At 33.3% G+C, this 72,089-nt stretch overlaps 7 protein-coding genes across 7 annotated transcripts; 2 read left to right on the forward strand and 5 right to left on the reverse strand.

Annotated features, from left to right (window-relative positions):
• Nucleotides 1-5,859: 5,859 nt before the first annotated feature.
• LOC7467436 (protein PSK SIMULATOR 1) lies at nt 5,860-15,472 on the reverse strand. The gene is made up of 13 exons (XM_024591509.2): nt 15,185-15,472; nt 14,237-14,844; nt 10,703-11,031; nt 10,480-10,572; nt 10,308-10,398; nt 9,384-9,477; nt 8,461-8,558; nt 8,119-8,188; nt 7,844-7,944; nt 7,536-7,652; nt 7,295-7,371; nt 6,753-6,797; nt 5,860-6,680 (listed from the first exon to the last, which is right to left on the reverse strand). The coding sequence occupies exons 2-13, from the start codon at nt 14,558-14,560 to the stop codon at nt 6,164-6,166; spliced, it is 1,956 nt and encodes a 651-aa protein (XP_024447277.1). The 5' UTR covers nt 14,561-14,844; nt 15,185-15,472; the 3' UTR covers nt 5,860-6,163.
• A 5,219-nt stretch (nt 15,473-20,691) lies between these two features.
• LOC7467437 (protein-tyrosine-phosphatase PTP1) lies at nt 20,692-27,079 on the reverse strand. The gene is made up of 7 exons (XM_052449400.1): nt 27,004-27,079; nt 26,650-26,783; nt 22,902-22,998; nt 22,743-22,806; nt 22,464-22,623; nt 22,025-22,159; nt 20,692-20,853 (listed from the first exon to the last, which is right to left on the reverse strand). The coding sequence occupies exons 1-7, from the start codon at nt 27,077-27,079 to the stop codon at nt 20,692-20,694; spliced, it is 828 nt and encodes a 275-aa protein (XP_052305360.1).
• Nucleotides 27,080-30,095: 3,016 nt separating this feature from the next.
• Nucleotides 30,096-33,499, reverse strand: LOC7467439 (protein DETOXIFICATION 54). The gene is made up of 3 exons (XM_052449331.1): nt 32,760-33,499; nt 31,746-32,625; nt 30,096-30,926 (listed from the first exon to the last, which is right to left on the reverse strand). Exons 1-3 carry the CDS (start codon nt 32,811-32,813, stop codon nt 30,355-30,357), a joined length of 1,506 nt encoding a protein of 501 aa, XP_052305291.1. The 5' UTR covers nt 32,814-33,499; the 3' UTR covers nt 30,096-30,354.
• Nucleotides 33,500-39,595: 6,096 nt separating this feature from the next.
• On the reverse strand, nt 39,596-63,449 carry LOC7467440 (G-type lectin S-receptor-like serine/threonine-protein kinase At1g34300). The gene is made up of 2 exons (XM_002325971.4): nt 62,053-63,449; nt 39,596-41,186 (listed from the first exon to the last, which is right to left on the reverse strand). Exons 1-2 carry the CDS (start codon nt 63,389-63,391, stop codon nt 40,012-40,014), a joined length of 2,514 nt encoding a protein of 837 aa, XP_002326007.2. The 5' UTR covers nt 63,392-63,449; the 3' UTR covers nt 39,596-40,011.
• On the forward strand, nt 50,255-53,270 carry LOC7467441 (G-type lectin S-receptor-like serine/threonine-protein kinase At1g34300). Its single transcript, XM_002325528.4, has one exon. It carries the CDS (start codon nt 50,594-50,596, stop codon nt 53,111-53,113), a length of 2,520 nt encoding a protein of 839 aa, XP_002325564.2. The 5' UTR covers nt 50,255-50,593; the 3' UTR covers nt 53,114-53,270.
• Nucleotides 63,450-65,717: 2,268 nt separating the features above from the next.
• Nucleotides 65,718-67,848, reverse strand: LOC7467442 (uncharacterized). The gene has a single exon (XM_002325973.3). The coding sequence runs from the start codon at nt 66,572-66,574 to the stop codon at nt 65,903-65,905; it is 672 nt and encodes a 223-aa protein (XP_002326009.1). The 5' UTR covers nt 66,575-67,848; the 3' UTR covers nt 65,718-65,902.
• Nucleotides 66,973-67,933, forward strand: LOC7467443 (uncharacterized). The gene has a single exon (XM_002325529.4). The coding sequence runs from the start codon at nt 67,181-67,183 to the stop codon at nt 67,931-67,933; it is 753 nt and encodes a 250-aa protein (XP_002325565.3). The 5' UTR covers nt 66,973-67,180.
• Nucleotides 67,934-72,089: the final 4,156 nt, after the last annotated feature.

Consider the following 72,089-nt stretch of genomic DNA (forward strand, 5'->3'; position numbering starts at 1 on the left):
TGAATATCTCTCTTGTCCATGGAGTTGGGCAGGTAGAGGATTAAGAAGAATCATCGAGTGTGTGTGTGCGTGCATGGATGGTAGCACGCATGGATGACGATGCTGATGAGATCTAGCATGGTGAAATTGTTTGAGATTATCCAGTTTGTTTGAGAGTTTCGCACCCCGAAGACTGTAATTGCAGCAATTCAAAGTGGAGAGAGAAAGTGGTCAGAAATCTCATTGACTTGGGAGCAAGAAATTCAACGTCCGTTACGGATAAGAGAGAGAGAGAGAGAGAGTCACTTGCTTCTCATTGGTTCTTGACTCGTGCCCACTTTTTGGAAAATGTGTTACTAGTTCTACACACATGCTACATTGTTACCCATTATTATTAATTAATTAATTAACATTAACAACACATTAAAACATTAACAATACATTAAAATTTTAAAGTACTGTAGCAATGAATAACACTTTTGTTTTTATTTTCTTTTTTATTTTTTTTATTTTTTCCTTAAATATTAGATTTTTTTTATTCGTTTATCTTGATACATATCGCGGGTTTGACGGGTTAACCCGGTCAGCTAGGGTTTTTTTCTTTATTTAACTTTTTTTTCTAATGTTATCCTTTAATATTGGGTTAGTTAGAAATTATGCTTCATAATTGTTCTATTTGTTTTCTATCAGGTTAATTTAGTTTTTCCAAAATAGTACTTAACGAGTTAACCCGAGTTAACTCGAGTTACTTTTTGTGTTTTTTTTTAATTAATTTTTTTTTCTAATTTTATCATTCACTATTGGGTCGGTTGGTAATTGAGTTTCATAATCTGTTTTGATTTTTTTTATGGGGATATCTTGGTCTCATGATCTAAATCGCGGGTTTTGGTATTTTAACCATGGTTAAATCAGATTATTTAAAAAAAAAAATTTAAAAAGTTATATCGGTCTCATATCCTTGAATATTGGATTTGTTTTTTATTGGATTGTTCTCATCTCATAACCCGGGTTGCGGGTTTGGTAAGTTAATCCAATTGACTCAGTTTTTTTAATTGATTGTTTTTCAAATTTTATCATTTAAAATTATGTTTAATTGAGAATTAGACTTCAAGATTTATTTCGATTTGATTTTTATGAGATTATTTCGACCCTAGGAATAGTGCTTAACGAGTTAACTCATATTGACTTGGCTCATTTTTTGTCATTTTTAAATTAATTTTTTTATAAATTTCATCGTTCAACATTGGATCTGACATGATCGATTGAGAATTGACCTTCATAATTTTTTTATTTTCTCTTTATAGGGTTATCTTAGTCTCATTGCTAGAGTCATGGATTTGGCAAGTTAATCCGTGTTAAATTAGGGTTTTTTTGTTTTTTTTTCTATAAGGTTTTATTAGTCTCATAACCCGGGTCATGGATTTGGTGGATTGACTCGGGTCATTTTTTAATTTTTTTTATTGATTTTTTTAGTCTCGTCCTTTAATATTGTACTGATTGATAATTGAATTTCATAATTTGTTTCGATTTTTTTTCTATAGGTTTATCTTGATCTTATGACCCGAGTCGCAAGTTTGACAGGTTAACCCGGGTTGCTTTTTTATGTTCTTTTTTAATTGATTTTTTAATTTTTATTTCATCCTTCAACATTGAATTGATTGAAAATTAAACTTTATAATTTGTTTTGATTTGTTTTCTATGGGTTATCATAATCTCATAACTCAGATTACGGGTTTGATATATTAACTCGGGTTGATCCAAGTCAATCTAATATGTTGTTATCTTAATGTTAAAAAAAAAATCATCTTGAAAAGAAAGTTGAGTCAAACTGTATTTAATTTTATGGGTCGTTCAGGTTGCTTTAAATCAATCAAATAACATCAAGTCAATCCTCACACAATTTAATTTTTTTCCACTAAAAAAACTTACTAATATCTTAATATTTTTTTATATTAAAAAAAATTAACCCAACTTGCAAATAGCACGGATTAATGCTAGTTACATTCTAGAACAGATAGATTTACACGTGATAGCTATAGTTTAATAATGGCAAAAAAAAAAAAATGAAATGTAACCATCTTAATTAGACCCTACATGACCAAATCTCTCCATGCGCCCATGCAATTTATATATAGTTCCATGCCATGAGGTGATCGAGTGGGAGAGATTTTCCTTCAATAATGCTCATCTGCAAGAACATTGTATAAAAAAAAAAATATTCCATGTAGCCCACATTCTCCTTTTCTTTTGATGATTCTGACCAACATTCTTCAAAGGTGAAGACAAATTGTTGTTTATGCAAGCTATATACCATAGTTGACTAACTATGTGTATATATTTTGATTTCTTTGTTATTTACTTGTGGACCTTCGATGGATGTGTTGTTATGTTGTGTTGAATATGGTGACGACTTACAAGAACATTATTTTTTTAATTCTTAGGGCTTTTTTTTTTAATTTGGGTACGTGATGATAATCACCCTCAGAATAAATGAATCAATTAATGACAAATTTAATTATCAGGATAATAATTAATTAATATTTTTAATTAACTTTGATCGAAGTGATACATCAGGGTTTAATATTCCTCCTCCACTTCATTAAAAATGAAGTTTTTATGTGGAAGAATATTTCACTATGCCTCTTTTTTTTTTTTTTTTTCCTTTTCTTCGTGTACATATAGGAGGGGAACATATTTGTGCTGCTTTTGACAGCAATTAATTATTATAATATATGATTAGAGATCCCAATTAGACTAACAATTTCTTGAACTATGTCATGTATTGATTAGAGCCTCAGAAACTTGAATTTCAACACTATTGTATTGCTGATTGTGCAATGAGATAGACTTTGATTTGATGCAGCATAGTGTGGAATCTGAATCTAAGTTTATATGCCAATGCACTCATCAACTGACGGGGATAGGGACCCTGCTGTCTCCTATCCTTTGCTTCTTGCAATGAATAAAAAAATTTCCAGAAAATGAAGTGTAATTAACTATGCATGTAGCGTATGTTTTGTAGATGTTTTTAGATTAAATTAAGTTGAAAAATAAATTTTTGGATAAAAAACTTAGACTCTAATTTTCCATCCCAGTTATAAAAATAAATAAAAACAAGGATTTAATCGTGTTAATCTTGACAACATGGGTTAAATGAGTTGACCTAGATTATCAGGCCTAGCAATACCTAACTTTTTTTTTTTCTTAAAAAGTAATGAAGAAAATGGGTATTGCAAGTATTTAATGTGTATTTTTATTATTTGTTTATTTTTTAAATAATAATAATCATTTGATATATCTAATCCATGCATGCGAATATTTAAATGTCCTATATCTAATCCGCTCAATGCACACCCCTACTTTTAAATAGGATAAGAATAGCATTGAAAGGTCTTAAGTTACTATTTAGAGGTGCCGAATATATAGATGTGAAAGTGCAATTCACCAAAACCCTAGTTCACCAAATTTAATATCATTAAACCTAATCCAAAATTAATCTAGTCAAGAATTCAGATTTTAGGTCACCTGGATTGATTAAGGTCAATCCAAAAAAATAAAAAATAAATTCTACTACAAATTACTATAATATCCCCTATGTATAAGTCCAAAAAAATAAAGATGATGCAAATCCCTTTTACTCATCCACTTTGATAAAAAGTTTATAAAAAAAAAAAAAAAAAGATAGAAGAATATCATACTAACAAAAGCAATTAATTGACAAATACTTTAGCACAATTTGATAAAAAAACAAAAAAACAAAAAAACTAAACAAGCTACAGTTTCAAATTCTATATTTTAATAGATATTCCATCGATCACAAATAACATTTTTATTACTGAAAAGTTTAAGATTTCATAATATTATAATTCAAATTTGATGTAAAAACATATTAAAAACCAATGCAACATAAATAGATGTATTATTGTCAACATAAATGAACCGTATTGAGCTATTTTGTGTCCAAAGTATGGAAAACTACAATATGAAGATTTTATGATGCCCTCCCATCCTCTTTTCGAAATTAGAAAATGATGCAGGAGGAACTTTGAGCTCACAAGGTAAGTGAATTTGTCAAAATAAAATCTACGTGGTGATTCATCATAGAAATTCAGATTCTAGTAGAAGTTTGAGGTTCTCTCTCTCTCTCTCTCTCTCTCTCTGGTGCTAGTGTGGTTGTGGGGAAGCTGGGGTGGGGGCAAAGTGCAAACCGTAGGTACTCTCTCTCTGGGGTGCGTGGGTGGGTGGGTGGGGGGGTGGGGGGGTGGGGTGGGGGCAAAGTGCAAACAGGGGTGGCGACTGTATAAAACTAGGAAAATGATGTAAACGAAATTAACATGGTCATGATTTGTCACCGCATAATCTTAAGTTTTTTTTTTTTATTATTAATATGAGTGTCCGAATTAGTTTGCGTGTACTTCAATTAATATCATGGGCCTTAAAATTAACGATCATGCAAACTTCTAATGGTCATCATATTAATAACTATAACTATAGGGCTCAAATTTGAGACCACAAAAAAAAATAAACTCTTAAACATCCTTGAAATAGAAAGTTATTAATTGATAAAACTAAAATGAAAAAAAAAGAAGAACATGTAATGAAAACAGAGGGAGCAAAATTGGACTAGTTTTTCAATTTTTTTTCTCAGAAATATTAATGGCTTAAGAACTAAGGAAAGAACAAAGGAAGAACAGGAGAAGAAAAGGAAAGGTCGGGATTTCTATTCCTAAAAGAAAACAGCAGCACTTTATTAATTACGTCATGTCATTGAGTTCCAGATTGATTTGACGAATATAACTTCGATTTTTACTTATATAAAATTCGGTCAAGATCTTAAATCAACCTGCTGGATTTTATTTCTATATTTTAAATCACTCTTAACAATATTTTATTCCCTTCTTGATCTCTCGAGATCTATTAAGATGTCACGAGTTCATTCCTAGCTATATATGAAGATTGGTAAGAAAAAGTTTGGTCGATGGAAAATTTACAGCAGCAGCGTATAGCAGAAAGGTATCATAGAGAGCAAGAGTGGGCGGACGGGGCCTGTCAAGGTCAGTGGTTATGGATATATTTGCGGGTTTTGGACCGCCCTAGTTGACTTGGCGAGAAATGATTGGGCCATGACGGTAGTTATCACAACCGAATATGTTTGACTTTGACCTGCGCCTCCCACGTTGGATCATGTAGTAGTGATGATGATGATGAAATAGAAGGCCGACCTTTCTGATCATATGAATACATCATCTCTTCAAGAACTGCCAGCTTCGTAGGAAATCAACAGATACTGTACTTTCAAAGTTTAAAAGAATGACCTCCTCTCTAGCTTCCTGCTTTTGTTGCATGGTGATCATACACTATGTCGGGGGAATAAAACCTGAACTCGATGCCAAAACCATGACAATAACAGCAGTTCATCCAGCTCACGCCTTATGCCCTAATGCTTGTATTCCTCGTTCACAATCAAGACAAATTGTGGCACTCCATAAAAGGATGCCAAACGTGAATTTGATGTTCTTCTAATATCTTTTTGTTTTTATGTTTTAAATGTATTTTTCAAAGAATTTAAATTTTTCTTTTTGTTTTTAATTAATATTTTTTTAGTATTTTAATGTGCTGATTGAAAAACAACAACAAACAAATGTATAGTTTTTAAGCATCTTTCACAGGTGCTTTAGCAAAGTTTCATTTTATAGTAGTCAGATGAATACCACAGAAGTGTTAATGCCAGCCTATTCAGGTAGAGACCAAATAATCATACGTCTTGAAGATTGTGTTGCCGTGTTAGTATGTTAAAAGAAACCTTCTTTCCATGTCCTCTGACGGCTATGGCCAAAAGAAAGAATGGCTGGCTAATAGAAAAACAAGGCAAGAGAATCATGGAAAGGAACATGAACTTCAATTATTATGAACTCAATTTGTACATGTACAACTAACAAAACTATAGCCTGATTATCCTCTAAAACAATTAAATCCTCCCCCTGAACAATTAACTTACCAACTTAAATTCTCACATGCAAAAAAGAAATGACTTTTCACTCTTCATCTGCCTTCTGACATGAAATCTTCCCCGCCACAAACCAAGACACAATCCCCAACATGGTGAATTTGCATCTGATTGGACCTTTTCAATTTTCACAAGCACTGACCTTTGTCTCTGCATCCTGATCTTCATGATGATATACTACAAGCTTCGAATTGTGTCCACTCGATCAATAACATCCAAGGCCTTCATGCGGTCTATATCAAAGTCAATGACAGGAACAGACGATGGCCTTCTGATGGGAAACGGATCTTTTCTAGTTTCACCCATCGGCGAGTGGCTACTACTTTTACTCAGTCGATGATGCTTGCTTAACCTGTTTTTTGCAGTATCAAATTCCTGGCTCTTACTTATCCCAGGCGTCTTTTTCCTCTTACTCACATCCCGAAGCATCTCTTGGTCTTCAATTGTCAACATTGGGGATGGAGAGCTTGGCCTTTGTGTACACAACTGAATTGTCTTCTGATTTGGCGACCGAATCGGAGATTTAACTGGAGATCTGAGACCGCCATTGGCAGCTCTTACTTGGCTGACAAGATGGTGAAGCCAAACCACCAATTCAAGAATATAAATTTCAGTCTTCTCCTTGTCTGCATGGTGTAGTGTCTCTATTCTGAGCAAGTCAGTCTGTCCAGCAGGTTTACGATTCACCTCAGACCTGAAGAATTTGTCGTCAGAACTCAACACATATGAGATAAAAAGAAAGGGCACAAACAGATTTGGAACTCACCCTGTATTCGCCCATTCTCCAACCCAGCCAAATCCATGATGAGCTCTGGTTAAGTGCATGCAAAAAATGTCAGCATAAGGATAAATAATTGCAAACAAGCCACCAAGAGAAGAAACATTGTGAATATTAAAATCTCTAAATAACTTTTAGCTCCTGCTTTAAAACTGTTCACAAGGACCATACAGTTAGGGTGCTTTGATGAGCAGATGGGATGAGAATGGATAAGAAAAGGTACAACACAGGAGGAGGTGGGACAGAAGTTTGGGTATGGTACACGACAAAAGCTGCTTTTCATCCTGTCCCATGTGCACATCAAACTCCAATACAAGTGAAGTTATCCTGCAATGTCTTGTCCAGTCCCATGTACAAAAAACTATCTAACTTCACCTAAAGTAATAATTTGTTAGATTGTTATTACTATTAGTGCTTGTGGATAACATGATTTGTGAACTTGAATGAAATTGAGCAGATGATAAGATGAGGTATCATGGGGTACAGACTAGCCGAGGTAAAGAAATCTAGACTGGGGGCTGGAATCTTACTTGTTTGTGTTAGTAGCAATAGGAACAAGCCAATGCAAAGTTTTCTCCATTTCAGCTTTGATTTGTGAAACTGTAAGCTGCAAGAACAGCATTTGAAAAACTAATTATAAACAATGCATTGACAAGAAAATGACTAGAAGTTTAATTTTAAGAGAGGATTGTTCAACTAGCAGCCCATTGAAAACAAACAAAGATAACATATCAATGAACAAGTCAGTCCCATGACAAGATCAAATGATACCTCTTCCTTAACTTGAAATGACAGTAATTTTGAGCGCAAAGCAGATTTTATATTTGGTGGCAATCCCTGGTACAAAGCATCCCTTGTATTTGGAGGCACAGAACTTGATCGGGACACCTGGTCACATTCAGGTATTAGATCAGAAAGGGGAAGCAAAAAAAAAAAGCAACGATTTGACAAGAGCTTCAGGACTGACCCTGATTAATGCAACATTGAAAACCTCAGAAGCTGAGGTTTGAGATACAGAAACAAAATCCTTAATAGGAAAGATAAAAGGATATCAAGTCTGGGTGAAATCATAAACTCACAAGAGTATCAATTTGGGTGATAATATTTGCATAATGTAATGCAAGACCAGCAGGCCCCAACTTTTTATGGTTCAAAGAACTTTTTACTGGTCTATCGCCATCTGCAAGTGAAAACATCAGTTAATGAACCCAGCAAATAGCGAGATAAATTTCATACTATTTCATTGTTCCAAGCAAGGAAACATAGAGAAGTGGGGGTGTGGGGGTGTGTGCGTGTGCCATGCATTAAACATTTTCATTAACAAGAAATTTAAAACTCTGTTTGGATTGCTCACCAGCACTACCAAAGGCTTCATGAATCTCCAAATGCAAGAAATGGACAATATCTACCAATTTCTCCATCACCTACACAAACATGTTAGATTTATGTTGCAATATCACTATGAAGAGTTTTAAAAAAAAATAACAAAAGGATTTATTGTGTGGCTATCACTTGACAGATGTGGAATATGCATAGTCCATCCAACATTAGGAGTGCATCACTGCATCATTGTGGTAGGATCAGAAAACACAATGATCAATGACGGTTCATAAATATAAGAACCACCAGAATAAGAGCATATTTCTCTCCAATGACCCCGTAGAACAAGGCACCTAAATGCCTTACTACCTCGTACCTCTTCCAAAATCTTCGACCAGAGTGATTTCTTCTTCAAACTTTTCACATGCTTCCTTTGACTCTTTAACTCGGCCCTTAAAATTGAAAGACTATCCCCTACAAGTGAATTAGACACAATGAAAAAAAATTACTTGCAGATGTTAATATTGATCAAGATGAGGAAAACATGGAATAGAAGCAAACATCTCTCAGATAGTCTAGCATATTTAGGACAGGATCTCAGATTCTCAGTAGCAAGTATTCAGTGGTATTGAAAATTATAAGTTCAAGTTTTTGAAGGCTAGGCTCGGGGCAGCCCAAGGAAAGGAATTAGAGATTACATGCAAACTAAACCCCAGCCATTAAAAATGAAAATTTGAGTTTGGAGGCTCCAGATCAAGTCAAGTGCAAAGATCACATAAAAGTTAGGTGGGCACTGTTAACTGCTCATGAATCACATCACTTGATTGCAACATGATGCATATAAAACAGATGCAGTCTACCATATATTAATGTCATTCTGTGCACAAACAAGGCCAAAAAGGACCATGAATAATTTTTCAAAAAAAGAGTCCAGACATTCAAACCAGTCCCATGCTATGAATTTAAGGATAATCTTTCAAGATAATGGAATTTGTCACACCAATACTATGTAGTTTAAATATATTTCAGCATCAACCAAGGAAGTACTGCACAGCATAAAGATTAGCGGATTTCAACTAGAACACCAAACTATGTTACTATGGTTTTGGGTTTTATTAGTTTCTGAGTGAAATACTTCTCCTGTTCCCATGTTTTTTGGCTTAACCGGCCCAGGAGGAAAGAGGAGCAAGATCAAGCATAGAATACTTGAACTCCTTTCCCTAAAATATTTTCCAGATCAATAGTATGGACCAATCAAACAAGAAACACAAGCAAAATGAAACTTAAACTGCAATTCACCTCTTTGAGCAACATTTGTTTTGTCATCTTCCTGAAGCTTACGGCGGTAATCTTGTTCAAATCTGTCCAAGGCATGCATTTCATGATACAGTTCCTACAGCCCAAAGGAAATATTTCTTCTTTGAGGAAATCCAAAGGATAACATTGAGAGAATACTAAGCATGAAATTGTCAGGATGGATGTGACAACAGGCTGAAATTAAACTATGTGGCATAACATTTTCAACAATGCTGGATAAAGATGGATGGACCACAGCTCATGCAAAATTAGAAAAAGGAAACATATTAATGAGAAAAAAAAAAATAGAATAAAACCAAATAAAGCATTAGCAGCACATAAAGCAGATTCTAGATGCCCATATATGACTTCAGTACAACATATCTGGATCATTGATACAATCAACTTAGTCATGTTCTAGTCATAGCATTTGAAAAGAGATTGTATTTTGGTCTGAAATGTATGTCATTAGGTGAACAAGGGGAAGAACTCTAAGATTAGGTTTATGACATTCTTCATTTTTCATGAGCATTTTGCTCAATGGCCATGTTAAGAGTGAAGAATTTGTTTGTCTATGAATCATAGCAGAAGAAAATAAAACAAGCACATAAATTTTATTTGAAGTCCAACATCCTGGAATGTAGGAGTTTCCTTCTTGGTGTTTCTCTTCCTCCCACATATTAAAGTCAATGCCAAAAGGAAAGGGAAAAACGCAATTGAGCTGAAAAAACTGAAAAGTCACACTCCCTTTCAAATTAGAATTTATCAAGACCTTTTTTTTTTTTTTTTTTTTTTGCAGATAAAAATTTCCACAGAACAAAGAAAAAAAGAACATTGTTAAATGCTTTTCAAATCACCACGCCTAGATATGCAATGTATGATGCAACTTGGGGGTAGTTATATACTACAGTATTGTTAAATACTCACTGCTGTATACTGAACCAAATTCATCAATTGATGCATAACTGTCTCAGCTTCGTCCTTCAATTGCATTTCAGGTGTCAATTCAGTACCCAACCTAAAAATCATATGGAATGATGTAAGAAAATTTGAGAAGCTTACTTCAGATATTCTGAAGGACAATCAACAAGAAAATTACTTTTCAAGATATCGGTCCAAGTTGTGCCACTGAGGATCTTTACAACGATTTCCAAAACGCACCACTTCTCCGGAAAAAACTTTCAGTTCTTCTCTGTCACAATTGTATAGTGAATTGATTAATATTTTCTGTACATGTTTCCTAGACATTGCTATAAGATCACTGTAATAAAATGGATGAAAATTTGTTTTCGAATTAAAATCACAATTTATGCAATATTAACCTCTTATCAGTTGCTGCTAGCCTCAAGAGTTCATCCATGTCTCTTGATATTAAATTTTGCACCCCCTCTGAGGGAAGCACAACCTCTTTTAAATGTCTAATGTTCTCTTTTGAAAGAGATTGCATTAGATTGGCACCCTTAACAATTGTGTTTGCAACTTCAAAAGCCAAAATTGAAATCTTATTCCCTTTTGTTGTCACTCCAGAGGTAAAACCACCACTGCTAAGATTTAAATTGGTCATGCTACTACCGAGTGTGTCCAATACATCATATGCCTTTCCGAGCCCAACAGTACCAGCTCTTCCCAACAGTGAGCTCACTTCTGAGACCTGCAACACCAAAATAACCAGCTTTCTCATTGAGGAAAATCCTTATTCACACTTCCTCAGAGCAACTTCAACATCTATATCTATTATCAATGTGTGTGCATGAAAGAAGATCCTATATCAATCATTGCATTGTGGACACAAGAATTCACTCCATGTGCATTGCCAAGTATATAATCATTCCATGCATGGATCTGATAATTATATTATAAGATGCAATGTATTTGGAGATGGAAGATTATTAAGCATTTGATTATAAATGACAAAAAAAGTAATCTACTAGAACAAGAAAATTCAACCAACTCTACTTACAAATAGCACAAATAGACTCTTGCAATAAAATATATTGGTTTTACATTAGATGCACATCAAAAGTTTTGTTTTTTAAGGAATGATTTTTCAATGTTAAGAATGTATAATATCATTCGTGAAAATTAAATATTTTAGTTGGCATACTCCATTTGGTTAATAGGACCATGATTTCTTTTCTTTTCTTTTGGTTTTTTTTTTTATTATTATTATTATTGCTTTGTACTCCAAAATGGCTTCAATGCATCCTGACTTTAACCTTTTTTTTTCACCTTTCAGAATTATCAAACCACACATGCTTTATTTTTATTTATTTTTTTAACATTCATTTTTTTATCTCCTCTATGTTTATATAAGAGTGAAATGTTGAAACCATAACGTTATGGAAACTTTTACTAAATTATTATTTTATTTACTAGCGTGAAAATATGTGGAAGGTTGTTATGTTATTCAATTAATCAAATAAGCAAAGATTTAATAATTGTTACTTACTATGTATAGATAGATGTTACCTGTCAAGGTAACAAATATTTTCAATTAAAATTTAAAGTATTCACAGTTGTGCTTTACAGAATATTACACATCATAATATGGTAGAGATAATGTCTTCATTATTAACAGAAATGATCGACATCGAAGTTAAGAGGCATTTCGTGAAGTAGCATTTGTCTTGATTATTCAATCAAAACCAAGAAATATATGTGAAGAATCACTTTTGATAATTTTCACCACAATCCAAAAATGTACCGAGCAAATGCATGGGTAACCAAATAGAGCAAAATAAATTGCAAACAACTACATGAAATGTGCACTTGCCTAACTAAAAAATCTAGTCTAGAGCACTAATAAGTCTTTTAGATGACATCAGCAAATCACTTTTTCTTTCTTCTCTTCCATTCTGTATCCTCCACCTCCTACTTGAGTTATTTAAACATGTCCAAGTTTAGTTGTGTGTACACGAAGTTCTCCAATCCAAGAAAACCTAAAGTCCAAATAATCACAATAATGTGATACAGAGGCAGTCAACAATCAATTAAAAAACATGTCCTCTCCAACTTAAGAATGAATTGATGAAAACTTGAAATATTTAATAAAACTACAGATGATGAAGATGTCACTCTTTTTTTTCTTTAATTCTTGATCGAATAGGCTTTAAGAACACAGCAAAGAAAACAGACTTTATGTGAGAATTGCATTTAAAAAAAAAAGCATGTAAAGGGAAAGAAAAGAACATTAGTGTTTAAGCAGACAGAATTGGATAACTAGAACTAGAGAAGTGAGATAAGAGACTCGATAATAAACTAGACATGATCCCAATAAGTATGTGTGCCACTAACAATTCATCTCCTCCTTCAAGCTCCAGATAGAAGCGATATTATAATCCTCTGAATACTACTACTTCAGTGCTTAAAATTCCTCTCCAACTGCTCCACGAATCTGGCAGCATATTAGGAAGTTTTGCCACTATAAGAGAACAAAAATACATGCAAGTCAATACATGGAAATCTTGTCTTCGAATCAATGAGGCAAAGGATAGTCCATTATTCCATCTCTCTTGCACAAATGAAACCAGCTAAGAATCAATTTCTTCCACTTCCACTTCCACTTTGTCACAATTCTCTCGAGAAATATTGACTATTCTATAAGAATGCTCTATTCAGTCACCTCATACCTTGGAAACTTCTCATTATGATGCTTCTTCCTAGTAGATCTCTAACACACTATATCCACTCTCAACACATGCAGACAATTAAAAGCACCTTTGCCGACTCCAATTTCACATGTCAAGAAAAATTGAACTCTCATCGCAGTAAAGAAAAGGGATTATAGGTTACAACAACTCGTTAAAATTTTGGCCCTAAACAGAACACATCAATATAGACAAAGGATCCAAATAGCCAAAACTACTAATTTGAGGCAAAGCATTGGTATTCACCCATCCCTGACAAAATATAATAATTTCTACCACGTGCTCCATTGTAATACACCAAAAAACGATCCTGCCTTTAAAGGCTCCACCAGCATGATGCACCTAGGTCAAATAGAAGCTACTGTCCTTTTCATTAAAAATGGCATGTTTAGCAAACTTATTTTACCCACTCCTGATGCTTCTACAGAAGTGAAACCCAACATTATTTCCAAAGCAGGGGACCCAACCCTGCCTGTCTCCTGGCTCAACAATGCATAGCTATCAACGACTTTCAATTGCTTTCCCTGCGCAACAATTTTGATAAGGTTCTGTCAAAAATGTGCAACCTTCTCAAACCCTACCAATCAGCTTGAGTCAAGAGATGTACCCTTTTCCCCAAGTTACGATTGTCATCCATGACATTCCATTCTGCGCAAATCCACTCCACAATTTCTCAAGTCCTTTTCATAGACAAAGTTGGTAAACAGAGAGTTCTCTTAATCAAATAGCAATGCCCTTTTCATAGACAAAGTTGGTAAACAGAGAGTACTCTAAACTAATCATGATAAAGGAGATTAATGGCCACGGAAAAAAAGTGAAATGCTTGTTCAATTTGCTGCCAGACCATTGCGTTCAAAATTTTAGACCAGAAGTAGTTATGAGAATTGACAGACAATTTTCAGCATTTCATGAATACTAGTTTTACATATTATGTGATGTGGTTGTAGCTTTCATTTATCTTTATTCTAATGAATCCAATCTTCAGAGACATGGCAATGGCCTCATTTCAGCAGTATAATCTGCTCTCCAAATGTCATAGGTAACAAGTTTAACTTCCAGGAACGCATGTCAAGTATACACTTTATATTGCGACTTTAATTACATGCTACAATCAAAGTTTCATCTGAAAATATAACATAGGAAACAGCAAGCTGAAGAGAAGGAATTGGCAATAATTAGACAAGTAAACAACACACAAATTAGGCTAACCTTTGCAACAGCTACTGGCGTGGGCTTGGTTGATCTGGATTTATTGGACAGAGCCCTTGACAAGCGAGGAATCCCATCATCGATGTCATCTGGATTCATCCCATATTGAACCACATCCACCTCCGGAAATGAAAAGGGTTCTCTTAGCTGCTTATTATCCACGTTGTTCTCCCCAACTAGAGATGGATTTGTATTGCTATCTATTTTCAATTCACGAGTCTGAAAAACCAAACCAGACCCATGACTAAAATGACCATTCAACTGCAGAAAGCCTCCACTGGGAGCATTATCTACAGTCGAGCTCCTCGAGCAAAGCCCCCCCATTGTGATGATCGCCAAATTTATTCAATTATCGTTCCAAAGTTCCATACAAAGGGTAAAAGCTTGTTGTTAACAAGAATTAGTAAAACCCTTTTATCAAATTACACTAAGGAGGTCAAAAATGAGGTGATTGGTAGCAAATCGAGAGCCCCCTTTATAGTTCACCACAGAATTGATCTAAATGACTTTGAAGCTGAAAATGTAGTCCCTTGTTACATCAAAATCACCACAATACCAGTTACTATCACCGCTGAAGTTCCAATCCATCAACACCAACCCCACCAAAACTGTAAATCAAGAAAACAACACGCTCATGAAGTCCAACTTACAAATCCGGAAGAAAAAAAAAGCAACCTGATCAACATCAAATCAAAAGGGCTAATACTATCAAAATAAAAAAGAACAAAACAACCCAGTTCAAAAAAACTTAACAAAAGATTAGTAAAAACTCAAGAACACCAAAAAAAATGATAACACAGTCAAATTAACTTATGCACTGATGAAAACAAAAGCAACCCAAAACCACAATCAAGAAAAAGCATCAATCTTTACTCGAGAAACACACAGACCTAAAAAGATGCATTAAATTTGCATCTAATTCAAAGCAAAACAAGAAGACAAACTTACCAGTTAGATAGGTAGAGATCTGTTAGAGACAATATAGAAAAAAAGTTATGACTTGTGCTTTGTTTCTTCAAGTAAATACAGATACAACAAGAAAGAGCCAAGGAGAAAGAAATGATGGTGAAATAAAGAGATCAGTAAGTCAAAGTGCATAAACAAAGGGTCCAAAGCCTGCTGTCTGCGGCTATGGAACTGTTGATAACCAAATCATAACAAAACTAGGACAACAACTAGCAAATAGCTGGGTAGAGAGAGGGAGGGCATAGTCAAAACCCAAACTAGACTCCACTGGCTGCTAGCAAGCACACACACATAAATAGTTTAACCATGGTTTTATTATTACCTTTTTTGGTTTTTTCCAACACTCATTGCCCACTCTCCTTTTAGGCATGTTCTACTCACACACTTCGGGTTTTTTTTTTTATGTTTTGATGTGGGTTTAATAACAGGACTGAGGCAAAAATATTAAATAGCCTTAAGAAATATTTCTAGATTATTATAAAATCTCAAGAGCAATAAGAAAAAAAAAATTTAAGGTGTTTTCACAAGTATAATATTTAGAGGAATTATCACAGTTAAATTGTGTAATAAAGTCTTTTTTTATTGGATTAATTATAGATATTTAGTCATTTGGGGTGGATGCTGAGTTTATAATATATTTCATTAAATTTCTTATTTCTTTTGACATATAATTTGGAAAAAAAATTTTTGTTAAAATACATTGTGGATTAAGTAGAATCTTAACTTATTTTTAGATTTCATGCTGTGATATTTAGTATATTACTATTGGTAAATTATTTTTTTTGTTTTTTTTATTTATTAACGTGGGTGTCTGGGTCAGCTTGCGCATACCTCAACTAATCCCACATGTTCTGAAATTAACGAACATGTAAGCCGCCAGTGGCCATCATATTAGCAACCATTAGGCTCGAACCTACTATTGGTAAATTATCAATAGCTAATGAAATAGATATAAAGGCTAATTCTAGCTTAATTTGTTATAATTCTATACTAAATCAGGATTATGTTTGAATTGTATCTTGAAATAGAGTTTTTACTTGGTATTTATAAAAATCATATATGAAAAAAAATGTTTCCCAATATGATTTTTCTATTAACTTTCATTTCACGTATAATGATAATAGATTGTGAGAAAATTATGCATTTTTACATACCACTCTAGTATTATATGTGTATGATAGCCATTAGTGATATTTGCTATAATAGTCAAGTAAAAAATTAGAAATTAAAAGAAAAATAACTAAATTAAAAATATTAAATATGACAAATTAGAATGAGGGTTAAATTGAAAATAAATAAAAACTTAATGAAAGGGTCAAGGATAAAAACTAAAAATTAAAAGAATAAAAACTGAAGTTGAAATATCAAGAACAAAAAGAATCAGCCCGTACTTTTTAGGTAGAAGAGAGAAAAGAAGAAGAAAAAAAATACTGACCAGCGAAACTAATATTCGTTGACATGCATCATATCGGGAGAAAAAGGACGCAACAAAGCATCCAGCGACACATCACAATGGCATTTTATGCCACCAGAAAACACCGCATACGTTGCTCAAAGTACATGGATGTCTCCTACGCTGCGGTACATACACAGCAATCAAAATATCTAAATCTATTATCCATTCCTTGTCTCTAATCCGGTCGGATAAGATTAGTTTGATGATTATATTCACTTTACAAATAACTACTAACTCGTTTATTATTTTAATTAATTAAAAAAAATCTAAACTTGAAAAAGTTGTTTAAAAAATTAAAATTAAGTTGAGCGATAAATCAAGTGAACCATTACCTGTATATTTACTTGATAAGTAATATTATTATTCCTAATTCTTAGCAATACTTATTGAATCAGATATTATTATTATTATTCGTAAGAAATATACATATGAATTAATATGTCTAGCAAAGCTAAAAGCTCCAAACCAGGAATTTAATTAAGTAGAAAAGAATTATAACATGGAAGAAGAACGAAAAAGGTTCATTAATGGGAGAAAAACAAAAACAAAAGTCGAGAGTGTATCCACGCGCCGTGGTGAGAAACTGGGCAATAACTTCCCCTTTAACAATGTAACCCCGTGAAACACCTTCAAACGTTTTCACACCTCCTAATCAATCCCGTAACCGGCTGTGATCGATTTAACTAATTGACAAATAATCACACAACAAAATACTTAAATTGATAAAAAATAAAAATATTTAATAATGAGTTTTAATATTTTTATAATTTCTTTTAACTTAGTTTTTGTTTTCATAACAATTTATTTTTCCCCAAAATATCCTCCATTTCAATTAAAAAAAAGGGGTAATTTGAAAACTCAAAAAAAATAAAAAAATTAATAGTCAACTTTGATCAAGGGATTAATATACAATTTTTAGAACTAGTGGGACTAGTTTACAAAATCATAAAAAAGGACTAAAGTTTTATAATTTACTCTTCTTTGACTACACATTTCAAATCACTCAATCTAGGTTTTTTTTAATGGATTTTTTGCAATAAAATTAAATTTATTTATCCAATTTACTTGAAGATAGATCATGAAATTTAGCTGTAAGGAAGTTATAAATCTCAATTTGTTGATAGAGTTTAAGCTCCTTGTCATTGTCACTTTGCAGGAGCTTGGTCATTTAAAGTGTTTGATATTATTATAATTATTATTTTTTAAAATATTTTTTATTTTGAAATATATCAAAATAATATATTTAAAAAAAATTATTTTTGATATTATTATATTAAAAAAATTTTAACAAAATATTTTAACAAAAAAAATCAAATTTTTAAAAAACACGCAATTTATAAAGGGACGGGTGCAATTTTACGAGGACACCTGTTAATAATATGTTTGGTATGAAATCATATAATAATTTAGATGGTGTTAATTTACGTGGCAACTTTAGCTTTTAAAGTAAACCACACAAACATGTTTGGTAATGTTAAAACTTAATTTACTGATTGTGTGGGACCCATATAATTTATGTTAAAACCACATGTTTGTCAAAAGCAGCTGAGAGCTGCTTCTTCCCTTTTCCTGCGTCTTGGAAAAGTAAATTAATTCATTATTTACTGCTCACTTAAATTAACAGAGTGACTTCACTGTTCACGTGAATAGTGGAAAGTGTTTTCACTGTTCCGCCCGAAGACCCGGTCCAAAGCTAAATGCATTGAACCGGGTCCGACCCAGTTAAAAAAAATTAATTTTAATTTTAATTTTTAATTGTGTTTTATTCGAAAAACTAGTGTTTAATATTATTCAATGACACTACATAAATTAGAAGAATATCGCTTGATGACGTAGCATTTGCAGGATTTGATCGCAATCCCAATTTTGTTCATGGTGATATTTTACCTGATGTTGTTGCGCGCTTAAGAAACCAAAAAAATTGTAGTCCTTGTCGGATGGATTTCATACGTGATGGAATTGTAGATAGTTTAATGGAACAATAAAAAGTATTTTATATAAGTATTATTTATTTCATGATATAATAGCAGTAATTAAATTTACAATGTTTAAATTAAAAACTATCGATATTAATATATATCTTTTTTAATTATTTTATAACCTCAATTTGAAAAGTATTCTTAACCAAACATATTAAATTACTTTTTATTTAACCTCAATTTCAATCATACATATATAAATATCAAACCAACCTCAATCAAAAATACTTTTTCAAATCACAACCACAAAAACTACCACAATACCAAACACACATCTCAACAATAAAAGCTGATAATTAAAGCATGGTAAAGTTGGGATTACTTTCTTTTCTTGTTGTTTTTTATGCATAACCTTTCATTGCCAATTTCAAAAACATACAGCAATAAAAAATTATCTTGAATTTTGGATCAAACTGAACTTGACCCATGGATTTTAATTTTTTTTATTTGAGTATTTCAAACTATTTTAAGTAAAAAAATAAAGTTTTTTTTAATTAATTTTAATTGCAAATAACAATTTAGAAACAACAACAACAACAACAACATAATAATAATAATAATAATAGTAGTAGTAGTAGTAGTAGTAGGAGGATAGAAACCTAAATGAAATGGCCTATTTTTTTTATAAAAAAAAATATTATAGTGCTCAAATAAAAAAAAATAAAGTTAAAGAGTTAAAGATCAATTTAACCCAAAATTCAGGATAATTTCAAGTAATCAAGCCTCCTAGAGAGTGCTTTAGACATAATCCTAGTGTTATACTAAATCATAGATAAAGGACGCAATCCACCATAATGAAACTGCCCAAAATTTCACTTTAGGAATGATTTCTAAACTTTAGTCATAACCTTCTTATGTTTGATGCCATCGTAATTACATTTAATGTGGATATGCATACAACAATCTTTTCTTCTTCTTTTTTTCTTCAGTTTAATATGGGTATCCGAGCCAGCTTGCGCGCATCTCGACTAATTTCACGGGCTCTGAAATTAACGATCATGTAAGCCTCTAGTGGCCATCATATGAGTAACCACATGGCTCGAACCTGAGACCACAGAGAAAGTAAATCTCTTGATCCCAAATTCTTACCACTACGTCACCATCTAGATGGTTGCAATCTTAATTAATCATATGAAGACATGCTACAAGTAAAAATTACTTAGCAGCCATCTCAAAGATATCAGGAACTGAACTTGCAAGTTGCAATGGCTACGTTTATCTTCATGCACAGAGACAACCGTAGGTGCATGCTAGAACGTGGAAAGGATTCAGAGCTTCCTGGCAGCTTTTTACTTGCATGAAAACTGGCTGCTCAACAGTATTCAGAGCAAAATTAGTATCATAAGAAGTCAGAGTTAAACTATCTGTTATAGGGCACAAACATACCAAGAGCGGTGTATCTCATTACTTTCTGAGAAATGATTAGCAGTCGCAGCTCCCTTGGTTCAACTAAGTTATTTTTAATCATGAGCAAAGATCACTGATGTAGCTGCATGATGAAATAAGACACGTTTTCACTGGATCAAACAAATGGTTTTTTCCATATAATATCGAACAATGGAATGATTATACTGTGATTATATCAAGGAAAGAATTTTACCCAACAATTGAAATTGAAAAACAAGGTGGTAAGAAGGATAATCCTAGGGAAAAAGTAAATTGGAACGAAGTTTCGAGGTATGCTAACTGTTCATCTCCGAGATGAGATCTTCTAGTTCATCAATGATAGCTTCATAGCAGAAAATGTATTGTTCCCAGTGAACAAAGTTGAAGAGAGTCAGCAAAGATAATTGGGATGAATGCATAACTAGAAAAATTACTTCAAAACACATCCCATTGCAAAACTCAATGCTCTATCTTCTCTATGCAATGAAAACAAAGAATAGACTAAATTTCACCCATAACGAGGAAAAGAAAAAGGAGACAAAGAACCATGAAGAGAATTTGAGAAATTATGACAGTAAGGCCATATTATATAAATAACCAGGTACATGCTTCATGTTCAGTAAATAAAGTCTGTACCAGTTCCTGCACTGAACAAGAGAGAGGCTGTCTCAGATGTTATGGAGATCTAGCAAATTACCAGGGCCAAGACTGGGTGGCATATGATATGCTCTTCTGAGAATTTCACGGACAGCATTTGTGTTCGTGGAAACTCCATGGTCAGGCCATTCGGGATACTGAATATGCAAAACACACATAGGCGATTCCTCTGCCTGGAAGAAAAACAATCAGGAGAAGGGAATAACATGTTAATCCTTTTCCATCATAAAACAGGGCTGTCATCAAAAACACTCCAAGCAATAAAATTCTTAGAGCCAAACGTTATTACTGTTCCAAGAACATTAATTCAGTCAGCAAGTTGTTTGAAAGTGGTAGTGGACCTAGGTACTAAACTAAAGCATACCTCTGGGGAAAAAAACTTGGTTGTTATTTGGATGCCAGTTCTGGCCTTTTTGAGTTTTTCTATTTTTCAGAAAAATGGTGAATAGTATAGTTAAAACACCGAGTTGTAAAAAGGAAGTCTATGAACATACAAAAGTGCTTCCTGACCATTTATCCGAACACAAAAACAAAGGCTTTTGTCACCATCCTAACACTCTTCTATGTGAACACTGCAGAGCCATTACCATTCATTCCTTGAAACATATAGCAACCAAACATGAGTATATATGAGAAACACAATTTAGAAATAGGATAAACTATTTCAACAAATGGCCAGCCACCAGAACAAGGTCCGACTCCAAACTGAGAAACACATCAGCTATGAAGACAGCACCAAAATCATATCTGCCTTCATTGAAATCATTTCAATTCATGATATGTACTGCTAGGATGCAATTTCCATCACCTCAGAAATGATTTTCCTCCATCCAGGCAGATACTGAATGTAGTGATGATATGCTCAGGTGGAAGATGTTTGTTCTCATAGGATCTCCATTGAGGTGATTGACCTATAAAACTCTCAAAGAAGTGGGATGTTAACAAGATCCCAGCTGCCAGAAGGGTACAGTTTCAGTACCCTGATCCCTTGTTTTCCACCATCGATGCACGCCACTTACAAGAGACAATTCCTGCTTCTTTCAAAATATCAGTAACATGATCTCTTGGTTTTTTAGAACCTAAAACTGCATTTCAATAGTAGCATGTGACACTGGCCTACAAATTCACAGCAATCGTGAACATAAATTCCTTACCCTAAGCTAAAGACAGTCAAACTAATGAAAAGGGTACAGTTGTGCTTCTTGCAGCTCTCTATTTCAGCACAGTAACAAAAAAACACAGACATAATTTCTCATTTTCAGATTGCTTAAATGATCCATACACCATCATCGACAATGCTTCTGATAGTTTGAAAATATACATGTAAAATAAAATAAAACTTACCTCTTTGTAGCCCACGTCCAAGCTGCGCAACAGTAATGAGGTGTCAGTAGTTTTGACCCACTTAGTCACAATAGAAATATTTCCAAAATCTCTAGGACCATCTTCTGCTTGAAAGTTATCTCCACATTTTACAGTCTGCGGACATGCAATTCAAATTCAGAACATTTAAGAAATCTATAAAACTAAATATTGTGTGTATTATAAAACCCTTTACAATGAGGTTAAGGGCTTAATTATGGTTCATTACAGTAATTGCTTCTTTTTATAGGAGCAATGCATGTTAACCAACCCAAACTCACACACAAAGAGAAATTCTGAACAGCAAAATACATGGATAGCCTGCAGCATCTTCAGAAATGAGGCATCACAGTCACTTCCATAGCTGTCACACATGACTAGGAAACAAAATAGATACCTTGAACTTAATACAGTGCATTACCTCATAATTGTCAACTAATCGAGTAAGCATCACAATCACAGGACAATGGTGCAGTATTATCATTTCCCAGAAATCCTCGTATGTATGTGGTAGTGGCCCCTGTGTAGCTATGAACCGAGAAATGTTTTCTGATGAAGAAGAAAGGAGTAATTCCTGTAGGGTAAGAAATTCAGAATCACATGCAGAAATATAGTTTCAAGTACCTCATATGAATTTTGATTGAGAAACAGAATAAACTGAAGCTTCAATGTACTCTACCGTGATGAGGCTTGCATTTATATATATCCTCTCGCCGATGGTCTATAATCCTTACATGGATTAAGAACAACCCTATTTTGATCAACAGAAATCAATAACACGAGAAAAAAATCAAATAATAAAAAATGAAGCAACATACAAGTGACCTGAACTTCTATAAATTATAAAACATCAGCTTACATGGTACGACATCCAAGTACCGGTTCTTGTTCACATTCACACTGTCAACAGCCACCTTGCAGCTTCTCGCCATCTGAGATGGTGTTATCTCACTAGCCTGAAATAACAAAGTCACGATAGAATAGCATACTTTAACATCATGTAAGCAACTCTTACAAACCAGGATTAAGTACAAGCTCCTTCAATTAGAACCCCATTTATTGAAGCTAATTTTTGTGCAAAAACTCATCCTTATAAAGAACCGAGCTTTCAGTTTCACTTTTATGGAGATCCTTTTCTGTTCCAAAACACAGCACCACTCTTTGATTGTGCTCAACAGGTTTTCTACAGAAGATAGACAAATTAAATGGGGAAGGATAAATAAGCCAATCTATATTCTATGTAATCAAAGCAATGAAAGTCGGAACCACTTAGATTTTGCATGTCCATATGCCAGACTTATATAAATCATCTTTTACAAAAGTGCAAAATCAACAGGCCTATATTGGAGAGTGGCAGCAGGAATTCAGTTGAGCAAAAAAGACTTCCAGAATAAACCTTTCTTCCAACTTGTTAAGCATTGCTTGGTGTGCCTCTCTTTATTCTATTTGGAGGGAAAACTAGAAGTCACGAAGGCAAATGCTCCTCTGATTACAGTGTTTGATTCTATATATTCTTTTTGTTGTAAATGTAGGCTTCCTGGAACTCCCATCAGTAATTTTGCCATTACTCGGTCACTGTTTATAGTAATTATGACTTACTTCAGATCTAGTTTGGATTGATTTTGGTATTACATTTTCTAAGCAAAGTGTGGCTCATGTATTTTCACTTTCTTTCCTAAAATCACTTTCTTTCCCTACCCCATTTTCTCAACAACCAAACAAAATGACCCCTCAAAATATCCTTAAAAACAGCAAATTACAAGAACCCAATTCATGTTTCCAATCTATAAACTTAATGCCTAACAGAAAGGAGAAAAAAATATTTTGCATAACAAAACAGCCCAAAACAGTGTAGGAGCTCAAAATGAAGTAGAGAAGAAGAAGATTTGATTTAAATAAGTTGACGGTTATCTTTAGACCGTTGCTCAAAACTCACCGTTTGGCTAAGAAGTAATGCAACCGTTTCATTTAGTTGAGGGGCTCATCACAGTTCCTTTTACGCACCGTTTCACTAGAATAACTAATTCTCTGGTTTAGTCCTTTACGCTGCGTTTTAGTTAGAATGAATTAATTTCCCTGTTCTTGCATGTCCTGGGAAATCATTCTAGAAAAAAACTAGTTAGGTGCCCGTAGTATGCTTTGAATTAGTCTTATTTTTACAAGAAAAATATAAAAAAAAACTAAGATTTAAAAGTATTGAGTTTAGCAGCAACATTAAATTCAAGAGTTTTAAACTTTTTTTTTTTTGTAAAGTGTCAAACTGACCCAAGAGCCTTGAACCTAATTCCAACGCTAGATTCAATACAATAGGTCTGACAGTAACGCAAAATCTAAGACCGTAGGATCTCACTGCAACTCCAGATCCAATAATAATATTTATAATATTATTTATAATCTCAATAGTAATATTTATAATACAAATAATAATATTTTTAATATTAATAATAATATTAAACTTGCATGACCCAAGTTCTTATAGTTTTTTGTTCCTTGAAATCAAATTTATGGTTTCTCTTCATTAGTAATAATATTTTTTTAAAAAAATTATTAATGATAATAATAACAACAATAATAATAGAATAATACTAATGATTATAAACTTGAGTTTGGTGTCCTTGCCCAAGTTACTAGAGTCTGACTTCTCTAATAACAATAAAAATAATAATATTTATAATAATATTAAACTTGCATGATCCAAGTTCTTATAGTTTTTAATCCATTCAAATCAAATTTATGGTTTTTCTTCAATATTAATAATATTTTATTTTAAATTTATTAATAATAATAATAATAATAATAATTTTTAATTTTACACTTCAAATCAAATCTATGATTGTTTTTAATATTAATAATATATTTTTTAAAATTTATATTAATAAGTTTAAGAGAGTTTAACTACAATGTTAGGCCCAAAAGCTTTAGGTTACTTTCTTAAACATTAGATCCAAGATATTTAATTATTTAGCATGCTAAAATCTTGGGCTTTTTTTGTTGTTTAATATTTGGTTAAAACTAAGAAGTAAAACAAAAATATAACATCACAAAAAAAAAGATTAAATAAAAAGAGAAATATTTGATTTTTAATTGGCACTTTCTCATTCACTTTTAATTAGGTTTCAAGACATGTTAATATCCTAACAAAATATCAACATGAATTTAATTTCAAATATAAATATAAATACAAATGGACCTCAAATATAATTTTTTCTTTAAAATGTCTATTACATGTTTTATAAATTAACCAACTCCAACATTATTTTGGGTCCCTTCCAAAGCTCAGGGAAAAAAAACCCTTGATTTTTAAGTCTATATGCAAGATTCAAGACTCCAATTCTTTCTTTTTTTCCTTGTGAGAATGATAATTCATAAAAGGTAAGAGGTTGAGAAACCCGTTGTTGTCTGACGAGGGACCTGTTTTAGTTAAGAAACGAGCATGCTACATGCCGCATGAGGTAATTGTCCCTTTTCTTATCCACAGGACTCTTTCTCTAAGAACACACTCGTGACTCTAATCCTTTTTTGGGATTCTATAATAGTGAAAAGAAAATCGATAAAATAACATAATGTTTTTTTAAAAAAATACTAGGGATGATCATTTTCGATTCGGTTTGGTTTTTATAAAAAAAAAAATAACCAAACTAAATTTTTTTTAAAAAAAACCGAAACCGGGTCAAACCGACCGGTTTCGGTTCGGTTTTTTAGGGAAAAAAACAGTTCAAATCGGTTTTCTCGGATTTGGCTCGGTTTTTTTGGTTTGGCTCGGTTTGGGCTCGGTTTTTTCGGTTTCGGTTCGGTTTTTTCTGTTTTTTTTCTGGTTTTTTCGGTTTAATCGGTTTTTCGGTTTTTTTGCTCACCCCTAAAAAATACTTCAATAGAAAGTTGGCAAACAATCTTATTGTGTTTGTTTTTGTGTTTTAAAAGTATTTTTAAAAAAAATAATTTGTTTTTTTTGTTTTAAATTATTATTTTTTAATATTTTCATATCAGTTTAATGCGCTGATATTAAAAATAATTTTAAAAAATATATTATTTTAATAAAGAGGGTGAGCTAGGACTAACACACCCATCCATTCCTAGTTTAACTTAAAGCGGTGAAGTTGTTTTGGGATTAGCTTATTTCATACTGATATTGATATCTATTAAAAGTAATTTTAAACCCTAAACTGAATGATATGGTATTATCAGTTTATCAAACCCTAAATTTTCAGTTGATTTTAAACCCTGAGCATGTTATATAAAACTTTAAGGAGTATAGTTTAACTGGTCAGGTTTTGAATTTATTTTTCAGAGATTACCAGTTTAAGTGTTATAAACTTTAAAATTACTAAAAACTTATATGATTATTAAATTTAGAATTTCGAGAGATTAATCAATATACATAAGCAGTCCACTGACAATAAAAAAATAAGAAAAAAAACGAGCATGTTATACACAGGCTCAATGTTGTTAAAATCGTGTTTTGACTCATAAAATCATATGATTTTACGAGTCAAAACATGCATTACGTGTTGAATCGCTTGAAAAAATCGAAAATGGGTAAAATCGGGTTGAAATCGGGTGAAATCGTAAAAATCGGACGAAATCGCGCAAAATAGCGATTTCAGGACCAGTTTTGCGATTTTGCCAAAATGAGGCGCTGAAACAAAATTCCCCCCCTCATGTCCAGCTATCAGACGCCTATTGGATTTTTCTTGCACAGTCACGGACTGACTGTCTTCAGTCTTCACTTCAGGAGAAAATACTCACAATTCACAAATCAATCTTCACAAATCACAACGCACAAAATACTCTTTCCAACCGAACAAATCCCTAATCGGCTACCACAAAAGCGGCGACAACGATCTCCATCCTCCATAAAAGCGGCCAGCGACAGTGCTCACGGTCCGGTGACTCCAGTCTTCACTCCTCTTTCCTCAGTGCTCACGGTCGCGGCTTCCTCTTCTGTTTATCGTGATTTTAACCGCGACGAGCCAACAACAATCTCCTCAACAGCTCACGGCTTCGGGCTTCCTTTGTAGTCTTCATTAACAGCGGCATGCCGGCAACGATCTCATTTCTTTCCCATCTTCAACAACAGCAGGCGACATCGGGCGGTCGGGCCTTTTCACCAACAGCCGTTCAGCTTATCATCATCATCTTCAACAGCAGCTGTTCAGCTCATCATCAACAGCAGCCGTTCAGCTCATCATCATCATCTTCAACAGCAGCAGGCGACACCGTAAGTTCATTTTGCCTTCATCATCATCACTGCAGTAGTTGATTTTGCCCCTGTAATAGATTTGTATTTTGCCCTGTTAAGTGTTAATTGTTAGTTAGTCTGTTACCCTGTAATTCATTTTGCCCTGTCCTGTAATTTGTATATGTATAATGTTGAATTGAATGGAATTGATCGGGTGAGAAAATTGTTGAATTGAATGCCGCAGTATATACTTTATATCTTGACTGAATTGGACTAAATATTACTCGGTGAAAATTGGATTGAAAACTGTTGAATTGGACTAAATTGAATGCCATTTCAGTATTATAGGACTTAATTAATTGGACTAAATTGAATTAAATTAATGGGGTGAAAATTGGACAGAAAAATATTGAATTGGACTGAATTTAATGCCATTTCAGTATTATAGGACTGAATTAATTGAACTGAATTAATGGGGTGAAAATTGGACTGAAAAATATTGAATTGGACTGAATTTAATGTCATTTCAGTATTATAGGACTGAATTAATGAGGTGAAAATTCCTTACGATTTTTTTTGAAGCATGAATTTTTTTTAATATATTTTAAAATTCCTTACGATTTTATGATTTTACGATCCGTTTTTATGATCCGAGTTTATTTAATACTTTCCGTGCCGTGTTAAAATCACGATTTTAACAAACTTGGACAAGCTTTTCTTCTCAGGTGGTGATGTCTATGAGATTGAAAAGAATATGAACATTTGGATATTTGCCATGGCAAACCTTGCCTGCTTAAGGGCTCTGTACGTGCAAAAAAGGCATAAAAGGGCAAAGTCCAAATTGCTTGATGTGTTAACGTTCCAGGCGCTGCAAAAAGATGGCCTCAGACAAACACAGTGATCATCCCCATCCACTACTTTTGCTGCTGCAAGGAAGGACCTTCTGCTGCCATATATAATAGACAATTTACGGGCACCTGGATTTCTGTGTTTGCCGCAGCTGTACTGCACTGTAAAATATATAACATAACATATAAAGTTGCTGTCCATGGTTATTTTCACTTTTTCATTATGATTAGCACGGTTAAATTATAGTGATACCTTTACAAAATAAAAAATAAAAAATTGCTGTCTAGGGATTATTTTGTCTTTCCATGCTGATTTTTTTTGTAATTCATATATTGGGGAAAATTTTATATTTTAATAAATATAAAATATTAAAAAAAAAAAATAGACGCGTGCATAACAAGTATCAGATGATCCGTTGCTTTTGAGCGGCACATCCAGAGGCTTTCAGTGGTCAATGTCATGCCTTCTCAGTATAGGTGGATTTGTCTCGGTCGCCCTTATCTTCCACGGCAACACGTGTGGAGTTATGAACTTTGGTTTGGCGTCAATAGGCATTTATTCTTTCTTTCTTTCCCTTCTTTTTTTTCTCTCCACCTCGGTTTCTACGCATTTAATTATGATTATTCTCCCAGTACAGTTAGAGATAGTTGTGTTCCTGGCTTATAGGAGTCTGCAGTAATTTGCATCCATGATCTGCTCATGTGTCCCAGCACTTTCCCTTTTTCTTCATGTTGAATCACAATCTAAGACAAAATTCTTTGTTCCTGAAATTTCATAATCCTCCAACGTCTCTCCACATATTACGTTGTCCTGTTGGTTGCTGATCTGAGGAAAGTTTGTAGTTGCTCAAGTTTTGTCTCTTGCTTCTGGGATTTTACAGGCTCCAACGTCTCTCTATAAACTACGTGCTGTTGTCGGTTGCTGAGCTGAGCAGGATTTGTTGCTCCTGGGATTTCGTTAGAATCCAACATCTTGCCATAAATAATGCTGTCTTGTTTGCTGGGCTGGATGCTGGACTCATGGTTTAGTGAAGAGGTCTGCGATTTGATCAGTGATGGAAATGTGTTTGCAGTGTATGTGTTTGCTGTGATGATCACCAAGCAAATTTAAAACAGTTTGGACCAAGATTCTTTGGGAAAAAATGATTCAGTCATCTGTTCGAAGGAGCAAGAAAAAGTAGTGATTGTAAGAGAAAATTACTCAAATTATACTTGTATAATGACATAATTTTTCAATTCATAATTATATTTTTAATTATATCAATTTAATTCATAAGAGAATTAGCATAAACTAGATATGGCCTATAATGATTATCTAAGTCGTCAAATATAAAATGCGAGAGCTGAGTGTGCAAGAATTTCCATACTCGATTTGAAAATTAAACTCAACATTGTAACTCAATTGATGTTTAAATCTTCCTTTCCAGAAAAAAAATCTTATATTCAAACATTTTCTTTGAAAAAACAAAAGCAGATGCATAAGGTATGCATATGCAGGTATAGAGATCTAGTTAGTTGCACATAAGCTAACTTAAGATACTCTACGTATATATATAAAAAAAATTAATTATTTTTTTATCAGTCCAGATGAACGGACCGAACATTTAAGTTAATAAATAATAATAAAAAAAAAAAACGCAATGACTCCAACCTGCCAAGGAGTTGGGGGGTCAGGCCAATAAGGTGGAACGTTGTCTGGTGCCTCATCTATCCTTCTGTGCCGCTCTCGTCTGATTCAGGTTCGTCTTGTTTTTGGTTTTTTGTTCTTTTCTGGCTACAAGTCCTGCAAGCGATCATGTGGGAATTCCTCTATCAACTCTCTTTTAAGCTCCAATTGTTTTTTAATATCATCACAAAGCTTTCACACAGCTCCAATGCACCCACCTTGATTCTTTTTTATTTTTGGTTAATTCATCTATTTAATCTTAAAATGTTGTTGATTAGTGGATTGTTCCTTGGCTATTTGTAGGGTCCAAGAGCAAATCAAGCAATCAGAGAAGGAGAAACACAACAAAAACAATGCAGCTTTCAAGAAGAAGCATGGTGGAGGTCATTCCTCTTTAAAGTAACAGTGCTTTTACATGGGGAGTGACACTCTTTCTTGACACAAAAGAGCTCCATGGCAACCTTCACGAATAGGCTCTCCAGTACAACCCCAGCAAAACAACAAGGAAAGCCAGCACAAAAATCCGGGGACGCGTCAGATCCTCCCCAAAAAGCAGAGAAACAACGAAAAGAAATCTCATAAAGCTAAGCACCATCTATCACATTACACGTTCTGTCATTCAAACATGATCTACCATGTCACCATTACCGTTCATTAACAACCCTTTACTCTCTTCGTCTCGCTCATGTTCTTTGTGACCAACGCCATTGCATGCGCTCATTTCCATGCTAGTTAGCTCCTTCGCCTTGAAAGCCTCATGTTCCCAATCTGTACGGACCATGACAACATAGAGAATAGACAACGCACAAGCTATCTGGGCAGAGAGGAGCCCGAACCACAGCCCAGAAAACCCAATGTTTAGCCCAAAGGCCAGGCCTACTGCTACTGGGGTGCCCACAAAGTAGAATGAGCCTAAATTTATACGAGCTCCGACGGCGGGCCGTGCTGTGGCCCGTAGGATGCCACAGCCAGTTGTTTGAGGGCAGTTACCAAGCTCACAGAGCCCTATTATTGGCAAAACAGCTGCTACAAGACCTTTAACAAGAACATCCTTAGTGAACAGACCAGCCCATCGCTCTCTAAGGAATACTGTCCATGTCACATTGAGAACGCCGATCACAAAGGCACAACCCAATGCAACCATGGCTGCCAACTTGGCTTTGTATGGCTTACCAGCTCCAAGCTCGTTCCCTACCTGCACTATACCAATAGATGTAAGATATTTGTGAGCTTTAACCAGGACAAGGAAGAGGATTAAAAACAAAAAAACAAATGATATTGTAGGGAGAGAGGCCGCTCGGTTCACTTTTGCTGGTTATGCAAGATCGCCACACTCCTACATGGAATTTGAGCTTTGAGAGAGAAGTAAACAGAGCTTTCTTGTCGTGTGGTAATTATGTCCAATCACACAACGTGTGTGATCTAAGATGGGTCCTCTAAAACGATGCAATCACCTAACAAATCAATAGAATGCTTAGAAGCTTAAGCCTTTTTTTCATGAATTTGTTTGATGCCGGTCTTTTCGCTTGCTTTTCATCTTGCACAAAAGAAAATCCTCGCCAATCAACACAAATTATCCAAAGCCATATCAGAAGAGTTAGTACGTATCTCATCAGACTATTCAGATAACAGACTTTAGACCAAAGTAACCTATGAAGTAGCAGTAATCACATTTTGTTCTGGTCTGCACACCAGGCCAATGAATGCAGCTCTCATTCTGTGGATTCTCTCTTCCTAGCTAGGTCAGAATATATTATGTTTCAACAGGAAGCAAGCACTCTCACAACTGCCCTAAGAACTTGGTCACACACTAAAGATGTAGCTTGGGCTAGAAAAGGGGGGGCATATTTGACTTCTTGAAGTGTAACATCATAGAGAAATTAACATGGTTACAGACTCTATATATCAAGAATCTAAGTTACAGTGAGCCTTCGAGGCATGAGCACATAAATATATGTACATGTGTAACAATCCTGGATTATTATGTGAAGAGGAAGTGAGTTTTTGGACCTACCCGAGCAGAGACACAGCCAGCAAGTGCCATGGGGACGGTATACATCATGCTTGTGGTCTGGATGAGAATCCCAGTGGCGGCCACCGCCAGTGTGGGATTCGGCAAGTACCCTGCCAAGACAGTCACTATCTCATACCACCACCACTCCAAGCAAATCCCTAAGCAGCTAGGGACTGCCACCTTCAAAAGCGGTCCCAACCCACCACACACCCCTCCAATCTCAACCCTCCATCTCATCTCCCATCGTCCACTAACCCACCACACATACCCCACCATCAGCATCACCATGTTCATGTTAGTCACAACTGATGCCAATGCCACCCCTGGGACCCCCCATCCCATCACCACAACAAGAGCATAGTTCAATGGCACGTGGAAAATAACAGCCAATAAGGAGCAATACATAATGGGTTTTGTCACCCGCTGTGACCTTAAGAAAACCCTCAAGGGCTGTAATAAAGTGTTCGTTAAGAGGTCTGGGAGAGAGTACATACAGTACGTTGCTGCCATTGCAGTAATATTAGGATCTTGGCCCATAAAATTCATGATTGATTCAAGATTAAGCCACAAAAGACTTATGGGTATGATTGCAATGCCGAGTATCACGATCATACGTTGAAGAGAGAGAGAAAGGAGGTCCCAATTCTTGCTGCCATAAGCTTGGCTACAGACTGGCTCTAGTCCAGAAGCTAAGCCCACGAGGACAGAGTAACCAGTTATGTTTGTAAACCCAATGGAAAGTGCACCACCAGCTAGTTCTAGACTGCCTAGCCTGCCCAAGAACATAACTGAGACCACTGCTCTAAAGAAGGCCATTAAGTGCGCAGCTGTTATTGGCAAAGCCATGCCCCATAACTCCTTTAGCTCTTCAAAAACCTGTTAAACCCAAGAAAACATTTATGCCAATATCAATATCAACAAGAACATGTAGCAAAGCGAGAGAGAGAGAGAGAGAGAGAGAGAGAGTGAGTTAGTTGGCAAGAAACTGTTTTGTGGGGGCACTTAATCACCTGAGAAGCAGAGGGAAGTTTGTGAGAATAGAAATCTGGGTCTTTCTCTGCCATTGTTGTTGTTTCTAAAATAGCATGTAAACTAGAAGCAAAGATTTCAACTTGAGACCAAACCAAAAGGATTTGCTTCTTTTCTTAATCAACTTTCAATACTATATCAAGAAACTAAGCTTAAACTGTATGAAATAATTAAGCACAAGATTTTCTTTAAAAGTGGAATGGAATGGAAAACCAAGTTTCTATATATTTTGTTGATTGATCAGAACACGAAATGAAGAAGAAACAAAGGTTGTAAACAAATCCACTTTACTCTGCCTCTTAATAGAAGAAAATACAAAGGGTTGAAGCATGAAGTAGAAGATGAATAGAGGCATTAAATAGGTGATCAGCAGTAACAGACAGATGGTTGACAGGCACAGGCATATATGCGTATGTTTGTGTGTCTTCAAGAATCAAAGAAAACAAGCACAAAAACAACTTTTGCTTTGCTTTATAACATTGCAACAATATTTTCTTGGCGTGTATCCCTTCCTTGTATGTGTATAGGGGCAGTATTTATACCATAGAAGGACAAGAAAGGACTACAGAGTAGGAGTTGCTAATGGCGGCGAGATCAGCAGAGAGAAAATGAGAAGTAAAGGAAAGGACAGGTCAGTATCATAGAGAGACAGGGAGGGAGGTTTTTTTCTAAAAGACTCACTGCTGAAAAAGAAAATCTCTAAAGAATAAAGAGAGAAAGGTGAAGGGAGAGACTTGAGAGAGGGAGGGAGAGTGGACGTGGTCGGTTTTGGGCAACTTTCAAGGACTTAATTGAATATTTTAGTTCTATCCGAATTTAATCTTGGGAGGTTGTAAATCAATCTAAATTTACGTGATTAGAGAAGAAAAATCAAATCAAATTGAGAATATATATTTGAACACACTCATTCCTGTTGGGAATTAGTTGACTAGCTATTAAATCAACTTCAAAGGTAAGTAAATCATATGGATATTATATTTTTTTTGTTAAAGATAATAATTAATTAATTGATCTAAGGTGGTGATGAGAAGAATTCTTATAAAGAAGTACGTAGTATGAGATTAAGAAAAGTAAGAAAAATATTTCAATGGGTATTAATTATAATTTGTTTGTTGCATTTTATTTTTTCTTTTAATAATTGTTTGTATAGATGGATGAAAATGAAAGAAAGTAAAAGAAAGGATATCTAATTTCTTTTACAATTTTAATTTCTTGTGAAAAAAATTGCATTTCTAAGTTTTATTATTGGTCATACAATCCTTTTATTTACGGAAGGAAGTCAAAGAAAATACAAATATTGTTTGAAAATTGATAATACAAGTTAAGTCTAGAAAGAAATAATAAAAGAGAAGAGGCATAACGACGACGACGACGACGACGAGGAGGAGGAGGAGGAGGAGGAGGAGGAGGAGGACCAAATCATGTCTAGCTAGAACACGCGAGCAATTTCTTTTAAATAATTTATATTTATATTTTTTAAAACACCAAATCATTCCTAAATTAAATTGTTAATAATTAAAAAATTAATTTAAAAATACGAAAAAACTCTTAAATGCAGGCTTGACAAATTTTTCTTTTAAAAATAATATAATCTTTACATGATATTTTTAAAATGTAAAAAGATCAAATTATTTCCTTTTAATCAATAGTCTCTAAGGATAATATAATCTTTATACTACGCATATAAAAAATAAAAATATTGAATTATTCCTAATCAACCTTTTAAAAAAAATTTCTTCTAAGGATAAAAATAAATAAATTATCCTCAATCATTCCTTCCTGACTAATGCTCTTGTGGAAAAGAAAAGATGACATTACTCGATAACAAGTTTATTGATTTTTTTTATTATAATGATAAAATAATAAATATACTATTATAATTAATAGTGATATGTGTCTGGGACAAAGTAAATTCTCCATGTAAATCAGTTTTATTTTTTTAAAAAATTAAATTATGATGAATCATGGATTTTCCAGGAGGGAGGAACCTCCCAATCGACAAGGAAAAATCATATAAATATGCTTAAAGGTGATAAAATATAGAAAGGGGTACAAGTAAATAAGCAATAATTAACTTTTTATGAAAAAGGTTTGATTTATGAGCAAAAAATAGATTCTTAAAGATATGGCCCTTAATGATTTAAAACTTTTCAATAATTAATATTTACTTTTAATCTGGAATCTATCTGCTAGCTACAACAAATTTTGGGTGGAGATCGAGACAGATCGATTTCCAAAATGATGACAAATTCAAGGACCCTTGAAGGCCAAATTACTGTTTCTAAGAAAACAAAGGAACAGGAATTTGAAGCTTTATTGATGTGTAAATGAATTAAAATCGTATTTAATTTAAAAAGCTTCCTTTATATATAGCTTATTATCATGGTGTGTGACTCGAATTTGGATCTGTACCAAATTGTTGTCTGTACATTGATTCTTTAACTGTTTTTGGATGTAGTTTGTGTTTGATTTCCTTTTCATTTCTATAGTTTAAATTAAATTGTAATTTCAGATAAAAAAAAATACACTATTCTTTAAAAAAATCAGCAAATGGACAGTAATACACAAGTAAAGATCATATTCTTTTAATGTATTGGTGTCATATGATCTCAATAGTTCTATATATATATTTAGCTAAGCGTATGGAGACCCACATTGAAGAAGAAGAAGAACAAAGAGCAAAGAACAAAGAACGACATCAATGGATTCTCTAATCTGGAGTTTTCAAAAGAAAAGTTTCAACCTTCTAAAGAGAGACAAACAAAAGCATAAATGTGTTAAACCCACGTAATAGCCAACTTCAATTTAAGTGTACGGATATTAAAAAAAAAATATATGAAATAAAATATTTTTATCATCGTAAACAAGATTCTGAATCATTTTAAAAAATTAATTCAAGATAAAATCTTATAATATAATTTATATTATTCTTTAACGTAAATCGAATAATTTTTTTATATAAAATAATATTATTCTAAAAATAAAGAATTGAATAATCTCGTTCAGGTATAACCGGTTAAGATTTTAAAGGGAATTTGACCCAAAACAGGCTTCAAGCTAGTGGGTTAAAAGATGGAATAATTATTTGTCCTGTTTTGAATTTATAATAATTATATCAAGATCATTTCAAAAAGTTTGTAATCATAATATACGCAAGGAGTCATGAACAGCCTAGCTAGCTAGCAAATATATATATATATATATATATTTCTTTTTGGAAAGGTGATGGTGGCTAGTTAGGTGGAATGGAACTTGTGCAAAACAATCCAAAAGGGGCATCTTATTATGAAAGATAAAGCAGATCAAAAGATGAGTGCATGAAAAGAACCAAAGAGACAAAGATTACAAAATATTAGTGCATGAAAAGAACCAAAGGGACAAACTTTATCCTCATTGTCGAGATCTCACAGTAACAAAAATATCATAATCTGCTCGATAAATATTAGTATTATAGTGCAATTAGATATAAATATAGAGAGAGGACCTAGCTAGCTAGCCATGTCTGCATGTGTTTTCCATTACAGTGGTGCTGGGTGTGTCTGTGTGTGTATATATATATATATCCTCGGCAGAATTCTTGTTTTGAAGATAACATTTGAAGTTTCATATTCAGGAAAAACAATGAATGGTTCTTTCCAGGCAAGAATGGTACTCTCTCGTTGGAAAAGATGCCTTATGTTCCTGTTGCCTTGTAAAGCTCGTGCATATAGTTTGTGGTGGGTTTAGCATAGGCTGCTAAGCTAACTATTCTCTTTTCGCACTACGCAGGAGTGTGATTGGATCCAGCATATAATTAAGAGGAAGATCTTACTGCCATGTTAGGCCATAGTGCTTCTTATATCGTATTTGGATCTTGATGCAATGTGATTTTGCCGTGTTTTGGAAGCATGCATGTACTCTATATATATATATATATATATATATATACACACACACACACACACACACACACTTAACAAAAGTATAGAGAATATACCTTACGTTAAAAAAAAAGGTAAGAAAAACCAATTAAAAGGTAATGAATAAATGCAGGAACTTTAAGTAATGATTTTGTTTGGATGCTGGGAATTTCATCATGCCTGACTTTTGCTCACTTCATGTTGTCGTCCTCACTTCTTCGACGATACGTTCCTTTTGTTTTAGTGCCGTTTGGGAATGCAGGCGCAGTTGTGGTTGAACTTGTGTTCCCAAACTAACTGAAAGCATTAAATCTGTGGTTTCATTAGTGTTCCCAAACTTTTGGAATAAGAACTCAAACGCAAGAGTTACGTCTGGATCTCTTCACGGGTTTGGTATTCGAAAGTGTGGTACTGGTTGTTTTTTAAAGTGTTTTTCACTTGGAAATGCATTAAAATAATATTTTTTATTTTATTTTTTAAAAATTATTTTTAATATCAGCATATTAAAATGATTTGAAAATACCAAAAAATATTAATTTAAAGTAAAGAAAAAAATATAAAAAATTAAATTTTTTCAAAAACATTTTTAAAACATAAAAATAAACAGACCCACATGTGAATTTGGTAATGTGGTACAAATTGTTTTTGTAAAAGCGCTTTTTAATTGAAAATATATTAAAATAATATTTTGTTTTTCAATTTTTTTTATTTTTGATATTAGCATATCAAAACTATTAAAAAATACAAAAAAAACATTAATTTAATATTTTTTTGAGTAAAAAACAATTAAAAAAACACTTTAAACCGAAAATACAATCGCACCCTTAGTCTAACTTTGTATCATAGGTCATTTTCTTAAAGGATGTTATATACACATTTTTTTAAAAAATTAATTTCTTAATATTAATTCATTTCAGATCACTTTCAAAAAATTATATAAGATATAAAAGAGAACACAGATCATGATGGGTTAAACTATATCTCTTCGATGTAAAAGCGATTTGATTATTACTTTTGGTCCCCTCAAGAACTTAATTGGTGATCAAAATGTGTTCCAACTTTATCAAATATCTACTTTTGCAAAATTAATTATTGGGCTTCTGTCCATTTTGATTTGTTTTTTTTTTAATTCATTTGCACCCTTAATTAGTCATAATATATATTTAGTTTGTTCATCTCAATTTGTAAGTTATTTTCAGAATAATTTTAGAAATTATTAAATTTTAAAATATAATAAAACAAAGTTTTTTCTACAGTTTAATTAAGATTATAATCTTAGGGTTTGAAATTTCTTTCTTTCTTTCGTTGTACGTCAAATAAATACATGCTTTCAATCTTCCGGTAGTGCTATTAATTATCCAATATTTGTTTGATAACCAAATTCATTTTCAATATTTAGGTTAATATCATTATATATCTGTATTTCTTTTCTTGGGAACTACGTAATCCTTTTTACTCAAAGAACTAAAACCTCTCCCTTTCCCGTTGGAGCTGGTCAGTCTTTTCACATGAGATACCAATTGATGCCATTTTTTTTTATAAGATCAGTGTTTTGCTATAGTGACATTGCATCAGAATCCAAAATTATCAAAAAAAGAAGAAGAAAAGATTATGATCCTCAGAACATAAAGTTGGAATTATTTTATTTAACTGTTATGGCTTTCCTAGCCTCAGTGGCAAACTACTAGTATTTTAGAGGCACCAGAGCTAGTAAGTGCCTAGCTATATCATCCAAATAATTTGCACCGCGTGCAAGCACCGAGGCATCATTATCATGGAAATGAGCAAAACGAACAGCTTTTTCTTAACGAAAGCTTTATGTCCAGTGCTTCACTCCTGTGTGAAGCACATGGCACAACTCTTTCATAGTTTTAATTTCTTCAATGAGAGCTTAAGCCAATGGCATAGAGCCAAATTAATTACAGAAGCACAATATTAATGCCTTTCATTTTCAAGGGCATGACCTGACAATGATGGTAGTTAAGATCAATGGCAAAGCCCTTCACAGATGATCTCAAGCTCATGAGCATGAGAGTGCCTTGAAACCAAGTGCATTGCTCCACATCAAGGTCAAAGTAGTTTGGCAGGCAATAATGCTTTTCCTTCTTATTGAAATGATTTTGATGGCAGCAGTACAACAGGAATTCATGGAACATTGATTAAGAACAAAACTCCCTAATTCTCTCTTCTTACTGATGTGAGAAGGTAGGATTGCTAGATTTTTTGGAGAGAGCTCTAAGCAAATATGAAACGCATTGATAAAATCTTGAAATGAAAGACAATACATGCAATATATTAAGAATCTCATAGAAAGTTCGGGCAAGTAATTAGATTTTTGCTGCTTCTGTCTAGTTCATTTTACATGGGATTATAAAACTGTGTCATGATGATATTCATATATAGTAAAATTCAATAATTTGAACAGATATAATCTTTTTCTTTCATAACTTTCCATAGCAGTACGTAATCCTGAATAATTTATCCCACCACTAAAAGTCTAAAAACCCTAACGCAACACAGTTCCCTTGGTATCTCTGCTATATAGTAATTGTACTAGGAATTGAGAATAAACAGATGCATTGTTTAATTTTCTTTATTCCAAGCGTAAACTTGTTATTAATTTTGTGTATTTTAAAAACAATAAAAACATTACACCCATATTTTCCAATTTTATAAATTTTGATTCAAACAGCAATTAGTTTATTTTAATAACTAATGGGCATGCGTTTCTATTTCCAAAGAACAATGAGCTTTTGTTGATGTATTTGAGCCTGGGAGCGTATGGATATCGTGGACCGTTTCTATTCCCAGCTCTATTTACAGCCCAGGGTGAAGCCAATAGTTTTCCAGTCATGGCAAGAAGGAAAGGAAAATGTGAAAGCATAAATACAATATTCAGTTCCTTCGACTTAAAATTATCCTTATGTAGGGGATGGATTGTTGAACAATAGCAGTTGCAATCTTCCTTTCGCAATTTTTAACTCCATTGGAGGGTTGCTTTGTTGCAATTTGGCAAGAGACAACCTCAGAACAATGCATTAAATTAGTTATTATAAGAATAACTTGGCGTGCATGGATTTTTTAGTATCCACAACAAGTCTTGGGACATTATAAAACTAGCAAATCCCTGTACATCATTTGTGTCTGATATCTATTTTCAATCATTGAATGGGAAACATCTAATGTATAGCAATATAGTTGGAAATAATTTCAACATTATTTTGTTGTCATGTCAATATAATGTAGTATCTCATCACAAATGGTTACTTCCTTCGAGTTCCTCGGTATTGCAGGCAAATGGCATGTATGATGATTGGCTTCAGTTTGGGTCTGATCAAGGCAGCAGCGACGAAGATGCCCTCTCGATATTTCTCCCAGAAGCTAATGGTGAAACTCCTAGAGTCTGGTATGATGAGGAAGATGAGGGAGTGGGAGCTGAAGGTGCAAAAGTTGATAGAGCACTCACATTGCTGCTGCTCAATATGCTGGTTCCAGGAATAGAACCTTCTGTTATAGCCTTTGGTGCCGGTGGGTTCTCAATCTCAGAAATTCCCTCCAGCATCTGCACCACTTTTCCCATCTTAGGCCTCTGAGATGGTTGGTCCTGGATGCACCAAAAGCTCACTTGAATTGCCCTTGTCACTTGCTGCATATCCACATCTTGGTCTGTAAGCCTTTGGTCCAAAATTGCAGTTACATTACTCTTCTCAAACTCTTCATAAGCCCAGGCAGAGAACTTTTTTCGGTCGGTTTCTGCTGAGACCTCAAAATTCCTTCTGCCACTCACTATCTCCAACAAAACCATCCCGTAACCGTAGATATCAGATTTGGAGGTGATTGGAAGGTTTGCAAGCCACTCAGGTGCCAAGTATCCTCTTGTCCCTCTAACACTTGTTAGTGTCCTATATCTGTGATCCCTGGGACTTATGAGCTTTGCAAGACCAAAATCAGAAACCTTGGCATTGTAGTTCTCATCCAAGAGAATGTTTTCTGGCTTTATGTCACAGTGGACAATGCAGTCTCGACATTCCTCGTGAAGATATGTGATTCCTCTTGCAGTTCCAAGGGCAATGTTAAACCTCTGCTCCCAATTCAACAATCTTCCTGGCTGCTCTTCTGTAGTGAAAAGGAAATTATCAAGAGACCCATTTTTCATGAACTCGTAAACCAGAAGCCTATGACGACCCTCAGAGCAAAAACCAATCAATCTGACCAAATTCAAATGGTGAGTGCTGCTAATAGTTGCAACCTCCATCCTGAACTGTTTCTCACCCTGTTCAATTCCCTCAAGTTGCTTCACTGCAACAACTGTCCTATTAGCTAGAACCCCTTTGTAAACAGCTCCAAACCCTCCTGCTCCAAGCTTCTCTTTAAACTGTTTTGTCGAACGCTGCAGCTCCTTATATGAGAACTGCACTGGAGCACCGGATGCATACTCCAGTAGGGCATACTGAGCTGACAAACTGCCAAACTTGGGACTGTTTCTACAACACCACCACCACAGACCACCTTCCACAGCAATCAAACCCAAAAGGGTAATCACAACAACAACAAGAACAACCCAGACACGCAAGTTTGAGCTTTTGCTCTTCTCCGCAATCTGCAAACCAGGTGGAGGGTTTGGTTGTGCTTGCCCACAAACTTTCACATAAGAAGTGCTGGGAAGCACTGGATTCTGATATCCACTAATAAAATCTGAATTTTTCAGGTAACACATGCCAGTTCCATCTGACAAAGACGTCGAAGCAATACAAGAACTTTGAGAAAGACAATTCAGCCTACAAGCTGATATCCCATTAGAGAAAACCTGAGATAATGTCTCAGGCTGATATGTCAAGAATTTCGCATTATCTAACACCAACATAGTAGCATTCCCCACGCAACTCTCGATCTCAACTTTTCTTTTACACCCTTGTCTACTGTCATTCACATCAACAGGCTCAAAATTCTCAGATGGACAGCCACAATTCGGACTCGAACTCGACTCGTTATACCTACAAATCCCCATATTCCCACAATAACCAAAAACCTCACATTGATCAGTCAAAGCAGACCATACCATAGTTATAGTTCCGGTACCTATAGCAGTGCTATACATCCTAAAGTTCCCATCTTTTCCTAACCTCAAAAACCTCAACCTTGTGCCCCCTTCATCATAATCATTACTAGATGCCACAGTATACGACCCACTTGGAAAAGCAACATCAAAAATTGTCAAAACCCCCGTTCGTTGCAACCCCAAAGTAGGTGAAGTCAAATTAACATCAAGAGAAGAGTTCAACCCTTGATTCCAATACAATATAAAATCATTCCATCTCAAAGTGAGATTTCCGTTACTAAGAAACCTAAAATGATAAGACTCAGATCTTAAAACTTGATTCACACTAAAATTCTGATTAGGTACTATCGTATCAGTTGGGTTATCAAATGAAGACCAAACAGTTGATGTTCCATTCTTTAACACTAAATTACCAAAATCATCAAGGGAAGCAGTGGTGACACCAAGTCTAGCAGTGTTAGAATCCCAAACAACGGCGCCAGACCCGTTGAGGAGGCGGAGGTTGCCAGATGGCAGGAATTGAAAGGACCCCTTTGAGTCAACTGTGGTGGTAGCATTACCTGCTGTCCAAATTGGGACACCACCGTTGTAGTTGATGGTTAAGGTGTAATAAGAAGAGGAGTCCACTTGGGAAAATCCTACGTAGAAAGTGTTGTTCGGTGACGACCATGTTTGGCCTGGGTTTGCAGCTGAAAGGGTGGTGCCTGGTTGGATTGTTGGTTGTGCTGTTGTGACAGTGAAGAAGAGAAACAGGGAAAAGAGAAGATTTTGAGGTTTCATTTTCTTGTGTTTATGTCTTTGTTTAATGTTCTGAAGATTTGATCATTTGATTGCCGGGTATATAGAGAGAGGGCCAAAAGGTTAAAGGAGAAGACTTTTGAATTTTGACTTTTGACTTTTAACTTTTAACTTATGACTTTGTTGGATCTGGCTAATTGGCATATCGTTGTCTGAAATTTTGATTGCTGAAAAGTTGCTCACTGGTTTATCTGGTCTCTTTCTTGTTTTGAAGCCGGCTGTGACCGACCGAGTCAGTTTGACTTTGAAGTGTGTGTTTTTATAACTTATTTTATAATTTAACATACTAAGCTAATTGGTTCTTGTTCTTTCAGAGATTATGTATTTAGTAAATATACGACCGTGAGTTATTTTTTATATTGTTTTTTTAAAATGTATTAAAATAATATTTTTATTTATTTATTAATATTATTATATTAAAATAATTTAAAAACATGAAAAAATTAATGAAAAAAAATTAATAAAATTTTTAAAAATATAATTAGACTGTAATATCAAATATTAATTTAATTTTTATATTTTTAATTTGGATTATAACCTTGTCATCTTGTAAATATTTTATTTTGAGAAAGGAAAAGAGAAATTAATAAAATGAAGAAATTTAATTTAGTAAAGAAGGTATTTAAAAAAAAAATGAATTGGAGATGATCGGGACTATGATACTACAAAAATTAACCAATTTACTTCAATAAACTAAGTTATAAGAAAATAAGTTATAATTAACGATTTTTATTTTAGATGATGGGTATAACTTAGAAGTACATGTTTGGAAGCTTCTAACGTGTGTGTGGGGTGGAGGACTGAGAGGTACATGTTTGGAATGGAAACTTCTGAGCTCTAGCGTGTGGACCCCGTGTTTCGAAAATGGACTTTCCAACTTCTAACGTGTGTCGTGGGTAATATTTTGAGAGTTACCATAAAAAATATATTAAAATATATTTTTTATTAAATAATATATTAAAATATATTTTTTATTTAAAAATATATTAAAATAATATTTTTTTATTTTTTAAAAATTATTTTTGATATTAATACATCAAAATGATCTAAAAACATAAAAAAAATTAATTTTATACAAATAAATAAATAAAAATTAAAAAAATATAATTTATATCACGTTACAAACATTGCAAATTACATATTTGAAAAATGAAAAATAGATTTTCCAACTTGTAAAACTTAGAAGTACATGTTTGGAAAATGAATTTTCCAACCCCTAATGGCACGGCGGAAAGGTTGGTCTTGTATTTCTAGATTATTTTGAAATAAAAATAAAATTTAAAAAATAAAAAATATATATTATTTTAATATATTTTTAAACAAAAAAATATTAAATACAAAATTAAATACGCTGAGTGCATTACTTTCGCATAACAACATGACACAAATACGTAATGGCCCTACTCACTCAAGAGCTTCTTGGCAATTATACCCTAAAATCATAAATAAATAAATAGGTCAGCTAAAGTAGTTTGAGATTATGGTTATAATTGTTTTTTAAAATATTTTTTATTTAAAAATATATTAAAATAATTTTTTTTTATTTTTAAAAAATTATTTTTGATATCAACCCATTAAAATAATTTCAAAATACTAAAAAAATATTAATTATATATAAAAAAATTAAATAAAAAATAAAAAAATATAATTTACATCACATTTCCAAACAGTGCTTAAAAAGATGGATTCTCCAACTTCTAACGTGTGTGGTGGGTAAAACTTAGAAGTACATGTTTGAAAAATGAATTTTCCAACCCGTACGGCGGGGAGTTCGTGATATATTTCTAGATTGTTTTGAAATAAAAATAAATTTTAAAAAATAAAAAAATATATTATTTTAATATAATTTTTAAATAAAAATATATTAAATACAAAATTAAATATGCTGAGTGCATTACTTTCGCATAACAACATGACACAACACGTAATGGTCCTACTCACTCAAGAGTGAGTAGGACCATTTTTAAAACATTTATTAAATTATTATTTTTTATTATTATTTTTTATTTTTTAAATTTATTTTTAATATTAAAACATTAAAATGATCTAAAAATATTAATTAAAAAAAATTAAATTTTTAAAAACATTTTTAAAATACAAAAACAAATAATCACTTAATCAAAGCAAACACAATTTTATAAATAGAGTTGCATCTTAATTGTTTCTCGAATATCTTGGACAACGTCATGCTTTAATACGTGGGTTGCTTCCATAACGCTCCGACATATTAAAACCACGACAGAGTATCCTAAACACAGAAATTGTCAAGGCAACATATTATCCTTAACACAGAATTTGTTAAAAGCAACAGAGTTCATTAAGCTTTTTCTTACTCCTGACTCTTTGCGGTCCCATTCTGCATCTTCTGTGTAGGCTCATCGTTTGAAATATTATTTCTATTAAGAAAATGCATGATCACAGAATATAGCACAGCTCCACCGATACCAGTACCCACAGTACAATTGAGCCAGTCAATGCTTTCCTGACAGGGGAAAGAGACAGATTAAATGATATTATTAACAAATAAATAAAGTAATAGACGAACAGTAGAAAGAAGACATGACCCCTTAAATCAAAAAAATAAAAAATATAGGTGGTGGGTCAGTGGTAAAAACTTGAGATTAAGAGATTTGCTCCCTCTGTGGTCTCAGGTTCGAGCCCTGTGGTTGCTCATATGATAGCCACTGGAGGCTTACATAGTCGTTAACTTCAGGGCCCGTGGGATTAATCGAGGTGCGCGTAAGCTGGCCCGGACACCCACATTAAACAAAAAAAAGATTGAGATTAAAAAATTTGTTTTCACTTTATTCTTACATTTGAGTTTTTTGATTGCTAATTCGATGGATATTAGAGATTTACAACTTCATTAATTTCAGGGCTTGTGAATTAATCGAGATGCGCATAAGCTAATCTGGATATTCATGCCAATAAAATAAAAAAATCTAATCTGGTAATATTACATAATAATAATAATAATAATACATCATAGAAAAAGGGAAATATTAAAATTGAAAAAAAAAACATCTTCAGGGTCTGTTTTGAAGATTCATGCAGAGTTAGAGAAAACAGGGAGAGGGCCGCCGGTTGACTTGAGAAGATGCCTCAGATTTAGCAGATGGATACAAAACTGTGTTAAAAAATATAAGTACTTAATTGAACTTTTTTAAGAGTCCACTCCTTCATTGACTCTCCACCGTCCTAGCCACAAAATGACTTCCATGTTGTCCTGTTTGAAAATATACCATGCTAATTGCTAGCTGAAGCTACTGGGATTTCACTACAAATTAATAGGTATGAATTTATGCTTAGCACAGTGCTTCTTGGGTTATTATGTTTTGTGTCTATGCTGTCTATAAATGATTTAGGAAATAAATGAATGATATATTGCTGAAAATACATGGGTCCTGAGTCTCCTAACACACTGCGACATAAACAATAGTGTGCGTCCGTTGTTCAGCAAGGACGCGTGCGCCAGTGTGTAAGCCACCCCATCACATTCAAGTTGCCTGTCCAGCGACTTATAGTGGCCAAAAATGGCATTCTTAGGTGTTTTTCAATTCGTCAATTGGCGGTGACTACCTGAATGGATGGTGTGTGTATTGTGCTGGTTCTGTGCCAATTGAATTCTAGTGCCTGAGTAAGTTTGCTAACTGACAACAAATTTGCTCGAAACTTTGAGACACGCAGAGAGCTCCATCGAGAATCAAATCTGATGTAAATTTGGTAGAACCAGTGAACACTATTTCAGCTTGGTCACTGTTAGGCAAGGTCACATAATCATGATGGGTGATCTCATTGTGTGTTGGTGATATGATCAGTCGCAGCCAAGGGCGTAGCAGGAATTTTTTTTATCCTGGGCTACGAACAAATAAACATAAATTGTTTTTCAATATCCATCATGAATAGACACTATGGTTTCAGGCCTTTTGTTTTTCATCACTTCATTAATGATGCATGGAAATTTTCGCATTATAAATCGAAGGATGAGCTAAGAAACCATACTCTATACCGATGAGAGTTAAGCAGGTGGTAAAAGATGTGGTAAGTGCGTGAAATATCATGAAGTTCGATTGAGTATTTATTTATTTATTTTTATTAACATGGATATCTGGGTCAGCTCACGTGTACCCCGACTAATCCCACGGGTCCTGAAGTTAACGACCATGTAAACCTTCAGTGGTCTTGAGGTTTGTGAGATTCGAACTAGTGATCTTTAGGGAACAAACTTAGAGCTTGACCAATTAGACTACACTCCTCATAGTTGATTGAGTATTTATTTGCTGCTATGAGATGGGGCTAAAGAGTAAAGAGCGTTTGGGAACGCGGTGCAAACCGCATTCCCCCAAAATTCATTTTTTTTTGCTAAAAATTAAATTTTTTGGTATGTTTTGGATCGTTTTGATGCGTTGATTTCAAAAATAATTTTTAAAAAATAAAAAAACATCATTTTAATATATTTCAGCACGAAAAAACACTTTAAAAAGCAACCGCAACCACACTTCCAAACATAATTTTTTTAATTTTATTTTTAAAAAAATTAAATTTTTTAGTGTTTTTCTATCAATCAAATACATATAAATTGGGATATATATAAAATGGGTTCTTTTCTCCGGAATAGAAAATCCTAGAGATTTATTCAACGAGTAAGAAGAGAAATTAATGGGATGCCAAAGGCTAAGAAGCCCAATGAAAAGGTACGAGGCTAATAAGGAATAATGCAGAGGGAATATTTACTTATATGGATTTGGAAAAAGATAAATAAAAAGGCTATACTTATAAGATGGGATATTACGTTTTTTTAAGATCTATTTTTCTACCTGGGCTACAGCCCACCTCAGTCTTCTATGCTCCGCCCATGGTCGCAGCACTGTCCACAATCCAACATGTTTCAGAGGGTAATGTCTGTTGTGCAAATTGACAGGAGTGTGCAATCAACTGTAAACGTGGCCTGTTCTGTGGCTGGTTCTTTTGGGTGGCTGTGGTGTGCTAGCTTGTGTATTGTATGCAGCTGATTTCTTTCCCTTCGCCTTCACATTCTTCCCATGCAATTTGTGACCACCTGGAAATCCATGCAAGTAGAAACGTTGATCAACTAAGTGACCATCGCAATGGCTGCATTTAAGGTGTTGCCTCAGAATTTCAGTGTCTCTTATGGTAGCCTGTCGTGACCGTTGAGAGTGGCTCAGCTGCATAGCATGGTACCCACTGCTTCTTTCACGACGAGAAGCAACATCAATCTGTTCTTCCTGTTGAAGCAACAAGGTGTGGACTTTTCGTGTGTATCAGGGAGAGGGACGTTCATCATCATAATCGATCCTCCGACAGCTGTGTATTTTGTTATTAATTAATGCACGAGCCTGTATTTTGAATAAATAAATAAAATTCTTCCTTTGTTACTCACAGAAATCTTGTTGTTGATCACGCACAGGGACTGTGATTGATGCATCCATGCCTATGCAATGCCTTTCAGTTTAAAAACCAACATTTACATTTACATTGAAAGCAAAAATAATTTTTTCATATCTATTTAGTTTAAGTTTAAGCAAAGTACAAGCAATTAAATTAGAAGATTTCGCATATATTTCATTTTTATTTTGTTTGCTTCCCAACATTCTTCACTATTTAATTTAGCGATTAACAATTTAAAATCTTATAAATGGGGTTTTGGAGAAAATTAAGTTTGTATTCTATACATGCATAAATAATAATAGCATGGTTAGATTTAATGTGTATTTTTACTAGAAGTACAGGAAATACTAGAGTCATGAAAAATTATTTAAGAATTTTTTTTAAACATCCACTATTCTAGCAACATTTCTTTGACATAAAATGATAATGTGGTGTGGTGTTTTGTTTTGAATATTCTGTTATTGGTGTTTACCTCTCACATAGTTTAATAGATGTGTAATGCTATTGCATCATCTCTAGTTTAATACTAGCTAGTTGGATCATGTTTCGTTGCGGGCTGGAAAAAAAATAACACGAAAAAAATGAATATATATGTGTTACCAACGCATTTTTTTAAATTGAAAAAGATAATTGTAAATAAAAAATATAATCCACACATTTATAGATTCAGATTTCTAACCTTGCAATACAATTGATGAACTCAGTTGTGTTTAATAACTTTTTTTTAACCAATTTTTATCTAATCAAATAATAATAAAAATAGACGCGCGTAGAAAAATGATCGAATAAATTTTTTTAAAAAAAATCATGCACATGGGGATGCATAAAAAAACACCTACTAATATTAGAAAAATATTGTTGTGATCTTATTCAAAAACCAAATAAAAGCAAATTCAATTTATCTATGTCAATTAATTCAAATTAAAATTGAATACATATAGTTGAGGTATCTCACACATATATATTTAATTAATATAAATTAAAAAAAATTAAGTTAAAAAAGGCTAGGTGCCTAGGCCTGCTGGCCTAACATGGCTGGCCCATCAAAGAAAAGAGGCAGCATGTCGCCCGTTTTTTTTTTTTAAAAGGTAGGCGACTAACAAAGCGAATCATTGTCTGTTGTCTAGTTTCCAACAACTAGAGAGGTGGTTGAAAAATCAGGTTAGAGTTTTTTTTTAACCCAAGACATCATTTTTCAACCAATTTTCAACTAATAACACAAAAAAAAATTCTTATAATGTCAATAAACCAATAAATTAATTCAAAACACCCTAAAATTCATCTAAAAACATAAAATTAAACCAAAAATAAAATATTCTCTTAAGTCCGATCTCCTTTTTTTGGTAATATAAAAAGGAAAAAAATACCTCAATATAACTCTTCTTGTCAGATAAAACTTGTTGATACTAAGAATAATCTTTTTCGTGGTCGCAATGTGATAATTTTTTCTATTTTTATGTGACTTTCTCTTTTCACTTTCAAATCAGAGATTGAAAATGAGTAAAATAAAGTTTTAAACCGTTCAAAAAATTATAGGGATTATCGTATAAAAAGATTAAAAAATAAGGGATGAAATGAACTTTTTTGCACAAATTCTAGTCTGGCCACGCTATTATTTGGCTGTGTTTGATACTTTAGTTCTTTTTTTCTTAATTGTTCCTTGCAACAACAAATTATAAGAAATTGATCATTAATTTGGTTTATAAGGGCAAAATTAAAAAAAAATTGAGGATGGAAAAATAGGAGTATTGTTTCAATTAGAGGTGATTATTTTCAGTTCAGTTCGGTTTTTATCAAAAAAAGTAACTAAACCGGTTTTAAAAAAAAAACGAAACCGAACCGAAACCGGTTCAAACCGACCAGTTTTGGTTCCGTTATTTTAGAACAAAAACCGGTTCAAACCGACCAGTTCTGGTTTGGCTTGGTTTTTTATGGTTTGGCTCTGTTTTTTTCTGGTTCGGCTCGGTTTTTTCGGTTTGGGTTCAGTTCGGTTATGTTTTTTCGGTTTCAGACTTATAAAACCGAAACCAAACCGAACCGAACCGGTCTTTTTCTTAAAAATTCTAATCGGTTTAATTGGTTTTTTTCATGATTTTATTTTTTAAATTATTATTTTTAAATTTTCTTTAGTTTTTTTACTCATCCTATATTAAATCCACGGTATTCAATGCTTGGGTTTACTGGAAAAAGAAGAAAATGTACAAAAAGGTATTGTATAGAATACATGTGAACTCATAAATAAGCTTCAACGGCGGAGAGATCATTTCAATTCTCTTTCCTTGGTTTATCTTTATCCACGTGAAAGGGAATTTATCCTAATTCTCCTTCACAACTTTTTAACGCCATGAATTTTCTCAAGGTTATAAACCAAAATCCCTTGGTTTTCACTTCTTCTTCCTCTTCTTCTTCTTTAACTTTGTGCGGAGCGAGCACGTCTAGATTTTCCAGACCAAAGTTGATTAAACATTGACTAAACAATGAAAAGAAGCCCATCTTCAAGCACAAAAGTCAAATCCAATGGAGAAAAAAACAGTTGAATGCCACTAGTGAACATGAACAAATAAATATACTGAGAAAAGGCAGTAACTTTAAAATCTTCTCAACATCAAGAAACCAGCAGACCACTCAGTCAAAAAAAGAAGAAAAAAAAATGAACCTCCTCCACTCTCTTCTCCTACTCCTTCCTCTCCTCCTCTTCATCACCACTAAGTCAACAGCAACCATACCACCAGGCTCCTCTCTTTATGCCTCTAACACAAGCCGAACCTGGTCATCTCCAAACAACACTTTCTTTCTGGGCTTTACTCAAGTGGGCACTTCCTACACTGTTTCCATCTCCTACGCTGCTGGAGTTGCCATCTGGACAACCGACAGTGTTGTCAGTGGCACTGCCTCTGCAGCTGTTGTTGACAGCGGTGGAGTATTCCAGTTCCTCCGCAACGGCAATCTCCGCCTCGTCAACGGTTCAGGTGCCACCGTGTGGACCTCCAACACTGCCAAACTTGGTGTCACTTCTGCTTCCCTTGATGACACGGGAAATCTAGTACTGGCAGCCAACACTTTTGCTGTATGGTCCAGTTTTGAAAACCCAACCGACACTCTTGTCCCTTCACAGAACTTAACAGTAAACCAAACTTTACGATCTGGGGTTCACTCTTTCCGTCTTCTAAGCAATGGAAATATTACTTTGACATGGAATGACAGTGTTGTGTACTGGAATCAAGGCTTGAGCTCTCTTTCAGCTTTGAACGTGACTTCTCCAACCTTGCGATTGCAGCCAAATGGGATCCTAACTCTTTCAGATGCTAGTTTGAGAAGATCAGAGAATGTTGCTTTTGGCAATGATTATGGAGAAGGGGCTGATGTAATGAGATTTTTGAGGTTTAGTGATGGGAATTTGAGAATGTATAGTGGTGGAACTACAACTATGACATGGGCTGTTTTAGCGGATCAGTGTCAGGTTTATGGATACTGTGGAAACATGGGGATCTGTAGTTATAACGAATCAAATTCGAGTCCGATCTGTAAATGCCCATCTCTGAATTTTGAGGCAGTAGATGTGAATGATAGGAGAAAGGGGTGTAAGAGAAAAGTGGAGGTTGAGGATTGTGTGGGGAATGTAACAATGCTGGAGTTGAAGCAGACCAAATTTTTTACTTTCCAGGCTCAGCAAATTGTTTCTATTGGGATAACAGCTTGTAGAGTGAATTGTTTATCAAGTACTTCTTGCTTTGCTTCCACTTCTTTCTCAGATACAAATGTATGGTGTTACTTGAAAAACTCACCTGATTTTGTTAGTGGATATCAGGGTCCAGTGCTTCTTAGTACATCTTATGTAAAGGTTTGTGGAACAGTACAGCCAAATCCTTCGCCTTTGCAGCAGAGTGGAGGGGACAAAAAGTGCTGGAAATTGCGGGTTTGGGTTGTCGGTTTTGTGGTTGTGGTCACTATTTTGGTTATGGCCGCTTTAGCGGGTTTATTTTGGTGGTTTTGTTGTAAAACTAGTCCCAAATTTGGAGGTGTGTGGGCTCAGTATACACTTCTTGAATATGCCTCTGGTGCTCCTGTTCAGTTTTCATATAAGGATCTGCATCGCTGGACAAAGAGGTTCAAGGATAAGCTTGGAGCAGGAGGATTTGGAGCTGTTTATAGAGGAGTTCTAGCTAACAGAACAGTGGTTGCAGTGAAGCAACTTGAGGGAATTGAACAAGGTGAGAAACAGTTTCGGATGGAAGTTGCAACTATAAGCAGTACTCACCATTTGAATTTGGTCAGATTGATTGGATTTTGCTCCGAAGGGCGTCACAGGCTTTTAGTATACGAGTTCATGAAAAATGGGTCCTTAGATCATTTCCTGTTTAGGACAGAAGATCAGTCAGAGAAATTGTTGAATTGGAAGAACAGGTTCAACATTGCTCTTGGGACTGCAAGAGGAATCACATATCTTCACGAGGAATGTCGAGATTGCATTGTTCATTGTGATATCAAGCCAGAAAACATTCTGTTGGATGAAAATTTCAATGCCAAGGTATCTGATTTTGGCCTTGCAAAGCTTATCAGCACGAAGGACCAAAGATACCGGTCCTTGACAAGCATTAGAGGCACTAGAGGGTATTTGGCACCAGAATGGCTAGCAAACCTCCCAATAACATCAAAATCTGATGTTTACAGTTACGGGATGGTTTTGCTGGAGATAGTGAGTGGGAGAAGGAACTTTGAGGTCTCAGCAGAAATCAATGAAAAGAAGTTCTCAGAGTGGGCTTATGGGGAGTTTGAGAAGGGTAATGTGGCGGCAATTGTTGACAAAAGACTTGCTGATCAGGGTGTGGACATGGAACAAGTGATGAGGGCTGTTCAGGTTAGCTTTTGGTGCTTTCAGGAGCATCCTTCTCAAAGGCCAACAATGGGAAAAGTAGTGCAGATGCTTGAGGGAATTATAGAGATTGCAATGCCACCAGCACCCAAGGCCTTGACAGAAGGGTCTAGTAGTGGAACAAGTACGAGTTTGAGCAGTAAAGATGGTGCTCACTCTACTTATGAAGCCTCGGCTCCACCTCCCTCTTCATCTTCATCATTTCAAACTGCAGGCATATCGCCTTTCATCTCAGAGAGGATTATGGAGAAGCAATCTTCATCATTTTTAGGATCATTTCAAACTAAATCTCGTTAGCATTCATGGTTTTTACTAGTCCAATTTTTGTTCAGCCAACTTGTAACTAAGCAAGCATTGAAATTTAAGAAATTGTATCTGTAGTTTGAGTTTAGACAACAAATCATATGTTTATATGATCTCATTGCTGCTATAAAAAGACGAAGATTGGAGCTCAGTGACGAGTTTGTCTTTCTAGGAAGAAAGAGCACACAGAATTCAATATTGCAGTAAATTCATCGAAGAGCTACTAGTTATAAACTCTCGTGTTGCTTCGATTATTAAAATCTTCAAGTATTTTTATCGAGTAAATTTTTACATTTTAGATCATAAATATAATCTATTTTTTCATATTCCTTATGCAAACTTGTTTACATGAAGAAAATAATTTAATAGTGAAAAGGGATTACTCTCTATATTGACAATTATTCATATAATAGAATAAAAAACAAAAATTGTACATAATGTTTTATATGTTATATTGTTAAATTATTTTGTTTTATTAACTAAAACTAAAAGACATTACCTCACAAAATACTATTAATTTTATTAGTGTTTTTTTTAAAAAAAATTTGTGTGGTGTATTTATTGTGCACCACGTCACAAAACACTATTAATTATATTAGTGTTTTTCTTTTCTTTTCTTTTTATTTTAAATCTATATTTTTCTTTTTATTTTATCCTTTAATATTTTGTTGATTGAAGATTAGGTTTCAAGATTTTTACGGTTTGTTTTCCGTGTGGTTATTTTAATTTCATGACTCGTGTTGCTAGTTTGGTAGATTAATACAGTTGATCAAGTTTTTTTATATATATTTTTTTCAAATTCACTCTCATTATTGGATTGATTAAGAATTAATTTTTATGATTTATTTCAGTTTGTTTTCTATAAATTTATTTCGATCTTATAATCTAAGTCAAGGGTTTGGCAAATTACCTGGATTGACTCTATTTTTTTATTGTCTTTTTTTAAAATTGTTTTTTTTTTGCTTTTTCTAATTTCATCTTTTAACAATTGATTGATTAAGAATTGAGATTCATAATTTGTTTTGATTTGCTTTTTATTAGGTTATTCTAGTCTCATGACCTGAGTCACGGGTTTCGCATGTTGACTCAAGTTTTTTTTTTATTTGCTTTCTATGAGGTTATCATAGTCTCATGACCCGAGTCATAGGTTTAGCATGTTAACTCATGTTGACTCAGGTTATTTTTTTTATCTTTTTAATTGATTTTTTTAATTTCATCCTTTAACTTTGGATTAATTTGGGACTGAACTTCATAATTTATTTTGATTTATTTTTTTATAGAGTTATCTTGGTCTCATGACTCAAGTCGTTGGTTTGACAGGTTAATTAGAGTAGTTTTTTTGTCCTTTATATTTTAATTGTTTTTTTTTAATTTCATCATTGATTGATTGAGAATTTACCTTCATAATTTGTTTTGATTTACTTTATATAAGATTATCATGGTCTTATGATTAATGTTATAAATTAGGAAGGTCAACCTGAGTTAATCTAATATATTGTTGTCTCAATATTAAAGAAAAAAAGATATCATCTTTAATTTTTTTGATTTAAACTATATTTTTACAAGTCATCTTTATTATTTTTGGACCCGCATAATTATTAGGTCGGTTGGGTCAACTTCACACCATTAATATTAATAATTTAATTCTTTCCAACCAAAATCTCAAACTCTTTGATTTATGGGCCATGTGTCAAGTAACCATAAATCTAACTCTACCATATTATAATACCGCATTTTAATTATACAGAGTTTATTTGTTTTTATGGTTAAAATTAAAGTTTGTGCATGAGATTTATATAAAAAAAAACTTGATATTTTTTATGCATAATTAGATTATATTCAACTTCAATCTCAACTACAAATACAAAAATAAATACATTAATGGTCATATTCAATCATTTTCAATCAATCAATCTTAAAATTATAATATTTACCTACAAGCTTCTCATCCTTTTTTTTTTATGTCAAGTATATAATTTTTTATTCTTTTTCTTTGTCTCATATACAATTTCTTAAAATGAATATAATTCACTTGGTTATAATATATGATTTCTTTATATAACAATATATTTAAATTATAACAATAAAATTGCAACATCTATTAAAAGAATTAAACATACAGGTCCATCTTTGAAAAAAAGAATATATGAGAAAAAAGTTTTTAATTAAATACTTTTAATCATAATTTCTTGACATAGATTTATTGTAAATCCTTTATTTCTAAATAAATAGAAAGCTTGTATAATAAACTTTAATTTAAGATATATATTGAATGTTTTTCACAAAGATATAAAACTAAAAATAAATCAAGAAACTCATCACTTATGCTAGATCCATCCGTATCAAGGTTCTTCAAGTTGCTAGTTTATGATAGTATATTAGATAATTCCTTGTTATTTTTTAATTAACCATTTTTTTCTTAATAAAATTATGAAATCAAATGACACAATAATATTTTCTTAAAAAATTAAGAATAATTAAAACTTAAAATTCAATATGCATTAAAAAGATAAAATATATTATATTTCTTAAAAAAATTATTACTTTTTGGTTTTATTTTTAGTATATAAATTTCTTAAATTCAATTTCAATCGATAAAAAAAATCGATACCAAGTTAAAAAAAACTTATAAGAATATTAAAATATTAGTTTAAATATTTTTATAGGTACAATATATGTTAATATTTTTGTTCAAATACAAATAATTAAAATGAATATGATAAAGCACAAATATGATTATAATAATGATAACTGATTATATATATAAATAATCAAATAACTAAAATTATATAATTCCCACAACATGGAGCATAAGACTAGTGTATGCAATAAATAACAATATAAAACCATCTAGTAGATGGCCTAGTGGTAAGAGTTTGGAATTAAGGTATTTGCTCCTCCTGTAATTTTAGGTTCAAGTCCTGTGGTTGCTAATATTAATGGCTAATGAAAGCTTACTTGGTCGTTAATTGCAGGACCCGTGGGGATTAGTCGAGGTACGCGTAAGCTGACCCGGACACTCCACGTGAATAAAAAAATAATAATAATAACAATATAAATATTTAAAATACTGACTTGAATGATAAGTGAGATCTACTGGGCATGTTATCTTGGATATTAAATTGATCGTAAATGAGATTATAAATAAATAAAATATATTTTTTTATCAATGCATCAAATTATTACAGAATCTTAAAAAAAAAAAAAAAAACCTATATATGAAAATCCCAGAATAAATTAACATTAAAAAGAAAGTTGCTGCAACAACTTTCCAACCTCATGGGGGACAACAAATTTCAGAAGGATACTTCTTTCCTTTTCACCCATCTCGAGAAGCAGATGTGCAATTTGGGAGAGATTTTCAAAAGCAAGGCATGTGATTAACCTAATCTCATTTTTTTATCTAATTAAATATTCATTTATTTTCTATCATATATTATTTTTTCAAAATGCATTTATATCACCTAAACATTGTTTATTACGAATAAAATGTAATCTATGGCCTATGGTGACATCAAATATTAGTTGGGGTTGGCAGAAAGGTTAGCTTATTTTGACATGTATTGGGATGCCATGTTGAGGACTCTTTTAAGCCACTCATGGTATGGAGACCTTAGCCATTTCAAGGAGCCAAAGGCTATCACCCAACCACCAACATTCATGCATATGTCCGAGATTGTAGTTGTGATTGTTTTTTAAAGTAATTTTTGTTAGTAAATATATAAAAATAATATTTTTTATTTTTTAAAATTATTTTTAACATCAACACATTAAAATAATTTAAAAACATTAAAAAATATTAATTTAAAACAAATAAAAAAGTTAAATTTTTTTTAAAATATTTTTAAAATACAAAAACAACCCTGCCGTGAATCCTGGAGGTAGCCACCTTCAAGTGCACCAATCACTAGTATTAGGGGTTGTTAAAAGCCTCCCTAATTGACTTGCTTATCCTGTGTTTGGAACGTAATTTGTGTGGGCCTCATGGAGTTTGAAAACGTGGATAGCTGTTAACCAAACAGCTTAAAACAATAGAACCGTAGGAAACGTGGATGCTCCCACGTAACCAAACAGGTTCTAAGTTCCAGATGACTGGCCCTTTAATTTGGAGGCAAGGCATCGAATGATAATCATTCTTATTTTAGAATTTTTGTTAAGGTCATTTGGTATACAAATTCGAATGAATGGTTTCTCTAAAAGTTAATCCGAGTTAATTTAAAATAATATTATTTTAATAATTAAATCAGGTTTTTATTAGTTTGGTTGATTTAAAAAAAAGTAGTTCCAATAAATAACTCCAAAAGAATACCAAGAAATACTTCAAAATCAACTAAAATTAAATACAATTAAAATACACAAATATTCATAGAGTGTATCGTGTTGTCATGGCTAGAGGTAATTTTTCTTAATTTAAACAGGAAGAAATTATTGTTTATTAAATATAACTTGGAAATCAAAAAATTAAAATACCAAGAAATTGTTCTAAAAGTTCTAATCCCAAAGATCTTAAGTTATTAGCTTCAGAAATCCAAAGCCGTAGATTAGTCTAATAGTTTTTGTAATTTAGGGTGTGTTTGGTATTGCGGTTGCTGTTGTGGTTGTGGTTTGAAAAAAGTTGTTTTAAAAAAAGTACTTTTAGTTGAGGTTGGTTTGAAAAAATAGGTGTTTGGTTAAAACTGTGGTTGAAATTGAGGTTGAAGAAAAAGTAGTTTAATGTGTTTGGTTAAAAAAATGCTTTTCAAATTGAGGTTATAAAATAATTAAAAATATTTTTAATTTAAATATTGTAGATTTAACTATTATTATTACATCATGAAATAAATAATATTGATATCAAAATTTATTTATTATTCCATTAAACTACATGTGTCATCACATACGAAATCTATCCAACAATGACTATATTTTTCATGGTTTCTTAAGCACGCAACAACAAAAATTGAATTTTTTTGTAACGTCATCAAGCGATATCCTTCTAATTTAATGAATAAAACACAATTAAAATAAAAATAAAAACTGAATTTTTTTTAACTGAGTCGGACCCGGCAAGAACATAATTGGAATTGCGATCAAAATTCACAAATGTTACGTTATCATGCGATATCCTTCTAATTTATATAGTATTATTAAATAATATTAAATACTAGTTTTTCAAGTAAAACTCAATTTTTTTAAAAAAAAATTATAATTTCATTACGTCCAAAATTTATTCGACAAGAACTACAGTTTTCATGATTTTTTGAGCGTGCAATAAAATTAGGTAATATATTATCAGGAATAAAATTGAGATTACAGTACGAGTAAATTTAATTCACCTTAAACTAATTTTTTTAAAAAACAAAAAAAAAATTAGAAGTTCATGTTCACGTGAACAGTGCGGGTGAAATAAATTAACCACACTAGTTTTTCAAAAAAAAAAAAATAATAACAACTGTTCACGTGAACAGTATGAAGCACTGTTCACGTGAACAGTGCAACAGTGGAGCATGGCTCCACTGTTCACTGAACAGTGGAGCCATGCTCCACTGTTAAGAGAAAATCACAACGAGAAGCAGCATTTTGCTGCTTCTCCAAACCTGTGGTGCAACAGTTAAAATTGGTGGGTCCCACCAACAAAAATCAATTTTTCCTCTGTTACCAAACACTCAAATATGTGGTTGCGGGTGAACCTCACCCGCAACCACATTACCAAACAGCATCTTAAGCTTAACTTGGTTCATTCAAAACCCTACAAGGAACCCTAAGTTATATATTAATTTAATCAGTTTAATCAAAGTAGTAGCTTAATTAGGTTATTAGCTACTGTGAATTTTGTTAAAATATTTTTATTTTAATATGATTAATATCAATGGAAGCATTGTTGAAGGAATCTCACATTGTGTTCATATATAAAACCTCAGCTACCACGAGCTAGGAGTTTGGATCATAAAATTCCATTAATTCTAGGAGCAAAGCAGATTAACATCAAACCTTTCAAGAGTTCTTCCAATTCTAGGAGCAAAGCCAATTCTAGGACTTTTACAACATTTAGCAACACTAGAAGGGATCTGAAAGGAAATCTCTATGGATTTTTTTGAAGGGCTTCCTAAATTAGAGGGCAAGGATACTATAATGGTAATTCTTGTTAGATTCACTAAATTTGGACACTTTATTGCCAAGTCTCGCCCTTTTACAGCTCAAGAAGTGGAGCAACTATTCATGGATCATCTTTACGAACTCCATGGACTTCCAGCTACTATTTTGAATGACAGGGACAAAGTTTTTATTAGCTTGTTTTGGAGGGAACTGCTCAAGAAAGTAGGAGTCGAGTTGTGTATGAGCTAATCATATCATCCACGATCACAAATCAAAAGGGTGAACCAATGTTTGGAGGTTTACTTAAGATACATGACTATGCATAATCCCAAAAGATGGTTGAAATGGTTGTCATTAGCTTAGTGGTGGTTTATACAAGTTTCAACACTGCCATTAAAATGACTCATTTTCAAGCTCTCTCTGGATTTCCACCTTCTAACATGGAAAACCACATTAATTTAAAAAAACATTGTTTAAAACACAATTACAAACAACTCTGAAAAAGATAGCAAGGCAAGGCAGCAGTAATGGGCTTTATTCAATGGTCTAACATGTTTGTGGAAGATGCCATCTAGCAGGATTTAAAAGAATTAAGCCAATAATTTCTAGAGTTTTGTTTATATACGGTTGTTTTTTAAAATATTTTTTACTTGAAAATATATTGAAATAATATTTTTTTTATTTTTAAATAATTTATTTTTAATATTAACGTATTAAAACAAATAAAAAAATTAATGATATATCAAGTTCAAGAACCATGGAAGGGGTAATCATGGAAAGGAAGGAAAATGTTGCAGCAGGGAAAAAGAACTCGCGACTAAAGTAATAGCACAGTAGATATGGATGACATGTTTTGCATGTTCAGTTATTAAAATTAACATAATGGATGAAAAACTCTACAGAATGGATGAACTCCATTTAGAGTAACCACTATTAGCTCTGCTGATGACTCCAAGACCTCTTCAATATTGTTGGGAATTTCAAAGCATAATGAAGGAGAAAGGCCTGACAATTTTACATGATTCAGCAGGGAGCGTTTGGCTCTGCTGTTCAACCTGCTTTTCGGCAAATTTCATTTTTTTTTTTTTTTTTCTAAAATTGAGTACGGTTTGTACCTTTTGGATCATTTTGATGTGCTGATATCAAAAATGATTTTTAAAAAATAAAAAAAATCATTGGCATGTATTTCGGCACGAAAAGCTATTTGAAAAGCAACCACTACCACACTCCCAAACACCCTCTTGCCTATTCCACGGTCAAAGACAGATCAAAGACTTTCACTGATCAAAAAGGTGGGAATACACGTACAAAGGAAACATCTCTCCAAGCCCGAAACTCAAATACACCACAGGTAGAAGTCCAGCAGTCACCTTCCCATTCAAGGCAAGAAGGAAAAGGAAAATGCAAGAGCATAATAATATCCAGTTTATTGGACCTTGATATAGCATTTACATGTGAGGATAGTAATTAGACCTTTCTTGAATGAACTGGTTTATATAGACATCTCCTAATGTATGATGGCAAAAGGTCATTTTTGATAAATCTATATACTGCAGTTAAAAATAATTTTTATAAGGTTCTATGTCTATCATAACATTGTATAGTATTTTGTCAAAAACATGTGCATACAAGTTCCTCAGTATTTTAGGCAAAAGGACCATGTGAAGATGAGCTTCAGTTTGAGTCTGAATGCAGCAGTGATGAAGTCCTCTCTATATTTCTTACTGAAGCTAAAGGTGAAATTCCTATAGTCTGATATGATGAGGAAGATGAAGGAGCGGGTGCTAAAACCTCAAAAGTCGAGAGAGTACTGACATTGCTACTCACACTTACATTACTTCCACCAAAAGAACCTCCTGTTATTGTCTTTGGAGCCGGTGGTCTCTCAATCTCAGAAATTCCTTCCAGCATCTGCACCACTTTCCCCATCGTTGGCCTTTGAGATGGTTGCTCCTGGATGCACCAAAAGCTCACTTGAATAGCCCTTGTCACTTGATCCAGATCCAAATCTTGGTGTGTAAGCCTTTGGTCCAAAATTGCATTAACATCACCCTTCTCAAACTCTTCGCAAGCCCAGACAGAGAACTTTTTACGGTTTGTCTCTGATGAGACTTCATAGTTCCTTCTGCCACTCACTATCTCCAACAAAACCATCCCATAACTGTAGATATCAGATTTGGAAGTTATTGGAAGATTTGCAATCCACTCTGGTGCCAAATATCCTCTTGTCCCTCTAACACTGACCAGTGTCCTATATCTGTGATCCTCAGGATTTATAAGCTTTGCAAGACCAAAGTCAGACACCTTGGCATTGTAGTTCTCATCCAAGAGAATGTTCTCTGGCTTGATGTCACAGTGAACAATGCAGTCTCGACATTCCTCATGAAGATATGTGATTCCTCTTGCAGTCCCAAGGGCAATGTTAAACCTCTGCTCCCAATTCAACAATCTTCCTGGCTGCTCTTCTGAAGTGAAAAGGAAATTATCAAGAGACCCGTTTTTCATGAAATCATAAACCAACAGCCTATGACGACCCTCAGAGCAAAAACCAATCAATCTGATCAAATTCAAATGGTGAGTGCTGCTAATAGTTGCAACCTCCATCCTGAACTGTTTCTCACCCTGCTCAATTCCCTCAAGTTGCTTAACTGCAACAACTGTTCTATTATCTAGAACCCCTTTGTAAACAGCTCCAAACCCTCCTGCTCCAAGCTTCTCTTTAAACTCTTTTGTCGAATGCTGCAGCTCCTTATATGAGAACTGCACTGGAGCACCAGATGCATACTCCAGTAGTGCATACTGAGCTGACAAACTGCCAAACTTGGGACTGTTTCTACAACACCACCACCACAGACCACCCTCCACAGCAATCAAACCCAAAAGGGTAATCACAACAACAACAAGAACAACCCAGACACGCAATCTCGAACTTTTGCTCTTCCCTGCAATCTGCACACCAGGTGGAGGGTTTGGTCGTGCTGGCCCACAAATTTTCACATATGAAGTACTGGGAAGCGCTGGATTCTGATATCCACTAATAAAACCTTGATTTTTCAGGTAACACAAGCCAGTTCCATCCGACAAAGATGTTGAAGCAATACAAGAACTTTGAGAAAGACAATTCAACCTACAAGCTGATATCCCCACGAAGAAAACCTGAGATACTGTCTCAGGCAGATAAGTCAAGAATTTCACATTATCTAACACCAACATGGTAGCACTCCCCACACAACTCTCAATCTCAACTTTTCTTTTACACCCTTGTCTACTATCATTCACATCAACAGGCTCAAAATTCTCAGATGGACAACCACAAGTCGGACTCAAACTCGAACTCAACTCATTATAACTACAAATCCCCATATTCCCACAATAACCAAAAATCTCACATTGATCAGTCAAAGCAGACCATACCATAGTTGCAGTTCCGCTACCTATATCAGTGCTATACATCCTAAAGTTCCCATCTTTTTCTAACCTCAGAAACCTCAACCTTGTGCTCCCTTCAGCATAATCATTACTATATGCCACAATATATGACCCACTTGTAAAAGCAACATCAAAAATTGTCAAAATCCCATTTGGTTGCAACCCCAAAGCAGGTGAAGTCAAATTAGCATCAGCAGAAGAGTTCAACCCTTTATTCCAATATACTATATTATCATTCCATCTCAAAGTGAGATTTCCAGTACTAAGAAACCTAAAAGAATAAGACCCAGATCTTAAAACTTGATTCACAGTAAAAGTCTGATTAGGCACTATCGTATCAGTTGGGTTATCGAATGAAGACCAAACAAAAAAAGTTCCATTCTTTAACACTAAATTACCAAAATCATCAAGTGAAGCAGTGGTGACACCAAGGCGAGCAGTGTTAGAGTCCCAAACGATGGCGCCAGAGCCGTTAAGGAGGCGGAGGTTGCCGGAGGACAGGAACTGAAAGGAACCCTTTGAGTCAACTGTGGTGGCGGCATTGCCTGCTGTCCAAATTGGGACACCACCATTGTAGTTGATGGTTAAGGTGTAAGAAGAAGAGAAGCCCACTTGGGAAAATCCAATGTAGAATGAGTTGTTTGGTGATGACCAGGTTTTGTTTGGGTTTGAAGCTGATAGAGTGGCGCCTAGTTGGATCGTTGTTTGTGATGTTGCTGTGGTGCAGAAGAAGAGAAGTAGATAGAAGGGGAGATTTTGAGTTTTCATTTTCTCTTCTTTTTTGCTTTGTTCTAGGTTTTGAAATTTATAAGTGGGATTTGTGCAACCAATGGTTTGTTTTAAGAAAAGTGTTTTTTTTTATTTGTCCAAAATTTTAGAAAAGATAGAAATTTATAATAATATAAAATAAATCTATTTGTAGAATTATTTTAAAATAAAAATAAAAAATAAAAAAATATGATTTTTCCTCTCAAAACAGTAACAATACACTAAATAAATAATTGTAATTTTCACTGTCCATGAGCCATAGATAGCAATTCCCAATGGGATTTTCTCAATTTTATTATAAGAGCAATTGAGGGCAAGGAGCAGGAGAAACTGCTTTTGGTGGTATTTATAATATGTCAAAAAATATTTCATGGAGATAGTATTTTTCAAACAAATACTAAAATGAGGTATAAAACCTTTTTTTAGTAGACAAAAATTAATCATGGTATTACCAAGAAAACTTATAAATTATTATCAATTGCTGATTGTTTGTTAAAAATTTTAATTTTTTTATTTAAAATTTAATTTTTTTATGTTTTAGGTTTGTTTTGATATATTAATATCAAAAATAAATTTTAAAAATTAAAAAATATTATATTTTAATAATTTTTTTTATATAAATAACACTTTTAAAAAACAAAATAATCTTAGAGAGAAATTGAACTAAAGCGAGGACAGTTGTTTAATATGAATGCTCCTGTCTTCACAGGTTTGCCCTTCTTTTTTGCATAGGATGCCATTTCCTCCATTCAAGGACATAGCAAGCACTGCTTATGTCTTTGAATCCTGTTACACAGAGATCCTAAAACTAGTCAAATCATTCCAGCTAATGAAGCAGATACTTCCCTGTCATCCATTAAAGAATCATCTAGTAGGTTAATGTGTTGGTTATGAATGGTTATGAAAAGGAAATATGTACCTCTCGAGACAGGATTTTCTATAATACCTCTGATCATCTTGTATGAATTGACAGACAAGGTTAGAGCCAGGCATTTCTTGCTTGCCGACATCTACTAAAGACTTCAGGTGAGCATTGAAGAGGCGAGCTGCCTTGTTCAAACCTTGAATGCCGCCATTACTGGTCGGTCCGTTGGCCATGACCCGCGGCACCCAATTGGATTGAAGTATAGTTTCTGTAGCAACACAAACTTGCCATCAACACAAATTTGCTACCCTCTAAACTGTATAGTTTCTGTAGCAACGATCTATTGACTAAAGTTGTTAAACATGATCCTGCGCATCATAATTTTAAGCAGTGTTGATCAAATTTGTTGAAAGTTGAAATTCAGCTTGTACTTACATGGAGACCAAGGCTTTGATGACCCAAAAAAAGCGTGGCCAAATTTCTTAACTAATGACATGCAATATCCATCCATTCAAGAAAATGATATTTTCTAATTTTGAGGGATAGCTTAATTCATCAAGTCTTGAGTTTGTTTTCTAATGATCATGAATTCAAATCCTTTCAAAATCATTAAAAATTTATATGATCGGGCAAAATTCTTGATAAAATCATGATAATTGAGGTAGAGAGAACCCTGAGCATTGATGTCTGTCTCCAAAAATCAGGGGAAGAGTGGCCTTTTGTGTTACAAGTCTTCACCAATCAGGCAAAAATAGTTAATGAGAAGGACTAAAGTAGAAAATTAGGTGTTTACTAGTCCTTAGTCAATTTATTGAAAACAGAACATGGTTTCAGTTCAATTAAAATAAAAGGGTGAAATTTCCAGAAAAAAACTGGAAAGTATAGAGAAAAGAAAAACTATTTAATTAGGGTTCTTTACAAAGTTTGGCTTCAGCTAATTAGAATTCTTTACAAAGTTTAATGATGTTTGTCTACCACACCTGGCTAAAACTCCTTGTCTGCTTTACAAAGTTTGGCTTCAGCTAATTAGGATTCCACGCACCATACACATCCTCTGGCAATTCCTGATGAGATATTTCCTTCATAATTATGAATGATTGTTGGATAATCAACAAGAGAAATTGGTTTTACTACATGTTATATGTCAACAATAGTTCTTTTGGTTTTCGTAACTGTACTGCATATAACATATGATCCACAAGGCATGTTCTGATAATCTCAGCCACTAATGCATAATTAAGCTTCATTATTTCAATTCTGTAATGAATAATTCAATTTCATCTGATGTCATTAGGAGAGAAAGTGTAAATTTCACCTATATATTTCCATTATCCACTTAGCAGAAATAAGAGGGATTAAGATTAAGAACAAGGAAGGTGGTGACCCATCTTGGTTTAACTCAAGATCCAGTATACTTCCATCATGAACACACACACACACATATATATACCCAGAAGAGTATTGCTAATAATGCATGCCATCGCTTAAATGAACAAAATTTTGAGTACTAGATTCAAATTAATTACAACAAATTTTCAGATTAACAGAGAAGGAACAAACTAATCCTCTAAACGAAAACAAGAGAACCGGCTAAATTTAACTAAATAATTGCATGGACTGTGCAATGTCGATTTTGAGCTGTTGACCTATTCCACTTCTGTTCTGCAAATTGGGCAGGATTTAGAGTATAGCAGCCAACGAAAGATGCATTTGTCATGAAACACGTGAGAGCAAGGTAACTTTGTGAGCTTAACTGAACTAGAAAAGTCCTCCAAGCAAACCACACAAGTACTACCCGAAGAAGAATCAGCACCCCCCTGCTTCTTACAAAGCCTCTCCTTCTTCAACACTGTCTCCGATGCACCCCTTGGTAGAGTGAAACCTTCGCTATCTAATATTGGCCTAATCTCCGAGGCCGCAACTTCGTTTACATCTACATCAACAAGGTCTACATGAGCTGACACATAGAATCCTCTACAATGTCCCTCTAAATGGTAAGCATGGGAAGCAATCAATGAGGCTAAATCCACACAGAGGGAAGCATCAAAGTTGAAACCAGAAATCCTTTGGGCAAGGTAATGGATGAATGAAGCAGGCACGGCAACTTCTTGAATAGGAACTTCGAACACACAGCCTGACTCTGAATCAATCTGGTGTTGACCGGCCATTAGTAATTCTTCTTGGTCTATGACACTCAACCACATTTCAAGCTTTCTTTGTAACGTAATTTGAACAAGGAACATAGGATCATAATTCCCCGGATCGAACACATCTGTGTTCACTGTATGTAGGTTAACATCAACTCTTGTAACTTCCATTGAAGCTACTTGCAATACACAAACAAGAAGACGTACGTACGCACGCACGAACTGAAAGAGCAATCAAGAGAGTAAACTTAATAAGAGATTAGTGGAAACAGCCCATGTATATTTTCCTTGCATTTATAGAGATACAGAGAGAACTGCTTTCATCCGTATCATATCAGGAAACAAATTTTGGTCTCTGCTGTCCAGTCCTTTTGAAATAAGGAACATGAAAGAACACATGGGAGAAAGGTGGGACACTTTTCCATAGCCGTGACGGTAAAATTAATCAAGGAGCAGATTTTATCATTCTTGTTTCAACTGGGCTAGCGGGCCTCTCTCTGTATGATTTTGATCACAGTTAAGAAATAAAAGCCCTGATTTCTTCCTAGTCTTTGAAATCATGCCACTAATCATCCCTAATCTTTTCTTTTCACACATGGCAGCCATAATTAGCCTGAATTCTGCCGACATATAAAGTATTACATCTCCTATAGGAATAAGGATTCCAATACCCAAACCCTATATAGTTCCATCACTCATTCTATGTAAAAATACAGATTAAAAGGAAGAAGAACTTTCTTGTATCTATACGTATTCAATCGATCTGTTTCTATCAACATGCCTCTCCTTTTGTCCCTTTCATTAGATCCAGTGGGTAGAAGATTTTATTTTGGTTCACCCCTAAATATATCAAGAACCAATATGCATGATTCGTGTAACGCTAAACCCTTGTTCCTAGTCTCAATTCTCTTACAACGAAAGAACAAAGTGACATGGAAAGACTCTAGATCAGGAGAGTTGTTGCTAGAAAATGAACACCCATCTTGCCCGGACTCACACAGGTCATGCCTAGTTCCTCCTCAACTTGTTTCCTTACCTGATTCTTGCACTAGTTATATGTGCGGCATTGTCTCCGATATGCTTAATCTTGATGATGTTTCTTTATGCCATGATGTTGCCTCAAACATTGGTTCTTTTGTTAGTGATTTTGCTAAGGAACGAGCTGGTCGTCAAGGGTTTTGCGTGTCGGCTCATGTAGTGATTGTCGAGGATTATGTTGAGGAAGTGATCTTGGATGGGATAAACGTGCCAATATTTGATTTTGATGAAGAAGATCATGCGGTTGTGTCAAGAGGTGCATCAATATCAACGTTGAACAAGTTGAAGAAAGAGAGGTTTTACATGAAGGAGATCACGCAGGACGATGGTGATGAATCTTGTTGTGATTCTTGTGTGGTTTGCTTGGAAAGATTTTCTGCTACGGTTGGACTTACAAGGTTACCTTGCAAACACATATTTCATGAACAATGCATCTTCGACTGGTTGAAGAAGTCCCCATCATGCCCACTTTGTCGATACGAGGTAGAATAGCTTGAAACAATTAACTTAGATTCAAAAATTTATTATAAATTAAGAGACTTCCAATAGGGTTTTGAAAATACATAAATTAAGCATTATGAGGATTTAATTTGAACTCATTTGCATAAATTTCTTCCTCCATTTGTTTGAATTGAGATGAGCATGAAGAGATTTTTTTCTCTAAAGAGATTTATTTAAGTATCGAGATAGATAAAGTATATATTTGAGTTAAAAATATGGTGCACTATTCTTGATGAAGACAACAAACATCTATATTAGTTTCCAATTTTGTTTTGTATTATGTTTTAGTTTTTATATTCCTTTAATTAAACACGATTCTTAGTTTTTTAATAGATATGCTATAAGAATTATAAAGGTTAGTGCAATTTGAGTAAAATATCTTTATTCTATGTTTTATTAGGCAAATTATATACTAAATGACTGAACTTTTTACATATTTATAATTAAATGTCTCAACATTAAATTTTTTTAACAATTGAGTTGCTTATGTATTAGGAATTTGTTGACGAAACCATAAAATGATGACATGCATATATCAAAATCTTACTAGAAAATTCATTAATGTTATGAGCATGAGAATAAAATATGAGTTCTTTTTTACTAAGTTTTTTTCTTAATTTTGAAAAAAAAAATTTCTTTTAAGATATGTGATAAGCCTAGTTATAAAATTTTGACCGGGAGTCAACCAACTAAGGATTTGGACCAGTTCGGTTAAAGATAAAATAGAAGAAGGAGTAACCTAGCTTAAGCAAGTCAAAAACCCGAGTCGACCCGTGATCCGGGTAAACTTTTTTTTATCAAAACAACATCGTGTTGATTAAAAAAAAAAAATTAATCAATCTGGGTTGACTCTTCCAACCCATAACTTGGATCTTGGTTTTTTTATATATATATTCATGTCATCATTTAATATAATTTAATAACTATATCAGCAAATTTATAATAGAAATTCATCAGAAACTTTATTGCATGGTTATTATTGATAGATGAATAACTCAGCTAATGAAATTAAAATTATAACACCTAATTATAAAAACTGTAAAAGTTCAGATGCTTAGATAGTGTTTGATTACTGTTTTAGAATAATAAAAAAAAAAAAACAGGGATAATAAAGATAAAGCGGACATGTCTCTTTATACTTTATGTTTTAAGTACAAACATTCATTCCAAAATTATTTAAGAGACATAGTTATTTTATATCTTTATTTATTTTTCTTCAACCAAACATATTTATATTCCTTCCATATATGTTTCATTTTAGGACTAAAAACCACATCATTAATATAGCATTATTTTTAGAGTCTAAATCATCTATAATAATAATAATAAAAATCCTTCTTGGTACGTTGGAGGTAGAAAAAAGTTAGTAACGAAATACAAAAAATAAAATCCTTTGAATATATTTAAGTATGAAAGCAACAATGTGTGTTGTTGAATGTTGGATCAACCTATGTCATCTAGGGGTAAAAAAAAAACCTTCTTCGTCTATAATATTTGTATTATCTAACTCAACTTAGATAACCTATTAAAAATGAATAATATAGATATTACAAATGATAATAAATAAAAAAACCTAATAAATATATATTATAAATTAAGTGCAGGTTTAGATGTTTAAAACTTGCCAAACCTAACCAAACCATAATAACTCATTATGTTTGGTATTGTGGTAGCTTTTATGATTGTGGTTTGAAAAAAATTATTTTATAAAAAGTACTTTTGGTTGAGGTTAATTTGGTATTTATATATGTTTGGTTAAAACTATGGTTGAAATTGAAGTTAAATAAAAAGTAGTTTAATGTGTTTGGTTAAACATACTTTTCAAATTGAGGTTATAAAATAACTAAAAAAGATATATATTAATATTGATGGTTTTTAATTTAAATATTGTAGATTTAACTACCATTATTACATCATTAAATAAATAATATTTTATATCAATTTTTTTTATTATTCCATTAACTTATCTACAATTCATCACGTATGAAATTCATCTGATAAGGACTATAGTTTTCATGTTTTTTTGAGCGTGCAACAAAATCAGGTAAAATATCATCAGAAATAAAATTGGAATTGCGATCAAATTCCACAAATGCTACGTCATCATGCGATGTTCTTCTAATTTATGTAGTGTTATTAAATAATATTAAACACTAACTTTTCGAGTAAAACACAATTTAAAAAAAAAAAAAAAAATTTACCGAGTCGGACGCGGTCCAATGAACACTGTTCACGTGAACAGTGCCAAAAAAATTCACCTGGCACTATTCACGTGAACAATGTCAGGTGAATGATTCTCGCGTTGCCAGGTGAATTATAATTCACCTGGCATGGGCACTGTTGTGAACAGTGCCCAGGTGAATTGCACGAGAAGCAGCTCCCAGCTGTTGTGTGCGAAACGACGGTTTGAGGAAAAAATTTATAAGTCCCACCAAACAGTAAATTGCTTTTTTCTTACGCAGTTTGCTTTAAAAGCTAAAGCTACCGCGTAAACAAACACCCATAAGAAGGAACAGCTAAATGTATGTAACCGTAGAGTATAAATATCTTCAAAATGCTTATGGATTTACAAGTAAGTGTAAATTTATTCCCTTGTATGGATTTACAGTCTTTCAGTAACTTTCCTTGTGAATATCTTCAAAACGCTTATGGGTTATTGAGCTCACATCTTGGCAAAGAGTCTGCCTTGATCAGAGCTTACATATCTCAAACCTTCCTCTGGTTAAAAAGATTACACTCAACAGTAAAAGAGTTCCGCCATGAGGTTTGTACTAATCTAATGCCTTCTTGATTTTGTACAATAATCTCTTACCTTGTTTTCCTTATGATAAATCTCTAGTTAATTATTATTTTGCTAGATGTTGTGCTATTTAAAAGTTTTTTACTGGTCAAAATTTGTTGTTAATGATAGATTAGAGAGCTTACCAAATTGAGATTAACACAAAACAATTCAGCCATTAAATGAGTATTCTATAAAACTACTTTCCTCGAACCAAGCAATTTTCAAGAACCAACTCTCTATGACAAGTAATGTTCTCAAGAACCAAGCAATTTTCCTTGAATATTTTTATTAGACTGACTATAAATTGATTTGAAATACAAACTTTATCTACTAATTTTAGATAGTTGTAAACTACTTCCTTGATTAGTTCATTTAGTCATTTTAATCTCATCTAATTGTAAATAATTAAAAAACATATAATTCATCATTACATTTATAAAAAGTTCTAGTAATATTGACAATAAAAGCACAAAAATGTTGACAATAAAAGTCAAATTCTAAATAATCATATACCTTGACCATAAAAATCAAATTCTAAATAACTGTTAAAATAGCTTTTTTTACTTTGCTCGGTCCAACAGAAACGTTAAAAGAGAAGGTAAATAATCATACACGTGTTTTTTTTTTAAAGCAAAAAAAAATTAAAAAAAATACAGTTGGCCTCGTATTGTACTTGAGTTTTGGGTTTTCAATGCACAAGTTTTTTTAATTTCTGAGCTTTGTGTTTTCACAATTTTGGATTAAAATACCTTATTAACAATTTAGTCTTCTAAATAGCTTTGCTATTGGAGTGTATATAATAATAAAAGCTATATTTACACCATTTTAAAATATTATACTGATAATTTAGCTTTTGCCAGTGAAGATGCTAGAAATCATAAATTGTGGAAGAAAAACCTAAGATTTAGTATTTTATTTAGAATGGTTAAAAAAAAAAAAATTATATGCTCGTTGAATATTTATAAATATTTTAGTCCAACTTGATATATCTAATCCCCTCAAATTTAAAAAAATAAAATAAATTTATAATTTATAATTTATAATTTATAAAAAATTAAAATTTAATTAAATTATAAATTCAAATCCAACTTAAATATATTCATCTGATACTTACCCACCCTAACCCCATTAATAACTTAATAATTTTCTACTCCTACCAGTTGACTGCAAGTCCACCACCTGGGCCCACTTACTCTACGTACGAATATTTATAATATTTATAAAAAATTTAGTCCAATTCGATATATCTAATCCCTTCAGATCTAAAAAAATAAATTAAATTTATAATTTATAAAATATTAAAATTTAATTAAATTATAAATTCACCTGCTACTTACCCCCCCCCCCAACCCTAACTTAATAATT

Source organism: Populus trichocarpa, chromosome 19, assembly GCF_000002775.5.
Source record: "Populus trichocarpa isolate Nisqually-1 chromosome 19, P.trichocarpa_v4.1, whole genome shotgun sequence".
Classification (NCBI taxonomy): Eukaryota; Viridiplantae; Streptophyta; class Magnoliopsida; order Malpighiales; family Salicaceae; genus Populus; species Populus trichocarpa.

Bases quoted from the DNA above. Each gene is read 5' to 3' on its own strand.
- LOC7467436 (XM_024591509.2), bottom strand. From the start codon at position 14,560: ATGGGGGGGCTTTGCTCGAGGAGCTCGACTGTAGATAATGCTCCCAGT. The intron at 10,399-10,479 runs GTAATTTTCTTG...TATGATTTTTAG, and splicing joins TTGGACCGATATCTTGAAAA to GTTGGGTACTGAATTGACAC. The intron at 6,798-7,294 runs GTAAGATTCCAG...GCACTTAACCAG, and splicing joins ATTGCTACTAACACAAACAA to AGCTCATCATGGATTTGGCT.
- LOC7467437 (XM_052449400.1), bottom strand. From the start codon at position 27,079: ATGCCGCTGTTAATGAAGACTACAAAGGAAGCCCGAAGCCGTGAGCTG. The intron at 22,807-22,901 runs GTAAGCTGATGT...TATTGATTTCTG, and splicing joins GTACTTGGATGTCGTACCAT to TTGATCAAAATAGGGTTGTT. The intron at 22,160-22,463 runs GTAATGCACTGT...GCATGTCCGCAG, and splicing joins GATTAGTTGACAATTATGAG to ACTGTAAAATGTGGAGATAA.
- LOC7467439 (XM_052449331.1), bottom strand. From the start codon at position 32,813: ATGGCAGAGAAAGACCCAGATTTCTATTCTCACAAACTTCCCTCTGCT. The intron at 32,626-32,759 runs GTGATTAAGTGC...TGGGTTTAACAG, and splicing joins AACTTCCCTCTGCTTCTCAG to GTTTTTGAAGAGCTAAAGGA. The intron at 30,927-31,745 runs GTCCAAAAACTC...TAGTGCAGGTAG, and splicing joins CTGTGTCTCTGCTCGGGTAG to GGAACGAGCTTGGAGCTGGT.
- LOC7467441 (XM_002325528.4), top strand. From the start codon at position 50,594: ATGAACCTCCTCCACTCTCTTCTCCTACTCCTTCCTCTCCTCCTCTTC.
- LOC7467440 (XM_002325971.4), bottom strand. From the start codon at position 63,391: ATGAAAACTCAAAATCTCCCCTTCTATCTACTTCTCTTCTTCTGCACC. The intron at 41,187-62,052 runs GTGGTCTGTGGT...TTGCTGTGGAAG, and splicing joins GGGTTTGATTGCTGTGGAGG to GTGGTCTGTGGTGGTGGTGT.
- LOC7467442 (XM_002325973.3), bottom strand. From the start codon at position 66,574: ATGGAAGTTACAAGAGTTGATGTTAACCTACATACAGTGAACACAGAT.
- LOC7467443 (XM_002325529.4), top strand. From the start codon at position 67,181: ATGCCTCTCCTTTTGTCCCTTTCATTAGATCCAGTGGGTAGAAGATTT.